At 35.0% G+C, this 61,468-nt stretch overlaps 4 protein-coding genes across 20 annotated transcripts; 3 read left to right on the top strand and 1 right to left on the bottom strand.

Moving 5' to 3' along the window:
• The first annotated feature begins 4,369 nt into the window (after positions 1–4,369).
• LOC106766710 (probable zinc transporter protein DDB_G0291141) lies at positions 4,370–7,297 on the top strand. The gene has a single exon (XM_014651439.2). It carries the CDS (start codon positions 4,502–4,504, stop codon positions 6,986–6,988), a length of 2,487 nt encoding a protein of 828 aa, XP_014506925.1. The 5' UTR covers positions 4,370–4,501; the 3' UTR covers positions 6,989–7,297.
• An 863-nt stretch (positions 7,298–8,160) lies between these two features.
• On the bottom strand, positions 8,161–11,587 carry LOC106766716 (3-oxoacyl-[acyl-carrier-protein] reductase 4). Of its 2 annotated transcripts, XM_014651446.2 has the most exons (10): positions 11,157–11,587; positions 10,799–10,852; positions 10,123–10,203; positions 9,996–10,041; positions 9,819–9,913; positions 9,689–9,721; positions 9,397–9,531; positions 9,222–9,315; positions 9,033–9,115; positions 8,161–8,785 (listed from the first exon to the last, which is right to left on the bottom strand). In XM_014651446.2, the coding sequence occupies exons 1-10, from the start codon at positions 11,415–11,417 to the stop codon at positions 8,753–8,755; spliced, it is 915 nt and encodes a 304-aa protein (XP_014506932.1). In that variant the 5' UTR covers positions 11,418–11,587; the 3' UTR covers positions 8,161–8,752. The 2 variants fall into 2 exon arrangements, with proteins under 2 accessions (XP_014506932.1, XP_014506933.1); XM_014651447.2 differs by lacking the exon at positions 9,689–9,721.
• An 8,985-nt stretch (positions 11,588–20,572) lies between these two features.
• LOC106766707 lies at positions 20,573–27,525 on the top strand. 13 transcript variants are annotated; one of them, XM_022783238.1, is made up of 9 exons: positions 20,573–20,703; positions 20,772–20,934; positions 21,020–21,056; positions 21,500–21,773; positions 21,923–22,031; positions 22,240–22,360; positions 22,475–23,224; positions 24,145–26,062; positions 26,732–27,525. In XM_022783238.1, exons 4-9 carry the CDS (start codon positions 21,578–21,580, stop codon positions 27,163–27,165), a joined length of 3,528 nt encoding a protein of 1,175 aa, XP_022638959.1. In that variant the 5' UTR covers positions 20,573–20,703; positions 20,772–20,934; positions 21,020–21,056; positions 21,500–21,577; the 3' UTR covers positions 27,166–27,525. The 13 variants fall into 13 exon arrangements, with proteins under 13 accessions (XP_022638959.1, XP_022638960.1, XP_014506919.1 ...); XM_022783239.1 differs by lacking the exon at positions 21,020–21,056 and having other exon boundaries at positions 21,510–21,773; XM_014651433.2 differs by lacking the exon at positions 21,020–21,056.
• Positions 27,526–48,256: 20,731 nt separating this feature from the next.
• LOC106765523 (ATP-dependent DNA helicase Q-like 5) lies at positions 48,257–57,599 on the top strand. Of its 4 annotated transcripts, XM_014650181.2 has the most exons (19): positions 48,259–49,360; positions 50,044–50,097; positions 50,291–50,403; positions 50,482–50,694; positions 50,788–50,866; positions 51,121–51,174; positions 51,255–51,329; positions 52,808–52,861; positions 53,488–53,532; positions 53,616–53,710; positions 53,783–53,912; positions 54,451–54,549; positions 54,772–54,827; positions 55,094–55,196; positions 55,619–55,747; positions 55,982–56,154; positions 56,354–56,378; positions 56,471–56,586; positions 56,905–57,599. In XM_014650181.2, exons 1-19 carry the CDS (start codon positions 48,338–48,340, stop codon positions 56,990–56,992), a joined length of 2,724 nt encoding a protein of 907 aa, XP_014505667.1. In that variant the 5' UTR covers positions 48,259–48,337; the 3' UTR covers positions 56,993–57,599. The 4 variants fall into 4 exon arrangements, with proteins under 4 accessions (XP_014505666.1, XP_014505667.1, XP_014505668.1 ...); XM_014650180.2 differs by having other exon boundaries at positions 48,257–49,360; positions 50,482–50,866; XM_014650182.2 differs by lacking the exon at positions 51,255–51,329.
• The last annotated feature ends 3,869 nt before the right edge of the window (positions 57,600–61,468 follow it).

The raw sequence follows: 61,468 nt of genomic DNA, 5'->3' as shown, positions 1-61,468 counted from the left end.
ACGCTTAACCATGGAGTTCTTATGAGTTAGGCTACCGAAAAGCAAATGCATTTCGTTAATATGAGTAGCCAAATTAATTCCTTTAAGCTATCCTTCAACTGTATAGTCCCATACCTATACAATCTCCAGATCTCTCTCATTCCGGTGTATGTCGATTCGTCCATGTGCCCCTTCCACTCGAAGCCTGCCAGGAGCCGCTCCTTGTCCGTGCCCCCTGCACCATGCTTCTTGCACCGGCGATCACTCCCCGCCCTCGTCAGTGCCCGGGTGTCACAATAGCCGTTGGAGCATCTAGGCTTAACGAAATTCCAAACAGATCAGTAATACAGTCGAATATGTAATCCACAATGTCGAATGACAAATGAAAAAACACTTTGAAATTTTTTTCAACTCAAAATCTCACATATCACTGGTTCACAAAATCTGTACAAAGATTTTAGCATAGTCGAATCCATTATGAGTGTATTCGACTGGACTAGAACTTTGTCACAACAAATATAAGTTCATAAAGGTGCTTGTGATCTTTTCTTTCAGAAATGTGCAGTAATCAAAAACATTTTATTTCACATTTCCATACAAGCATGTTCCACAAATATAACACTCAATCAATCATAGGAACATACATTGTAGTTCAACAAAACATGTTCAGTAGATATGACAAACACTTCAGAACAAGAACATGTAATACTGGAACATGTGTACTGTTATTAAGCATTATGTTGTGATCATCAAAAACCAGTTTGATATAGAGTTTGTGTTGTCAACAATCTCAACAAAGTCATTATTGTGCTTCTTTCAAATTGGAACCACTATTGGGAGGAAAATGATGATTCAAGGCCCAAAATTGCTAGAAAAAACCCTCAATGTTGAATTGTCATTGATATTATGTTGTAAGAGAGTTTGGTGTGGGATTGAGCTTTATGCTTGTGTCTAGAAAAAGGGAACAATAACAAGAGAAGGCTTTTTATAATTCTCTTTTTGCCTCTTACAAAGTGAAATATTTAAATTCCAACATAAACCCTAATACTAAAAGTCACAATTCACAATCACATAATGAAGAAATCACACCCAACTTGGAAACTAAATGGAAAACCACCCACCTACGCTAATCCAAAACTAGAAATCCACAAGTGCAAGTGCAATTGTCAACCACTCATTGCAAAGATTTAGTCTCCAAACTTTCAATCTTCAATCAACCCATAAAATCTCAATTTCACTACTCCTTTCAATATTTACAAAACAAGATATTTTCCACCTTAGTAAATTAATACACAACCACACAAAATATTACATATATGCCAAGTTTTGCTTTATCGTTAGTCATTGATAACATTTACTACTTTTAACAAATATGAAGACCACATTGAAACAAAAAAAAAATGAAAGATTACATTGAAAAAATGCTATAATTATTGTAATCAAAAGTGGTATTAACTTAATTAATTATTTCATATATTTATATTTATCTTCTAAAACCTTCTAATATATATGTTTCTAAAATAACAATTTCAATGAGTTTTATAGAATAAACAAATACTAGGTGGTCCAAATACCAATTTAAAGATAAAATGATACAAAAGTAATAATGTCCATAGTTATTTTTCATATATAGTCACGTAGTAAAATGCAATATTATTCGTAAATGTTTAGTAAGGTAATAGTAGCTAATAATCAATTTTGAACACTTATAATATGGTATATGAAAGGGATAGAATATTATATTTATGATATTTTTCGGAATGGGTCGAACAAGTCTTCACGTCAACTGGCTAGACTCCAAGCGGTCTTCATGTCAACTGATTGGTCTCTAATTGGTCGGTCTAGTTGTAGAGGAATACTATGGATGGTTGATTCGCCTTCCAATATTCTTCCTAGGAAGACCAAATGTGATGGAAATGTTATAGCTAGAACAAGCCAAACCTAGAAGCAACTAAGCCATATAGTCATGGAGCTCACAACTTTTGTGTCGATTGCGGAATGTGTAATGGATGATAGTTGAAGTGTCATAGTTTTGATGTATTGAATAACGAATGATGAAGTGTTTAGAAGTTCTCAAGAGTCTTTAACGAATTATCTTTTTTAAGTTATTTCATTAATATTATATTATTTTTTCATAATATATCATTAGAGTTCCAAACGAAACCTATTTATTATAATGATACTAATTACAATCTTTAACTTCATTTAACTTAAAACTTAACTTTGTATTATTGCAATAGTTGATGTATTATTTATTATTTAATAAGTTTGATTAAAGATCGAATATCAATAAGATTATATATAATCTAATACATTTGTGACTTATTTAAATTCAATTAAATATATTATTTACCTTATAATTTAGATGCTGATATATTCTTATATAGAATCAGATTATGTAAGAATCTTAAAAATATTTCTTATTTTGAAAAAATGGGTAATAAAAATTCATGAATCAATTTTTTATTTTTCTAATATTCTCAAGTTCACAAGATTTTCCAATATTAAAAAGAAAAAATTCTGAAGTTTTATCTACAAGTAACGCAAAAAGAAAAGGCAAACACTAATACCCTAGTTGGGTTCAAAGTTTACTTAAATTTAAACACATTTTCAATATTCGCAAATAAAATTTGCATCCACAATTTATAAATATTCAATAGTAAACATAATCCGAATTTATTCTCATATTTCATTTAATCTCATAATCCATTTAATACGATATATAAATGGAACTCAATATTATAAGTGAGTCTTACAAAATATAAGTACTTTTCTAATTTCAATGTTATAATTTTAAAAATATAATAGCGTCCTCCAAAAGAAAGATATGTTGGTAAGTATAGTATAAATATTGATTAAAAATTATTAAAACCTTGAAGGACACTAAGGTTGTGTTCTTTTGGGAGGATTTGTGGGAGATGATTTGGGGAAGATGATTTGAATGGATTTGAATGGATTTGAGGGTAATTTTATTGTTGTTTTTTTGAGTGGATTTGTGGGTAATTGAGAGTGGATTTGAGAGTAAAGTTTGTGAGAATTAGTGTAGGATTTGATTGATGTGACAAATTTAAAAAATTAGTTTAATTGGTAAAAATTATAGATTACCAAAATGTCCCTAGGTATTAAAGTAATATAAAATGTGATTTTTGTAATGTTATATTTGAATGTATAAATGTTAATAAAGAGAGGAAATTAATTAATAATAATTGAAATAATAAGTAAAATTAATTTTTAAAATATTAAAAATTTATAAAGTTGTAAATTAATTTTAATTTTAAATATAGTATTTGTTTGAAAAATAATGTCCAAATAGACAATTTTTACTCTTGCACCCCCAGATTTCCCTACATGCACCCCTCAGTTCTAAACCAGGCCAATACTAAAGCCCAATAGAAACCCTAATTCTCTTGCCAAACCCTAGCCGCCACTCCTCCATGGCAGTCACATCGTGCACCACCAGCAAGCCGTCGCACAGTGCCTCCATCATCTGCGACCATGTTTCTCACCACCATGCCGCCGTTCAACACCCATAGCCGTCAGCCACCCTAAAGCCACCACTGTCAACCTTCAAGCCGCTGCCAGCCACCGTCGCCGGCGTGCTCGCCGACCATCACGAAGCTTCACGCCACCACCCAATCGTCAACACCGAATCCACCATGGCTTCCATGGACGAAGGTTCACATGGTCGACCTAAGCATGGACGGACGGACGAAGGTTCACAGCCAACCGGAAACGACGCCGGCAGCACCTGAAAAAGTCGCGCAGAGCTTGCCTCGATCCGGATACCAGAAATCGCTGCAGATGGCCGATCCGGATACATTTGCCATGGAAAATGTTGAAGAAGGTGGATCCGGATACGACAACCTTGTGTTCGGATACGCCTCGTTTGGACTCCTTCACCGTGAACCGGATACCCTCTTATTGGAACCAGGCTGTTTGACCTCTTCAATCCCTCCTTCCATGATCTGTATCGTCTCCGTCATCATCATCAACACCGTTCTTCATCATCAACAACGTTCTCGCCACTAGAAACTGCTGCAAAAGCATGGTGGAAAAGAAAGAAAATGCATGCCGAGCACAGGAATACTGGTTCATCACATGGCACCAGTACAAACTCGTGAATGCACAGTATGTTTATTAATTTTTTTGTTTTATTGATTTCTGTTGTAATTGAATTGTTCGTACAGGGCACAAGCGTCCCGCAAATCTGTTAATTGTTATCTTCGCAAATCAGCTCAAATCATCTCAAGCAAACACCTCCACTTTTACAATTCCATCGTCTCAAATTCCTGTGAAAAGTGTATTCCATTCCACACGCTAAAAGTTTAAGAAAACACATCGTTTTACTTTTCAATAAAATTTTTAATTATTTTTTGCCTAATAAAATAAAATATATATTATTTAGTATTCCACTGACACTTAACCCTCCGAAATATTTGTTAACCCTATTCACTCGAACTCAGCCAACAGTACCCCGTTTGCCCGTCGGCTCAGCAACCGCAGACCCATAGTCCACCCCCAAATGGCCGATCATGATCACGATCACGATCACGGTCACTCTCACCCCCATCACCACCATCATCGCCCGCAACGTCTCTCAGTTCCACCGCGAACCCCCACATTCGGCGGCACTCCGGGACCCTACCCCGCCCTTCGATACTCACCATTCCCTACTCCGACGGCCACCCCTTCGAAAGGCCGCCGCCTACCGGCTTCTTTTTCCATCCCGAAATCGAAATCAAAATCCAGATCTTCCCTCTTCTTGCTCCTCTTCTTCTCCCTCCGCTCCCTCTACTCCCTCCTTCCCTTCCTCCGCTCCTCCCCCTCCTTCTCTCTCTTCCCCTTCTCCTTCCTTGTCTCTCTCCTCTCCTTCACTCTCACCCTCACCTTCTCCCTCTTCTCCTCCTCCTCCTCCTCCAAAGACAACCCCTTTCTCCACCACAAGCCCAAACACTCCCTTTTCTCCCTCCCTCACTCCCATCAGAGGATCCTTATAATCAAATCTGTCCTCCTCGCCCTCGTCTTCCTCCTCCGCTTCCAAGCCCTCCGCTACTGCAGCACCGCCTCCATGATCCTCGCCGAACTCATGGGCTCCGTCGCCGCCCAGCCCAGAAACCCCCGCCGGCCCAACCTCCGCGGCTTCCTCTTCCTCTCCTTTGGCCTCCTTATGCTCTCCTTCGGCTGGGACAGGGTCGAATGCTTTCCTTTTTCCCCCAGCTGCGTCTCTGGCAGGATTTGGCCTTTGTTTCTTCCTTTCATGTCCGGCTTTCTCACTCGTTACAAGCTTATTGATTCCGGAACCACGCTTAAACAGCTTGGCAACAAACGGGTTCGGTTAATTACTCTCTTTTTCACCACTGTTATTCTCTTTGTTCCCGCCGTTTTTAGCTTCTTTGTGTTTGAGTCAGAAGAAGACAGTGTCGCCTTTGGGAATCTGCTATGGCCCCTGGCCAACACTGTTATCTTCGGTGTTCTACTGAGTGAGAGTTACAGCGATGATGACAACGATGATGATGGTTTGGTGAGTTTGAGAGACTCTCAGAGGGAGTTTCTGGTCACCTTCGTGTGTACCCTGGTCTTGGAACTTTTTTACTTTCCTGAACTTTCCCTCTGGGGTTTGTTGCTCTGTGGATTATTTCTCTATATTGGTGTTAGAGACTTGGATCCTTTTCATTCCAATGAAGATGAATTTTTTAGTGACGTGATTATGAAGCCTATCAGACATGTTTTGAGCGAGAGGAAGTCAAGGAAAATCGCTCTTTTTCTTCTCATCAATGCCGGTTATATGGTTGTGGAATTTTCTGTTGGTTTTATGAGCAATAGTCTTGGGCTGATATCTGATGCTTGTCACATGTTGTTTGATTGTGCTGCTTTGGCCATTGGGTTGTATGCCTCGTATATATCTCGTTTGCCTGCGAATAATCACTATAACTATGGAAGAGGAAGATTTGAGGTGCTATCAGGGTATGCTAATGCTGTGTTTCTAGTTCTTGTGGGAGCTCTCATAGTGGTCGAGTCCTTTGAGAGGATATTGGATCCCCAAGAGATATCAACTAATAGCTTGTTGGTTGTCTCAATAGGAGGGCTTTTAGTCAATGTCATTGGCTTGATATTCTTTCACGAGGAGCATCATCACGCCCATGGCCATGGATGGTCTGGATCATCATGCTCCCATTCACACTCACACTCAGAGTTACATAATCACCATCATACCCACCATGATCATGATCATGATCATCTGCATTGCCATCCTCACGAAACAACACATGTAAGCCATAATAAATTTATATCTATTCCCAGTGATAATCGAGACTATTCATGCTCTAGTGATCATGGCGATCATCATAGTCATAACCATTATAGCCATGGGAGTAAGCATCATGGTGAGTGTCACGATCATGAAGATAATCATAGTATTCAGAGCCATAAGCATCATGAAGCTGCTCACTGTCATGACCATGGTGAACATCATATTGATCACGGCCATGACCATGGTGAACATCATATTGATCACAGCCATGACCATGAAGAAGCTCCACTTGTCGACAAAGAGCACGGCCATCACCATATTGATCACAACATGGAAGGGATATTCTTGCATGTTCTTGCCGATACCTTGGGAAGTGTTGGGGTTGTTATATCTACACTGTTAATTAAGTATAAGGGATGGCTTATTGCTGATCCTGCCTGCTCAATTTTTATTTCTATTTTAATTGTATCCTCCGTGATACCTTTACTTAAAAATTCAGCAGAAGTTTTACTCCAAAGAGTGCCAAGGGTGCAAGAGCGTGAGTTGAAGGATGCTTTATCTAACGTTTTGAAGATAAAAGGTGTTTATGGCATTCAAAAGTTTCATGTCTGGAGCTTCACAAACACAGATGTTGTTGGTACTCTGCATCTTCACTTGTCGACAGATACAGACAAGACATCCGCCAAGTCTCAGGTTTTGCATCTGTTACATAATGCTGGAATCAAGGATGTAACCTTGCAGGTGGAGTGTGTCGGGTAGTTTCTTTCGAAATAGTTGTTGCCAGGGAAGGATGTCCCTGTCAACCTTACATACCGAATGCTTCACAACTTTACAACATCAACACCTGTGTATTAATTCGGGAAGGAGAGTGATTATTTAAATTCGTGAAGGGTGATGATTTTTGTTTTTGATCTGTTTGTCAGGATCTCACAAGTAGCACAGTTGTAGCTTTTGCTTAGGACACGGCAATGTAAAGACACAGGCATAGCTGGTAGATTAATTACTTTTATCAACTCTTAATGTTATACTCTTTTATCCTGTACTGGCTTTTTAACCATTCTTGACTTTTACTATGGATGTAAATTAATACCTCAAACAACTATTAATGTTATACGTCAATACCATCTTCCAATCAAACTAACAACAATCATACCTTGCTGCAATTAAGCCATCATATCTTTCGAAATCTGAAAACCTTGGAAATTAACAAAGCTAAAATTATGAGAGTAAAAGGCGTTAGGGTCTATTCCTCTCAGCCACCAACGGAACCCAATCCTTCTTCTTAGGAATTGCATTTGATTGCGTTCACGTTGCAATCCTCTTTTTTTAAACTGATAAAAATGCTATCCGTTTGTCTCTAATAATCTGGTCTCACAATATTATATTATTTCCATAAAATGTTTAATGTCTTTGATCTTTCGTAGAATGTTTTTGCAACTCTTTTATTGGCTTAACGTTACATAATTGACGTTAGGGTACCAAGCATCTTGAACTTTCTTAATGGTTCTGTAAGGAGTCATGAATGCACAGGTGCTTGATGCTCCTATACTAATTCTAATTTCGAATTTCAAACTGCTAAATGTGATTAGGATACTGTCATCATAAATTATATTTGTTCTGATCATAATTTGTTAAACTTGTGGTTGGATTTATCAAGTATTATAAGAACCAACTTCGCCAATCGTACCAGACTGGAAACAGTGCCTACAGCCGACTTGATAACATATGGGAAATACTGTTGACTTTTTTGTTGGTATCATTGAATCAGAATTAAACTGGAAGAAGGAAGTTCCTTCCTACTTCTTAAGCCGACATCCTCCTGAAAAGAATAATCCAAAATCTAAAACTACATTTGAGATCACTCTAGAGTTGTTTGAATATTGTGGTCCAAGAAGTTGTGATTCCAAATTAAACAGGAAAATTTTGTTCTAGGTCGACTGCACAAGCAAGCCCATTTTCATTTATTCAGTCACTGCAGTTGTGCACTTTTAACTGTAAAGACTAACCTAGTGGTCAGATCTCGTGTAAAAGATTTGTTGCATGATTCATGTACTCCTTAGAGGCTCTAAACTTACATTCTATGAACACTTTGAATCGAACCTCATGCCTGAAGCTTCCAAGGCAACATATAACCATTAGACTGAAATAAGCAACTAGAATACTGTACCTAAAGAAAAGACAACACCAAACACCCTCTCCCATGGGAGAAGAAAAAAAAGAAGAGAATTTCATTATTCAAGCATCTCGTCGTTAAGGAAAGGTAATAACCAAAATCATAAATTGCATGAAATTTAAAATGTTATGTGACCATAAGAGTCGCCAGCAATATGTCAAATTCTTCTGAAGAAGCAACCTGTGAGAAAGCTAAACTGAACTTCTACCACAAGTCACCAGGTAGCTTGAGCATAGACCAGTATAAAACAAACTATCACCATGCTACAGAAGTTAAAATTCTGTGGCCTGCGATGAACTGTGATGTAAAGAAGTTCAAATTGCTATATTCGGAAACAGAGTCCTGAGACTTTACATTGCCATACCTCCATCAATAGTGAACACCTGTTACGTGGAAATTATGGTTTACATAAACACAAGACAGAATAATTGGATGAGAAAATGTAAATAAAATAAGTTACAAAAAGCCTAAGATGATGTTAGCATAGGTTATCAGAATAAACTCCATGTTCATTTCAACGTGACAAGAATTTCTTTAATAACAAATAATATATTGATATTTTAATGATAGAACTCAATAGTTAGTTCTATATTTAGAAAACCAATATTGATAGGGAGATTAATAAATGACCTGTCCAGTGATGTAATTAGCAGAAGGATTAAGAGCCAAAAATTCCACAAGTCCAGCAACTTCTTCTGGTTGACCAAATCTTCCTGAATCCGAGGTAAAAGACTAATAGCTATTAGCAACAAGCACATCTTCAACTATTTAAAAATATAGTTAAAGTGTTTCAGAGTTAAAAGTATTTCAGTTACTCACCTAAGGGGATTAACTCTAATCTTTTTTTCTCTATGTCTGGTCGTAGCAAGGCAGTCATATCAGATGCAATAAATCCAGGGGCTACTGCATTAACCTGTATGAAATGCTGAGTTGTAATTAACCCTGTCAACCAATAATAAACCTTCCTTTTGACTATCAGGCTCAAAGATTTTACAGTGATGTTTCTGCTAGCATATTCCCTGGCAGCACTTTTTGTGAGGCCAATTACCCCTGCCTTTGCAGCACTATAGTTGGCTTGTCCAACATTGCCAACCTGACCAATAACGGATGTAATATTGACTATCCTTCCCTGAAAAAGTAACAGGAACCTATGATATCATATTTTAACATCTAGTATTTACATAGACATTGTTGTTAGCATATAAACATAATAAAACACAAACTGATGAATCGAGAAAAAAGAAGTCCACTTAATGGCCAAAGGGTTCTATTACGGTAGCAGTCACCTTCTTTTTCATCGTCATAATCTTTGATGCTGCCTGTATAAAAGGAAACCATCGGCTCCAGCAATGAAAGAAAAGAAAACTAGCTATACTTGATTTAACAACATGAACTTCAAATTTTGAACATATTCACCTGAGTGCAGAGAAAAACACCAGTAAGATTCAGATCAATAACTTCCTGCCACTGAGATTTCTTCATTCTCATCAACAATCCATCTCGTGTAATTCCTGAATCCATGATATTTTAAGGATGAAATCTGAAATTGAAGTAAATAAATAAATAAGTGGCAGCATAATTTATCCAAGTTACCTGCATTATTCACTAATACATCAACAGTTCCCCATGCATCAACTGCCTGCAATTGCACGTACGAATTAATCACTTAACCAGGTGGAATAATTTCATCAATCTAATGAATAAAAGAAAATTTTCTTACAGTTTTAATCATAGACTCCACATCAGCCTCATTTGAAACATCTCCCGCGAAGGTAAGAGCTTGTCCACCAAATGCCTCAATCTGAAAGTAATAATCAAATAAATTAATGCAGTTTAGTCAAAAAGCATAACTGATCGAGCTAGCTTGAACCCATAAATAGCACCAAACTCATGATCAGGAAGTATACAACAATCTAGCTTGGGCAGTTGAACAGTGTGACTAGCTGCTATAAACTACCTAATACCTATATTCAATTCCTATTGATAAGAAAATATATAATAATTTGCAAATCCAAAACCGTGGACCTATCAATATGACAGACATATAAGTACAACAATATGGCCTCTTCATGCAAGCTCAGCAATATGTTAGAATTATTCCAAATTTCAACTACTGAAAACATAATTAAGCCAAGACTATAACTCAATATAATCTACCTCTTTCACATTGGAATCACGCACCATTTTACACCAATGTGTTTTCCATAGTCTTCTTTATATATGTTCAAGTCATAATATCTGATTTTCTATCATATTTTCCTCACTCGATGTTACTCCAATATGTATTCACACAGTCATTTTGCATCTTATAAATATGCATGCACTTGGCCAATGAGTATAACAATTAAAGCACCAAAAACATAGAAAGAGGAAAGAAGTTTTGAGATTGTACTTACCAAGTTGGAAACCTCCTCAGCTTGCGTGGATGACTTGGTATAGTTGACCAAAACCTGCAATAGAGTAGAAAACATATGCGGCCCTATTAAGTAAAATACAAGAGAGTGAGTAATATGTATCACACATGCATAATGCACTAAATCTTCAAATTTTGATTCGTACTTAAATCTTTACTTTGATTATATACACTATTTTTTTTTTGGCTTTATACTATTCAAAAGAAGACTTTAAACTCAATGCAACATCATAAAACTAACTTGTAAGGTAAAATTTGCAAACATTATACAAATTCATCTTATTTCTAAATTTTCTGAATTATGATAGTTAAATTTTCTGAATTGCCAACAAGGAACTTACCTTGCAAGCGGCTTTACCTAAGGAAAGTGCAATTGCACGGCCAATGCCTCTGGAGGCTCCAGTGACTACAACAACAGCTGCTTCTCTGTTATTCTTCTGTCTTGCTTCAACTTCGAGCTGCCCAGAGGGAAATGAACCATTCCATGCCAACTTCTGAAAAGACACAACCTTGTTACTCCCTACTTTACGGGTAAGTCCCCTTCCACTGGTTCGGAAAAAGAGGGAGTTTGGTCGAGCCAGAGAACCCATAATCATCATCATCAAGTTCCCTATGCTTTCTCAGACACACACACAAGTTCAATGAGATTGTAATCTCAAAACAACAAACACTCATTTCTGTCTTGGCGAGGCTACCATTTGGAAGTCACAAAGAGGCAATTAAAGAGGTGATGTTATTATTGGTTTAATAGTTATTTTGAACCAATTCCAATTCCAAATTCTAAAAAGGGTAAATATAAGATTATAACAACATTACAATAATCACACATTACATCAACAACTCTTTATTGATCAAACTTAATAACTTGATGAAATCTATAGTACACAAGAAATGAATGCCACCTATCATTATAATAATACTATTACCATGAAAGAATTTGATAACAAAATTATGTTGGCTCATTTAAGAAAAATCAAAATAATGAAGTTAAAATGGAAAAACCTATCCCGCTAGAAGGAAAAAAAATTATTAAACTGTTATTATTCTTTAGAATGTTATAATGGCGAAGCGGCATGTTTGGATTAAACCTTCATGGATTAGAAATATTTTGTAAAATAAAATATAGAAATAGTTAAATTTGTTCAAAATATAGAAAGCTAAAAGGTTAAAACCATTTAGACGTCCCTATTTTCATAAGGTGTTTCCATTTTGGTTCCCTTCTTTTAAAACTTTCCAATTTGGTCCTTATAAATGCTAATTTCAAACAAATTAGCCTCTGCCGTTAAAAATCGGTAACTGTATTAAAATTATGTACAAGTGGGGATGAGGTGGTAAGTTTTTAGTATGTGGGTTTATACGTGGAGTTTCATAATATTAAATATTTTAAAATTAAGGTTTGTTGGTAGAATTTTTGGGTTTTACTGTGTACAGATTAGATTTCTTGAGGAAGATGATTCGAACATCGGAAAATTTTTGGCTGCTGACGATTTGCGACGAAGAAGTTACTCTTGAAGGTTTGTTATGTTTTGCGATTCTTGCGAGAGAACATTATTTGCTCGTGATTTGACCTCGCTTCTCTGGTCCGCGGTTAGGGTTCAAAAACGGTGGAGGACGAGATGTTAATGGCGGCCTAAAGGAGATTCACTCGGGTGAAGAAGGGGTTGGCCGCAGTGGCCACAGTATACGCATTCTTCTCTGCTCTATGCTCTTTGTGCCAACCCTTTGAATTTTGTTTCCAACCACAACAAGAAGAGATTTTTCTTTCTTTCTTGTAATTTATGGGAAGGAATGCGATGGATGGGAACGACACATGTTGGGACAAAGTCATTGCAGAAATGATTGAAATAGGTTTCGAGCATTCGAGCATAGTCGAAACCATTAAAGTAGCGGGTCCATCTGTTCCCAGCGCTGTGGAACACATTCTCAATTCTACTACTGAAGAACCATCCACTACCCACACCTTCAATCCGCATGCCCGCAATGGGAATGCTCTCAAAAAACGACCTTTGCGCAAGTTTTTAGTTCCAATGACGATGCCGAAGAACACAAGAAGGAAATCCCTCAATTGAGGATTAAACCCAATCCTATTGTGCTTTCAAAGCCTTTTGAAGCGCAAGATTTGGATGTTGAATCTGATTGGGAGCAGAAGACTAGTAATCTAATGAAAAGACATTTTGGTTTTTCATCCTTGAAGAGTTTTCAGAAGGAAGCCATCTCTGCCTGGGTTGCTCACAAAGACTGTCTTGTCCTTGCTACAACAGGATCCGGTATTATTTGTGCTTTACTCTGTAGTGTAGAGTGGCTTTGTGCATTTATTCATAATTATGTTTTTTGGAACAGGGAAACCTCTGTGCTTTCAGATTCCTGCATTGTTGTCTGGGAAAGTGGTGGTTGTGATTTCACCATGTTTTGTCGCTGCAAAATAAGATTTTGAGTGTTTATCTTAAGTGTAAAGAAACTAAAGATGCACAGAAACTGTTTGAAGAATTGTCCATGAGAAATGTGGTTTCGTGGAACATTCTAATTCGGGGTATTCTTGGATGTGGTAATATGGTTGGTGCCACTTACCTCGGAACCGCCAACACCTTTCCCTCCCGCAAACTCCTTCCTCTTGTTGAATCTAATGTAAGTCCAAACCCCAGCAAGAACAAGCAAAGCCACAAAACAGAAAACGGAAACGACGATAATGATGGTTCAGATTTAAATTTCCATTGTATCATATTGTTTAATCATATGCCTTCAGCTTTGAGTTATATTTTGACTTGTGTTTGTTGGAGATGATATGGGTGGATGTCCTTATGAATGGAGTAGAGTTCAATTTGTGGTTAATCTGACTATATTTTCTTAACTTTTGGAATAGATTCAGAAGGTTTGTTCAATGAAAACCAAAACGCTAGGATGAAGATGTCTCTTTAAAAACTATTTTTATTTTTTTTTATGAAATGCCACTTATAAAAGTGTCACATTTAAAGAACAAGCCATGTCAACTTCTCACCTCATCAAAAAATTAACTCCGTTAACGATTTTTAACGGCAGAAACTAATTTGTTTGAAATCAGCACTTATAAGAAACCAATTGGGAAGTTTTGAAAGAAGGGGACCAAAATGGAAATACCTTACGAAAATAGAGATACCTAAATGGTTTTAACCAAGCTAAAATTACATAAAAAATAACCCGTAAAATTCATAATAAGAATACTTATATAGAAACTTAAAATTAAATTAGAATTCCTAAATTTATTTGAAATTTGAATTAATTAACTAAAAGAAATCATAAAAAATAAAACTTATAAAACAATAAAATATTTTCTAAAATATATTTAAAATTCGAAGCATGACAAAATATCATAATTTAACACTGCTTCTTATAATGTTACTATGTTGTCTTTAGTTCATAGCACTTGTTGCACTAAATAGTTGTTAAGCTATTAATTTGATTTATTTCACATTATTATTCCATACATATTTTAACTATTTTTATCTTATTTTTCTAATTTCACCTGCTCATAAATGAAATTTTCATAAAACATATATATGACTCAAATTTAGCAAATTCATCCCAAATTTAGCAAATTCACCCCTGACATCGAATCCAAGTGAAAATCTATGTGAATCTAAGTCTTACGTTATATAAAATGAGAAAATTGAGTAACAAGACCCATAAATACATTAATTTAAAAGTTTAGGTTTAAAGTGATGTTAATTTTTATGTGAATTAGACTCATATATCAATATTATTGTATCTTCTTGGTGATTTTCATGAAAATTCCATTACACATTACTTATCCACTCTTTCCCCATGTATTGGCATTCATCAATTATCAATTGTAGTAATAAAGTCATGATCCTCATCTAAGTCCATGAAAAAAATTAAAGTTATTTCTAAGCATTTCAATTGTTGTAATTTCAGTTTCACCTTCATAGTAAAGCAATAACTATTTTTAAAAGAAATTTCAAATCTACAAACACCACTAAGATTTTTATCCAATTCAAGAATGTAAAATAATTTTGTAAAGATTATCATGGGCTAATGTAAAGAATTTTCCTTTTCTTTTAGCATGCATAATTTTACATCATTTTTCAAAATAACATTTTATTGAAATGATAAGCTAATAAAGAAATAAATTAAAAGACATAAGCCAGAATGAATGATTGAAGAGTTAATTAATGTGTTATTAGCTATCTTAATATTATGATAAATATTTATTGTGATTATTACTTTCAAATAACTTTACTTAATGTTCAAAATACTTTTTCTTCAAACTGAAATATTTTTTATTTTGACCAAGTTTATTGTAAACAAATAATGCTAAACTTTTTTATCTATACATAATGTTTTTAACACAATTTTATATGCAATTTATTTCTCGAAAGCAACATAGATTAGGAGTGGCAATGTAAGCTAGTTCAGGCAATTTAGGCTTGGTTCGCACTTGGCCTGCAATATGTATGCTGAAAATATTGATCTATCTCATATTGGAATTAGTCTGTGAGTCGGTCCGCATGCTTGACTTGATCTTTTTTTTTCTTAACTAATGACAAATTCCATACATGGTTTAACAGTTTTAACAAAATAAAGTAGTTGAAAATCTATACTATTACATTCTTATCAAACTTAATAGTCATGTATGAAGCGGTTGGGACCACTATGTGAGCGTGTTGCAGCGAGACAAGAATATATGATGAATGAGGCACTTTGTGTGCTTCACAAGAAAGAAAGAAGAACACAAAAGAGGAACAAAAAATGTATAAAAAAGAATGAGTGAGTGAGGCACGTTTTAGGAGAAAAATTAGGGTTTTGAATTCTTTGTGGGCTAGTGGGCCAACACACCCTACCCATTGTAGGGCCACACGGACTGTGGGTTATACAGACCAATAAGCTCAGAACCCCAACCATCCTAGCCCGCCCTGCCTTGCCACCCCTAACATAGATAAGAGTTTTTCAAAATTAATATACATGATTGATAAGTCATTATTTTCCTTTATTTTCTTAGCTTTTTGTAGGAATCTTAATTGTTGATTCATGCTTAATTGTCTATTGTTAGTGCATTTTCATTGATTGGGCTTTATTGAACCAATAATTTGGATTTTAATTAATTTGATATCACTTGGTCTAATTTTTGTTTATTAATTATTTTCAAGATGAATGTGAACCATTTTTGGGCTAGGACATTTATTATTGGGTTGAAGAAAGGAGTGTCATGTCATTTATGTTATGTCAATCACATCTTTTGTTTAGTTTTCATTTTTGCTTTACTTTTTGTTTTTTTATGGTTATACTTTTTTAGGCCATGTCATAAACCAAAGAGAAACTAGGGTTTAATGAGTTTAGTGATGTGACCACATCCCTCCTCTCTTTAGTTCTTTTTTTTTTTTTTGCTTTTTTGAACAACAAATTTAGGGTTTTCATGTTTTGTACCTGGACAACAACCCAACTTAGGGTTTTCCATTTTTTCTACACTCAATTCATGTTTTGGACTTGGTATTCTCTTTTGTTTCATGTTTGTCCCTTCTTTCTCTACACTTTATTTTGCATTTTTATTTTCCACTGTATTGTAAGTCAATTTTCTATGGCCATCTAAACTCTCTATATTTATTTGTTAGGGAGAATGTGATGAAACTTTGAGGTTTTTCTCAGTTCATGTTTTGTTTTGTTGTTGTTGCTCTTCATCTTTCAATCTCTTTGTTCTTTGAATGAATATGACTTTGGTGTATGCTTAATCTTAGTTTTGTGTTTCTGCGTTCATGCTTAATGAGTGTGGGTTGTTCACAATATGCTTAAATATGTATGTGTGAAGTTGAATAATGTTTGCATTGCTTAATCGCATGATGAAATTTTTGTTAATCTTCACTTAATTGCTTAATCATGGATGGATTAAGAGTAAAACAAGGTTCTAATTTTGTAACCTATGATAAGTGGAATCACATCTGAAACTAGGGAGTCAATAAAGTTTTATCATTGTTTTATTCTTCATTGTTGGCTTTTTTTTTTTTGAATTTTGCAAAACAAAACCCCCATGACTTATGTGTTGGATTGGAACCTTTGATCGGAAATGATAGTCACTAGGAGACGATATAGGATCACTTCCCCTAGTACTACAATTAATTGTTTTATTTAGTTGGGTATGACATTGACCAATGATAAAAGCTATTGACAAAAATTCTTTGCTTCCTAAACCTTTTAAAAAATTAATAGCATAGCAAAATAAAATGTAAAAGCTACGAAAGCACCTAGAGCATGTTCACAATTGTATAAACTCCCAAGTTGAATTTCTAAGTCCTTGTATGTTTATGCTCTAATTAATTGGTAAACTTTTTTCAACTTTGTTTTTTTTTTTTATCAATATTTTTTTATTGTGTTTGCAATAAGAGTGGATAAAACATATATCCTCTTAATAGAGGTTTGATATCCTATTAATGGTGATATTTTCAACACCATGACAAACTCATTTATCAATTAATTTAAGAAAGATTTTCAAATGAATTTTCTTAACATAATATTTTTTCCCATCAAACAAAGGAGATTGTTAATAGATGTTTTAAAATTGTAATCACAAAATGAAACTTTCATATGTTATGTGTTACATTACATAAGTAATTTTCGGATAAATATGTTAAAAAAGTTAAGTTTTGTGAAGATATGTGTTGTGTGTGCGTGCGTGTGTGTGTGATTGTGTTCTACTTTAGTTGTGGAGGCTTCTTGAAAGAGCGTTGTGTTCTACCGTAGTGGGGGAGGCTGCTTAGAAGAGCGTTGTGTTCCATTGTAGTGGGGGAGGCTGCTTAGAAGAACGTTGGCCAGGAAGGTACTTAAAAGAGTGATAATTGTGTGCAATATTTATTCTATGTATTTGATTTACTATCTTTAGTTTTTAAATGCTAAAAGTCTTGATTGTGTTAAAAATTGAGTTTTTTGAACAACTTTCATTTTCCTAGTTAGAAATAAGATGTGTGAAAACGATAAGAAGAAAATTCTCGCTAGGAAAAACAAAGTTTTAAGTCTCTTTATTGTGATTCATCACTCTTTCTTGAGAGTTTATCATATGTTTTATCTTTAACAAGGAGAATAATTTTTGCAAAATGTTATATTTTCAAATGTTTTAAGATTTTAAAAAATTAATGAGTTTATTTTTAAGATTGAGATTTTGTATTGTAGTGATGGTTTCCTCTTATGATAATGATATTTTATACTACAACAATCATACAAGAAAGTACACAATAATAAATATCAAAACTAGTAAATATTTGGGACAAACTTAAAGTTTTATTCTATTATTATTTTAGTTTTTTCATTTTTATCAAGTGAATAAAAGTACTATGATGTAAGACATAAATATTTGCTTTCAATTTAATATTTAAATAAAATGTGATGTTTTTGTTCTAATAATTATCCGAGATAGGTTTATTCATATAGTTATGTTCCTTTAAAAATTGGAGTGTTACATATTCTGTTGGTTAGTACTTAGGATTTTATTTGTACTTATAATTAACTTATAATTCTTTGTCTTGCCATTATATACTATTCACAACAATTCTCCTTTTACACTTTTTACATTTATTTCTTTATTTTTTAACTCAACTCACATTACATACAATATGGATAACACTCAACGATAAAAACGGAATATTTTACTATATCATTTAAATATGGTTCAACTGCTTTCTTAGATGAAAACACTTTAAAATTAATTAAGCAAAAATTAAGGAATTAACACTATATTTTGCATATCAATAAACCGATGAAAAATAGGTTGACACTCAACACTCACATTCCAGAATGATCCATATAGCAAAAAATCTCATTTTCCATCTCACAGGGTGAAGTTGAATCACTTACAAGAAGGGAAACCTAACCTAGAGAGAGAAACACAATCTCAAAAATAAATTGAGTCTTACTAACAAATATTCGAAATATTCTATACCGGAGAGAAGTAAAAAGGTACATTTTTAATAAAAACAATTAGTTAAACGGAAAAACATGATAGAAATATATTAATAGTAATAATAATAATCTATAATTTATATTTGAATTTTTAATAAATACTTGAAGAGCATGTTTATCTTCCTGGAATAATTTTTGGATGCAATATCTCTTGGTCTTAATGGATCGTCATGCTATAACAGTTGAGCTAACCTGTGGGGTTATTTATTAAAAGGACTGCTATGAAAAATGGTACCAAGTCTAAATCATCAATGCACTCATCACTCGCGAGAGAGGTTTATTTAAATGAGAAAACAATATTTTATAAAAAGATAAATGAGTACATAATAATATTTTAAAAGGTGAAAAGTAATAGACATAAAAACGAAAATCCAAATTTCTATTTTGTTAATTAAAAATAGTGTTTAACAAGTGATAAATTTGTGATTTTTGTGTTTGACAGAAAAAGTAGGAAATGGCGATGACCGTTGGAAGAGTTAAACTCTGCTTGGGAAAATGTGTTTAGGAGCAAAATGAAACCAAACCAAAGCAAAGAGAAGATAAAGGCATAATAAAGCAATGGAAATGATTAGCATAGTAGCCTTTTAAGTTTCCTTCATCACCTACCAATTAAAGTGACATGATTCGATAATCTTCACATTAGTGTACACACCTATCTATTGCCTAATCATAACTCAGTTGTTAAGTTGACTTTATCCCACCTAGTCCCCACACAACTTTCTTTTATCCCTTTTTACTTTCTTCTCAAGTTTTTGTCATTACACTTTTGGATTTTTAGTTTTATTTATTAAAAATTTAAAATCAAATTATAATATATATATATATATATATATATATACAAAAGTGAAATACACATTTTATGTTATAAGCAGATTTCGTAGAAATTAAATTAAATTTAAAGTTATTTTTTAATATCATATCAGAATTAGGTTAAAATTTATTTTAATAAAATTTATGTCTGTTTTATTTGTTATTAATTAGTATTTAAAATTTACTTTTTAACATTATTTTTATTTTGGTTTTTTCATTTTTCACCAATTTGAATAAAATATTATTATCTTCCTTGATGGACAGAAACCTTAGGCCAAAAAAAACTAATTAGGACATATCAACTATTTCAAAATGCAAAACCTCACCAAAATGAAGCCCCTGACCGTGATGCTTCAGTCCTCCTGAGATGGACTTTCTTATACACATATTTGGGTCTCCTATACACTGTCCCAACATTGTTCTAAACAATGCTAACTTCGTTCATTACTTGGAGCTTCAAATTTAGAACATGTTTGGCCAAAATATTACTACTATCAGTATAACAGCTCTTGTTTTTTCTTTTCCTTTTGGGGCTTTCAACGAGTCAAAACTTTTTAGTTGCTATACGGATCAATATAAGGTAACGTACATTTAATATTACTGAATGTGATGAGAAATTTAATAGCTTAGTCCCAAAAATTGACCCCAGCCATTAAATATTGTTATCACTTATTATTATGGCTCGTTTATGCTATGAAGGGTCCAAAAGTTCAAACTTGTCTTCAATGTGGCATGTAACACCCTAGGCATTTACCTACACATGTAACCTTCGACCAGCTCAATTATAATATTAATGTCTCATTCAATCCAATTGATGTTAGCAATTAAAAAGGTAGAAAACAGTTCATGAGCCATAATATCAAGTGGAACTAAAAATCATAGGCATCAAGATCGACTAATTAATGTATTTTAGTTCTTCTACGCAAATTGAGAAAAATAGAAGACATAAAGAATTCTTAACAATATTGGAGTGGCATTTAAGAGAAAAAAAAAAAGGTATGTAAAAAAAAAACGAGGAATCTACGAGGCACTTGTAACGGCAGAAAAAAAGAACTGAAAAGGAAGCTGAAAAAAAAAAAAAGATAGGAAAGAATGCTTGCTGTTTAGGACAAAACAGCAAATCAAAGGACAACAACAAAGGTTATGGTTGAGTCTTAGTATTATTATTCTCAAATTGCAGTTCAATATTCTTTTTTTTTTTCTTTCAGAACTGAAAAGAAAAAGAATTGTGTGAGGAGAGAGAAAAATGGAATTTTTTTTAGAGTTTGTTGGAACCGTTGGATCACACTGGTTCTGATCTGTACTTTTGGGTGCTCAGAAGAAGCCATGAATGCTGTAGATCCGGGTGTCTGAGACAACATTCGTCGCATTGTAATTGGCATTTAAGCTCTATTTTTTTGTTTTTGTTTTTATTATTTTTTGTTTTTTAATCTTCGAATTCGCACTGTGTTTGAAGATATTTGACTTGGGAATTTGGTGAGCCATGTTTCGCAGTAAGCTCTGAACTTGACTTAATGGGTGCTCCAGCTTGAATTTTGCGGTTTAAATTGGCTACCCTTTTGGTCGGTGGTGGAACGGCGTAATTAGGATCTATTTCTGGCCAATGTTCTAGGGTTTCAGGTTGAGGGATATCTTCAGTATTAGCTTTGGATGCTTATTGCATATGAATGTTGAGGGGTTAGGCATTGCGTTTGGAATGGTACAGTTGTTTTAATACGCCAAATATAGTTTTGCTTGTTTTGGGATATGTGGTTGGTTGACTTAGTCACATTGGGTATGGTGCTAGTTTGTTGAGTGTTTAGAAGGAGTAACGAAGCCTGAGGAGATATACTTGGTGAACGAAAGTGGGTTTTTTTTTGCTGATATTGTTGTATGGAGATTGAATATGTGGTGAGTTTGAGCTATGTGTTAACAATAATCATTGTTTGTTGGTTAGGGTCTTGAAGGTTTTTGACTAGGGATTGTATGGAGAACTTGAGGTGACACTTCTTGGACATTGCATTGGGTAGGGGAGATGCCACCTTCTCCAGCATTTAGATGCTCTCCTGGTAGAGAGCCAAGATCAGACAGTCACAAGCGCGGGCGCAGTCTTGAAAGTGGATTGCACTTAAGAGAGAAAGATGATGATCTTGCTTTGTTCAGTGAAATGCAGTCCAGAGAAAAAGAGAGTTTTTTGCTTCAGCCATCAGATGACCTGGAAGACTCATTTTGTAATCTTCTTTACTCACTTCTTGATTGAGGAGAGGATGTATATATTTATCAGTTGCTTTATTTGGGTGATACTCATGCATTTCTCATCAGTTGCTTTATTTGGGTGATACTCATGCATTTCTCCCCCATTTTTTATATTAATTTGCAGCCCAGAAATTGAGATATTTTTCTGATATCAAGCTTGGGATATCCATTCCCGGTCGAGGAGAAACCAGTGAATTGCTTAATGTAGATGGTGACAAGAATGACTATGATTGGTTTGTAGTCTTTTCTGTTTTTTGAATCTTACTATGTTAAATGATGTGGTATGATCAAATTTTATATTTCAATTCCAAATTTTTGCAATTGTGTTTCTTTCACACTAATAGTTTGATGAATAATTCAAAACCCCTTTTTTCCGAAGGTTTAGAATTAGATGTGCATATTACTTTACTGATGCTGCATTTCTGTTTTATTCGTTTAAAGGTTGTTGACACCACCGGACACTCCACTGTTTCCTTCACTAGATGATGAACCAGCAGAAATAAATGTTGTGAGCAGAGGAAGGCCTAGGAGTAAACCCATTTCCATATCAAGATCATCTACGGTGTGCTTTCAAATCTGTTTTGTGCACGATTACCTCTTGAATTAAAATCCTAACATTTTCTTCTCTGTATGAAAAGTGTTTACTCACTATCCACCTTTTGTTGGACTCTTTCAGATGGAGAGAAGTTACAAAAGCAGTAGGGGTAGTGCAAGCCCTAATCGCTTAAGCTCATCTCCTCGATCTGGGAATAACACATTGCAATCCAGAGGAAGGTCTTCATTGACGCCAAATTCTAGCCCAACTCAAGTTATTAGACAGGCTACTCCAACAAGAAGACCATCTCCACCTCCAACAAAGCCTGCAACAACTGTTTCTAGGTCCTCTACTCCTACTCCTCGGCGAATCAGCACTGGCTCCGGTAGTCCTGCTGTCTCATCTGGGATTAGGGGAACTTCCCCTGTTAAAACAAGCCGTGGAAACTCCGCTTCACCAAAGATAAGAGCATGGCAAACTAATATTCCTGGTTTCTCTTCCGAAGCTCCTCCTAATCTCCGGACATCTTTGGCTGATCGGCCGGCATCATATGTGAGGGGTTCCTCCCCAGCATCCAGAAATAGTAGGGACTCTACTTCTAAATTAGGTAGGCAATCAATGTCTCCCACACCTTCCAGGAGCAGCAGTTATATTAATAGTCATGATCGAGATCAATTTAGTTCACGCAGCAAAGGTTCTGTCATATCTTCTGGTGATGATGATCTGGATTCTCTTCAGTCCATCCCTGTGGGTAGTCTAGACCGATTTGGTTCAAGAAGGGGTGGTTCATTTTCAAACAGCAAATCTCCCTCATTTTCCAAGAAGCCAGCCAGGATGGTGTCCCCAAGTTCTGCTCCTAAAAGATCTTTTGATTCTGCTCTCCGGCAAATGGTATTTTTTTTGCTTAATCTCGACTTACTTTCTCAATCATTTTATAGTTCGTTGAGTAATTTCAACTAAATAGGCTGTTTTTAATATGATATTCCTAAATTGTCTATATTAAAATGCTCGTTCGACAAAAAGATATGTTCAGTCAACTCTGCATATGCATGCACACAATTTTCCTCTTTCATTCACTTTCCTTTTTACATATGCTAATAAGTTAGAACATTCTTAAAAGGAACTTGGGTATTATGAGGTACTCTAGTCTCACATAAAGTAGTCCCCATTGCTTCAATACTTGTAAAAATCATAACAATTTAAATGGAATTTGGAGCGAGCCAACCATCTTCGATCTTTCGAGGCTACTAATGACCAAAACTTTGATACAATTTCAAGTATGTGTGTATTTTCCCTTATACTCAGGGACTGTTGGCTAGAATCCCCTGTTGCTACGCAATTCCCCAGGTCTTCCAGGGTTGTTAGTGTGGAATCAATTGGGATTTGGTTAGGTAGGATTGGATTGAGGTGAGCCCTGTCACCTGGATAGTACAATCGTATTTGATTTATTTATCTCTATAATCTTGGGTACAATGCTTTATTTGGTTCTTCTGGTGCATGTTTTCTTTCCTCTCTGTTTGTTATTAAGCTACACATTATAAGACTATTATTCAAGCAAATGACTTCAGCAAAGTCACCAACAACCTTGTTTTTTGTGCTGCATATAAAAAGTGCCATACGTGGATTATCATAACCAAGTTACACAGTTGCTGTTCTTAGTCACGAATTAGTTTTTGTTGTAAAGAGTTGTTCATTCATTCATGCTCCCCTCACCTTTTGACCTTATCTTTTCCCTTGTGTCTTTAAGAGTTGGTTGGGGAACTTGGGACCAAACTGCTTACTTTGTTTGTTAACCAACCTTGCTGTGCCAGGATAAAAAAAGTCCTCAGAACATGTTCAGGCCTCTCTTGTCAAGTGTGCCAAGTACAACCTTTTATGTTGGAAAAGCAAATTCTGCCCAACGATCCCTGGTATCTAGGAACTCCTCTGTCACAACAAGCAGCAATGCAAGCTCTGATCATGGTACAAGTTTTGCCCCAGATACTGAAGGGAGTGACCACAATCAAGAAGATGTGGCCAGTGAAAGTGAAAAGATAGTATATGCTGACATTCATGAAGAAGTATTTTCTTTTGATAAAATTGATGTATTAAATGCAAATATTGAGCATGAGATCAATGATGAATCAGTTGATGTCCTGCACAATAAAACTATAGGTCCTACTATTGGTTTAGGTCCCACTGAATCTGAAACTTTTGTTTATCATGGTATTGACAAAGAATTCAGTGAAAGTTTTGAAACTTCCCAGGCCATAGTTGCCATTTCTGAAACTGGTGCTTTTGAGAATACAGAAATCTGTTCTAATTGTGGTTGTCCTCTGGAGGCCACTGATCAAACTGAGAAGAATCTTAGACTATGTCAAGAATGCAGCAGGAAAACCACATTGTTGAGACATATCATCCCGGAGGCTACTTTGGCAGTTTCCAATGACAATTCAGTGAATTCCACAAGCATTCCTACAGAAGAAAAACCATCACATGAAACAGACCAACTAGCTGTTGAGTCTAGACTGTCTCAAGAGAATAATGTGGGTAACGTGAGGTTTCCCCTTGGAGAACCAGATGCAGAGGAAAATCAAACTTTTCCCAGTGAATATATTTGGGACCACTGGCAACAAAATCCTCTCTCATGTTCATTGGAGAGAAATGAGCAGATGTCTACTAATCAGCTAGCGGTGGACCAGTCAGGGGTTGATTACAAGAAGTCTGATAATCATTCCGGGGATCAGCAGTTGTCTCTTTCCAAAGACCGCTCAATTTTGAAAGTTGACCTCTTGGAAGGCACTGGCATCTCTGTACTACTGAAAAGGTCAAGCAGTAGCAAAGGACCTGTAATTCAGGGCAGGACTTTTACCGCCACAACACTATCTTATGATGACCTGTCCTTTGCAAGAAACAGCATTAACAGTATTAGAAGTTCAACGGGGCGTAGCAGCTATTCTACCTCATCATCTGTTGATTTCAGCTCAACAAGACATTCTGATTTTCGTGTCCAAAGGCAGTCAAGTGGCAGAAAATTGGATGTAGACTATGGATATGACGTTAGGATCAGGCCTCCAAGCCCTGGTTCATCTTTTTCTGGAACGTCAACCCATTCATACCATGGATTAGGTTTTACTAGGCAAGAAACTTCATCTGGCAATACTGAATGCAGCAACCTAGAGGAGATACCCCAATATGTGCGAGAAATGCAAGCTTCCGAAAATACAGTGACAGATGTGATTGATTCTTCTTCTATGAGTTCCATTGTTGTCAAGGAAGATAATCTTGAATACCACGATCGTAGTAGAACAGCTGATGCTTGTATCCCAGTATTAATAAGCCCGGCTACTGGTGTTCCGTCTGATCACAATTCAGTGGCATCATTTCCAAATCATGAAAACTGTATTTTAAGTAATAGAATTGAAGACCATCTGAATAATGTTGGCGGTGTGACCGACACATCAGTTCAGGATGCAGAGTCATCTTTTGATGAGAAAAAAGATATGGAGAACTCTAATGTTGATGGACTGGATGCTCTGGTAACTACCAGTACTTCTACAATTGAAGAATCAGAAATAGATGGGGAAAAGTGTTGTCAGAATGATACTGGGGTGGTGGATGATGATCCATCACTTGTATCAAAGTGCCCTGTTGATGATTTTCAGGAAAATTCTGTTTCAATTTCTTACGGTGATTGTCTTGCAGCTTCCGTTTCTGAGCTCAATGCCTCCGAGTACTCCCTTGGCATAGGTATGACGCTATTTGAGATTGGCAAACTTAAATTATTCTCGGGTCTCAAATGCAGTCGTGTATGTATATAGCTCATAGTTTGTCATATGTAAACTTTAGATAAATAAATTTCATGGTCTTGTTTTCTAACAGATAGAGTTAGTATATACTTTGGAAGGTTGTTTCTTGACATTTTTTTACTAATGATAATAATCTGAATTGATGTGCCTGATATGTTAGGAGTGGTTGTCTGCAGCAATTTAATAGCGCAGTTTCCAATTTGCCTGAAGATTTGTGTTTTGGATTAACTTTTGTGTTTTGGATTCAAAAGTGAAAATTTTTTATTACAAAGTGTAACAAATGCACTCCCCAAAATTTCCTATGCAACCCCGAGGTAATTTTTTTAATAAAAAAAAAATTCTATTTTATGCTTTCATAACCGCTGCTCTTGAGGAACTTGATAGCAGGAATGTTTCACGCAACTTATAGCGTGGGTGTATTCTGTAATATTTTTCTACGAGCTTTCTGAAATCTGAACAAATACTTCATTACTAGTTGGGGAGTACCAGAAAGTTTCTCAACGTACATGGTTTTTGGCGCTTGTAATCTAATTTATCTGCTGAACCTTTATTTTGGAGAAAATATTAGTACTCGGAAAATTTCTGACAGATTTCTAATGCTATTTCCCAGAAGGATCCACAGTTACGGTGGAGTGTCAAGACGGTGTTCACACCAGAAGCTTGACACTTGAAGAGGCAACAGATACTATACTTTTCTGCAGTTCTATCATCCATGATCTTGCATATAAAGCTGCAACGATTTCAATGGAAAAGGAACACTCAGAACCATTGGAAGGTTCTGAGCCGACAGTGACTATATTGGGGAAACCCAATTCCAATATAAAGGACACGCGCAGCCAGATTGCCCGCAAGCGTGCTATGAAACCTCAGAAGGCCAGGCCTAAGAAGGTAGAAACTGATGTAAAATCAGAATCCCCTTCCAAGACTGAGAATGATGAGAATACTGATGAGTCTTTGATACGAAATGTTGGGCTTCCTAACAAGGTAGACAGCATGAAGCCCCCTAATAAGCTTGAATCAAAGTGTAATTGCATCATAATGTGAGAGTTCATAGTTCAGATTGCCTTCTGATTTGTGCCAGCATTTCTTCTCTTTCTGTTGGCCTATATATATACACCAGAGCAGAGCTTAGCCAAATGCTACCCCGTTTGTGTTTAGGTTTATGGCTGTTTCGGATAGTAGCGAATTGCTATGTGGTGGTTCCAATATATTGTAAGATATGCCACTTTGTGTTTGACATAATTGTAAAGTTATTTTTTTCCCCTTCCTTTTTTCTTGGTAGGCCATTATTTTGAGGTGATTTGAGGATTGTGTTCCTCCAGATGCTCCATTCTTGTTATTTGATTTCCATCTCAAGTGATCCATGAAAGGACGTGTGAATTAGAACTCATTCATATTCCTTAAGATTGTGAAAAGCATACTGATTTCTTTTCTAGAAGTTTTTCCATGTCGGACAGAGCTGCAGTTAAATAGATTTAGATTTTATCTTCTAAACTATTATGCATTGAATTGCACAACATAACGGTTGAATTTTATATAATTAAAATTTGTAATAAATAAATATTTTAATCTGTGTAAATTATATTATTAGATAAATGTTTTTATATATGTAAGTTATATAGATTTTATTTACCGTGACTGCTTTAAACTGTCATATAAGATTATTTTTAATCATATTAACAACTTATTTGCATCAAATATGTATTGAAATTTAATTTAGATATAAACATAAAGAATAATAGATTGGAAGAGGTAAATGAATTATAGGAAAAGCAATGAAAAGGGGAGGATTTGAATAGTATTTTTATTTTTTTTACAAATTAATATTTAATAATTATTGCAATAGCGGTTAGATATTTGTGTTTTCAATAAAACATTTTAGGAAAATCTTTCAAATAAGGGAAATTATAACCCAAGTATTTATATACTAATTCATTCAATGTGAGTTATATCGAGTCTTTTTCAAGAACTCTTAAGAGGTTCTATTAATCTTATCTAAGATTATAAATGAGTACAAATTACTCATAGTACTATTATCAACCACTTATAGTTTTTGAGTATTATAATCAGTCCCGATTCCTTAAGTATTCCAATCACTCTTGGTTCCCCTAGTTAATCCTGACTAGTCTGAGTTTAATCACTCTTGGTATCCAAGTATTCTGACAACTCATAGTATACAAGTATTATGAACCACTTCTAGTTCCCCTAGTCAATCATGACTAGTATGTTTAACTCAATACAAGTGTTTTAATTCTCTTCACAATATACAAACACAATCAGTGTTTGATTACAAGTACAAATTTAAGTAACTCTCAAAACATAGGATCAATGCAATACAATACAATATGTGAACTTGTATAGTTTTTTTCTCTTAGATTGAAGAGCGTCAATTGATATAAGCTTTGAGATAGACTAGAGCTAGTATTCAATTATCTTTCTTGTATATGTTCTCTCTCTCCTTTTTCTCTCTTTTATTTCCACCTTCTTCAACTTCAATGTCTTCTCATCTGTGAAACTTCTTAATATAACCTTCTTCTGAGATGATCCTTGGACGTAAAGTTGACTTTAGATAGTCCTTTTCAGGTAACTGATCCGACTCGGGTTTACATTGCAAGGTGGCATTGCTTTATCAGGGCTTTCATTCATGAGTAGCTTTTACGGTCTTCCAAATCTAAAGACTTTGAAGAAATATTCTATGAATGTCTTCTTATCTCTCAATGTCTTTCTATCTTTTGTGCAACATTTCTAAATAAAGCTTATTGTTAATATTACCTGCACAAAAAATAAGAGCGAAGCATGCAAGCAAGGAAAGACTTTTTCGTACAGTCATTAATTGTTTTAAACATTGATGATCATATAACACGTTGCATTTTTAAAACACTTTAGCATATGTTAGCACCGTTTGATAATAACCTTGTTTGAAGGAAAAGCATTTGATATGTTGTACCTAGATGATATGATATTTTAAGCTCTTATTTCATAAGGTCGTCTAAGCTAAGGTATAGCGCTTAATAATGCTTAACAAAGCTTGACGTTCAAATGCTTTATTATTTTGTTCAAGAAGTATGGTGATTAGACACTCTGTTAGGAGTTTTATAGCGTTTGACGCTTTTTATGTCTTATGTCTTGGACACATTTGAGATATCAGATAATTATATATCTTTTTATGGTGTTTAACACATTATGCTGATATCTTAGATAATTTGTTTTGTCAGACGCTTAGTGGCTTACCACGTCTGTATATTGAATCTTAAGCATCAAAGTTCAACTTAGCGTTTACATGGATTATGTTTCTATTGTATCAAACACTACTTTCGTTTAGACAGAATTTACTTCAAGCATTGTATCCCCAAATAAATGTTTATCTTGTTCGATACATTGGATATATTTAATTTAATAGACACTTATTTCATTTAGAATTATCCTTTAGCATATGTCTACATTAGACATTATATCTTATAATCAATATTTCGTTGAGTGTTGTTTGTTAAACTTCAAAACATGAGTTGTTGAATTGTCTAGTCTCTCTAAACGATCTTCTCTTAACAGCAAATGATTAAAAATATCAAATATATAATAAAGTTAAAATGAGTTAAAATAAAAAAGAAAGATGTGTAGGATGTATCTTTAGTGTGTGTTGACTACACAGGTTGTGCATTTATAAAAAGAAAAAGATAAGTGTAAGTCTTAAGGATGGCAAAAATGTTTGCGCCAGCGGGTACCTGCGGATAAAATCCACGACAGGTAGTTGGTACCTACAAATATTTACTACTCGCGGGTTGTGGTATTTTAATATCGGCTTATAAATGGGTCGGGTGTGGGTATTATACTACCCAACCCGCGAGTACCCGTTACCCACAAAAAATAAAAGAAATAATTTAATTCATATTTAATTAATTTAATTTAATTTAATTTAAAATAAAAATTAATTTATATTTTATTAAATTAAATTTAATTAAAATTAAATTTTAATTTATATTTTATTTTATTTATATTAAATTTTGTATAATTTTTTGTAATTTTATTTATATATTTAAATTTTATTTAAATTTTATTTTAAAAATATATAAAATATTTTTTTTTTAATATTTGCGGGTATTTGGAGGTTTTAAAATATTCTTGGATATTTTGAAAACAGGTACCTGCACATGTAGGGGCTGCGGGTAGACGCTATCTATACCCGGCTTGACCCATTGTCATCCTTAATAAGTCCATAATATTTAAAGTTAATACATAATATTGAAATAACAATATATAATAATAACTTAATCATTTTTAACATTCTCCATCAAGTTGATACATATAAATCATATCTACGAAGTTTGTTACAAATATAATTAATTTAAGGTCCTCGTAAAGACTTTGTCAAAATATATGCTAATAAATCACTTAAATTAATAAACTTAGTCTTGATATCTCTATATATGTTTTTTTCTTGAATAAAATGATAATCAACCTCAATATATTTGATCCTTTCGTGAAAGACAAGATTAAAGCTAATTTTGAAAAAAACATGATTGCACATAGAAGTGTCATTTGAGTGACGTCTCTGATAACGGTTGAAAATACCGTTATTTTATACTTAACTTTGATACTAAAAACACCCTTTGTGATTTAGAAATTAACTTGATATCAGGCTTTTGCTTTAGTTATGAGAATAAGAGAGTTAAAGGTGGAATTATTGGTTTTATGCTTGGTTTTCCTTGTTTTAACAGGAATTAGGATGATTTGGAAGAAGAGTTGAAGTAGCAATGAGCTGGAACTCAAAAAAGCTGGAAAAGTATCAGAAAGAGGAATCGCAAGTTGTTAAGACTCTGGTAAGTGCACCGAATCGTATCAAGTAATAATAAGTGGTAAGACCAAGTATCGTTTCCCTAGAGACTCATAGGCCTAGACTTTCATGTGATTTCTTGATTATTTAAGACTTGAGAAAACGAAAATTAAGGTTTTTATATGCAAGACAAAAAATAAACATGCAAAGGAATGAAAGAATGATTTTTGAAAGTGTTGAACTATTTTGATGATAGGTGGGAAGGTTAAGTTTTGTCTTGTTTGCTTGAGGACAAACAAAGTTCTAAGCTTGGGGTTGTAATAACTGTCTAAAAACCGTTATTTTTACACTTAAATTTGATATCAAATCACACCCTTTATGCCTTAGAATGAGCTTAGAATCATGAAAAACACTTAGTTTGTTCATAAGAGAGTCAAAAGTGGTTTTTAGAGATATTATGCTTGTTTTACATTGTTTTGATAGGATTTGATGAGAACTGAAGGATGAAAGTGAAGAAGGGTGGACTTAGACTCAAGAAAGGATGAGAAAAGAAGCAAAAAGAAGAGTGAGGTCGACCGCTCAGCGCCAATTCCAGCGCTGAGCGCCAGCTTCGAGGAAGGCATCGTTTTTCGCTTGAGCGACGACGCTGAGCGTCCTGCGACTTTGAGGGCCAGCGCTGAGCGTCAGTTTCCACCGCTGAGCGTCCTGCGATTAGAGAGTCCACCACTGAGCGGTCAACTGGGCGCTGAGCGCCTAAATGATGGGCCTGGGCCGAAATTCTGTTACTTTTCTGTGTTATAAATAGCCCTAGTGCAACCTTCAGAGTAATCTTTTGGCAGAGGAAGACGTCCAAAGAACTTCTACACTCCTTGGAGGCGGTTTCTTGGATGCTTAGGCTCCAATTTATCAAATCTAGGGTTTACTCTTTCATCTTTTCCATTAATTCCGTCTAGTTTCACCATGTCTATGGTGAACTAAACCCTTTATTGTTGGGGAACAATGTAGTCCTTTTGAAATTCTCTTGTATCAAACTTCTTATTATATTCACATGCTCTTATTATCAATTGTTTGGGTTTTCTTTTCTGTGCTTTAATGCTTGCATCGTTTAACTGATTCAGTGGTATGATATTTGATTTTGTTGATACGGGAACGTATCGGGAAATCTAGAACTGATTAGGATTCTCTTGATAATGAAATTCTGCCTAGAGATAGGGGTAGGACGATCAATTGCTTTTAAGCTTCTGTACTATAATGCGTTGGTAATTATTAGGGAGACTAGAGATGGTAAACTAGTAATTGGTAATAGGTTGTTTTCACCGAGAGATCGGGTTTAGAGTAAAATAGAGAGTTGCATGACATTGATAATAAGGCAAATTTAATAAGAATAATAGATATAAGAGGGTAGATAAAGATGAAATTGTAAACCCCCTCCATTCATTCATATTTCTTATTTTCCAATTGATTCAAATTTGCATTTGCATGTTTAAATTCGGTTTTTGCATTAACACTACAACTTACTCTTCTTTTAAATCTTATGCAATCAATTTACATGAAAGATAAGGCCTAAGAGTCCTTTGGGAGAACGATACTCGGTCTTACCATTTATATTACTTGATAACGATTTTGTACACTTGCCAAGGGCTTAACACTCCTTGGCCTCAGCTTCTTGGCCTCCTCGGCCTCAGCTTCCTGGCCTCCTCTGCCTCGGCTTTTTGCATCAACGACCTCAACCTCTCAGCCTCCAAAGGCCCAATCTCGTCCTTCAACGGTCTCAGCTTCTCGGCCTTCAACGACCTCAACCTCTCGACCTCTAAAGGCCCAATCTCGGCCTTCAACAACCTTAGCATCTCGGCCTCCAACGGCCTCAACCTCTTGGCCTCCAAAGGCCCTATCTCGGCCTTCAACGGCCTCAGCTTCTCGGCCTTCAACGACTTCAACCTCTTATCCTCCAAAGGCTCAATCTCGGCCTTCAACGACCTCAACTCATCGGCCTCTTCGGCCTCAAATTCTTGGCCTCCTCGGCCTCAACTTCTCGGCCTTCAATGGTTTCAGCTTCTCAGCCGCCAAAAGGCCTTATCTCGGCCTCCAATGACCTCAACCGTTCGGCCTTTCCTTGGCCTCAACTACTTGACCATTCAACCTTTTCTATTCATCATGTGGCCTCGAAGATATTCGACCCTCGAGCCTCGATTGCTCGGCTTCCTTGGCATCACAAACACTTGGCCAAATCTCGACTCAATTGTTCAACCTAGATTGACCGTCCTCAAAGGAATCCCTCCTGAAAATACCCAAGGATGGTGACCGCAGGTCTCCACGACACGGTTAAGCTGACTTAGAAGCCTATCCATCTTGGTTGACAAAAACCAAAACCAATCGGAGGACCCATCTTTATCAGACATTGTTCAAAACCCTTCGCATCATTGACATCATGCTCGGGCTTGGGGGGCTGATGTACTGTACGGTACCCTGGGTACTGTATGGTCTCCTACGCAGAGCCAGAACATCAGGCCATTCCAGCCTGGTCAACCGTCTAAGCCAACCATCAAGCCAACCAACCATCAACCGTATGGTACCTGGGTATCCTGGCCAACCAACCAAACCAACTAACTATCAGGCTAACCAACCATCGGTCGTACGGTACCTTGGGTACCCTGGCCAACCAACCAAACCAACTAACTATCAGGCCAACCAACCATCGGTCGTACGGTACCTAGGGTACCCTGGCCGACCAACCAAAGCAATCAACCATCAGGCCAACCAGTTTGGCCGAGCACATGGTTTGGTTATTAACGATAATAGCTCATTGAAACCCCTAATGGAGATTAAGCCATGATTGGGCTGTCATCAGGCCCACGAAAGGTAAAAGCCCATTACAATTGGTATAAATAAAGGTCTCATGTACGATTTCTGCAGAGATTGCATGATACATGCTCTACTTGCCATAATAATTGTTCAGTCACTTTACTGACTTAAGCGTTGGAGTGCCTTTGGCAGGTACCCGCTCGCCCGACTTTGAGAACGCGGAGGGAGAAAGAACAACTTGGAGTACGAGGAAGAAGCAGGTAACCATTTGGCCTCAACGCCCATTCCTCACTAGCCCGTCTGGTCTCTACCAGTCAAGTCTTCACAAGTCATGCCATCTCCATCAGTTCGGAGTCTTCACACGTTGTTCGGTCTTCGGCACAACCTTACACCCAAAACAACGATGTATAGCCTGAAGACCATTCAAAATTGTCGAAGAAAGACCACACGTAATATCCCTTCACATATGCTCTATTCCTATAATAATGAAATGAATATAAATTAAAAAAGATGAATCAGGATCCCATAGTTTAAATTGCAAAAATATTATATATACATTTTAATTATAAAAGTATTTTAAACCAAATAAACATAATATAATCTAAATGCAAAATGCAATCTTGTATGGTCATCCATAAATATCAATTATTAATACTTTCAGTACATACTTATCTACAACATACCGAGTAAACTCATATGATATTATTCACTACTTACTCAACCTGTTCTTATGTCCTAATTTATTACTTTAATGATATGATGCTTTATTACCTTAAAATTTAGGATTTAAGAGAATGACCAAATCAAAAGTTTTCAGATCAAATATGTAGTTTTATTTATGAATAATAAAATTTATGGTACACATTAGACATAAGACAAACAAGAGATCCATGATTGCTATAATGTTTCAAAAATTAAATTATATTTGAAACTTAAACAAGAGACAAAAACATTATAATTGATATCAAATGCATGGATCTCATAAATGCATTTTACTAGTTGACAAGACTCTTCATCAACATTTCCTACAAAGTATGTTTCATTGAGATCACCTAAATAACAAAACTATTCAATAATCAATGTATGAACTTCATGCAAAATTGTGAAACATATATATGTTAACCAACTTAACATGGACACCTTTATAGTACACAATGACATCAATATTTACAATGTCACCATCCTCAAGCTTCCTGCACAGTGACTATATTATAAAGAGAATCTCTAAAGTTTAATCTTATTATCCCTCAGTGAGTTAGTGGCACTTACATTAATATAGTGTCAAGTACCAAGGAAGCACCAATCAGGAAAGTTAGTTTACAATAATTACAGCCACGAGAAAAACTGAATACTGGCAACAAAGAAAAACCATAATATAGATAGATTAGAAAGGGAACAGAACACCTACCTTGCATCAAGAATTCCATGGTATATTACTTCATTAACTGACCTATTAGATAGTGCAAATTTAACTCTTAAATTATACCTAGACAATATGAGAAAAATATAACATTACAGAAGAAAAGTACCTACGTGCAACAAGATTTAGGAAAGAAAAAGTAATTAAGAGGTGATGGATATCCTCTTGCAAAGGTAAAAAGTAAAAAAGAAAATGTCATCAACAATCACTATCTATAATGAACAAAACACAAACACGTCAAGAAACTCAAGGCACCATTAGGAAACAAAATAATAACAAGGTTCAGAAGCCTACTCTCAGTGTAATGCTCATCACTTTTTCAGGACTGCATTTGCATTTCTGGTAAGCATAGATATTGGGCACCTAATTTCTATGAAAGTAAATATTTTTTTCCTATAAATTATGATTGTACCGAATAGTATAACAAAAAGGGGGAAAAGAGCAAAAAACAATTTTGCAAAATTTTTACGCAGCATTAAAGAGATATCTCTCTGCATTCTACAGTCAATGATTATTAAATAACAGGAAATACAAACTCAACACTAACCAGCTAAAGTAATGCCAACATTATCTATATGAAAAAATAAAATGAACATACATTAGGGAAATGTGACAAATTATAAAAATTAGAAGACTCTGACACATTTAATCCAGGTATTGCAATATTCCTATTTGTATACATTTTTTAAAAGGAAAATGCAAAAAAATTACAAATTGATCTATGATTATTTGATTGGTCATGTAGTGTTTGGCATGGATATGTCAAATGTGGGTATGCCATGGAGAAGAATGCAACAATTGTTGCTAAAGTACATTTATTTTGAAGTAAATTAGCTTCATTCATCGATTAATAAACTTACTAAAACTAAATAACTAAAGCTGGTAAAATAACCCCAAAAAAATTCTCTGTAATGAATATTTAAAAAAATAAAGTCACTCAAAAAAAGTTTTCTGTAATGAAACAATGAACAAAGTTCTCACATCCTATAATAGTTTATTTAACCCAACTACATGGAAAAACAATCATAGAACACCAAAAATATCTAAATAAAAAAAAATGTAAGAAAAAAATCATACGCACCGAGCAAAAGCTTTGGAGTGGCGAAAAGCACGACACGATGATGGAAAGACTAAGTTTTCGGTGGCCTGGACACATTCCAATCGGTGCTACAACACTAGAATGGCCTCCAGTGAACGGTAAACGGCGCAAGTTTGAAAGTGGTGGTGGAAAATTCATCAAAGTGAAAAATCTCTTCTCCAAGCTCCTTCTCTCTCTAGGGTTTTTGGAATCCCAAATGTTAAATCTGATTTTGAATGCCAAAATGAAACCGCCACTTTGAACCCGTATCATTTACACGTCATTTTGTTTTTTTTATTATTTGACACATGGACCACAAACAAGACGACACATGGTGGTGTCAAAAGTTAGTCACTTTTTAGGTGTCAAAATATCATTACCCATATGGAAAAGGGTAATGATACTTTGGCACCATCAAATGACAAATTTTTGACACCAGGAACGTGTCACATTGTCATTGGATCAGGTGGAAATTTTTTTAAAAAAGAGAAAATGACGTGGAAATAGAAGGCAGTGGATGGTTTTCATTTTCGTTTCTCGCGGGTCTCATTTGATGGTTTAAAAAAAAGAGTCAGTTTTGCTCTCGCCGTGAAGCATTTTCTCTCTCGTCTAGAAGTATCTTCCTCTTCCTCCTCCGTCATAATCACCCACCAGCCACCGTTGTCGTCGTTGAAGGAGTTCGGAGTTCGTCGGAGGCATGCCGTTCACCGTCACCGCAAGCTAGAAAACATCGTTGGAGGTCGGTTTTCGAAGCTTTTTCCCGTTTATTTCGCTATTGGTTAGCCTTTGTTCGATGAGTTTAATTTTTTAAAATTTTTTTTGGCATTTAGGTTTTGTCTTGGTAAAGTTGAATGATTTTTGAAGTTTTTGTTGAACATTTCGTCGTGCATGTGCTTTATTGGTGGAAAGTTTGAATTTTTTGTTAAATACTTTATTGGGAATTTAGGATTTGTTTTGTTATTAGGTTGCGGTGTTGAATCCTGTTTAGTGCTTATGTTTTATAGTGAAGGGGAAAAGGGATCTAAGAGGGGATTAAGAGAGCTTGAAGGGTAGAGAGGATTGAAGAAATTCTGTGAGATCTGGAGAAGTAGGAACTACCTTAGATGGGAGTTGGAGATAAACCTTTGAAGTCAAGGTTTCTTGGTTGATTCGAGATAGGGGAGTTAATCTCTGTGTAGATAATAAATACCTTGTAATGTTTGTTGAAAGTTGTAGTCCCATATACATATTATTGATCTGTGTTTGTGAATAAATGAATGAACATCTCAGACTGCTATAACAAGATTATTTTCGGTGTATGATATTTTCTTGAACCATGTTGTGCTAAAGCTAACCTACCATATTTTGCTACCTTATTTAGCCAAATTCTTTTATGTACGCAAATTAATTTTTGCTTCTTTGTTGCACCATAATTCTTTTAGCCAACTATTTAAAATTCATGGACACATCATGTCCTTGGGTGACCATACTTTGAAGTTGTTGTATCTGAAATGTAACTCTGAAATTTATTGTCATCATTTACATCTTACCTGGTGTTCTATTGAAAATACGGTTGTTTTCTAAAGAAATTGGGTACAGATGATTGTTGAATGATGTAGCCCTTATAACTATATGTTGATTCGTGATTTGTAAATGAGTGAATGAGCTTGGCTTCCATCTAAGTACTAATACACGTTTTCTGTGAGATGTGAAATACACATGAGCTTAACTGCTAATATCAATTGAACTTCACGGTTTTGTTGAAGTAAGGGTATGTGTATTGCAAAATTTTGAGATATATGTTCAAAGGAGGAATAAATAATTGAAAAGAAATGACATAGATCCCAGAATTGGTCATGTCGTGTTGCTTCTCAAATTTTAAAATTTAGTATCTCACTTTAGACACTTTTCACGGTACAAAGTCTGATTCTTGTAGAAGAGTGCAAAATGTTATTCTTCTTGGATCTTGTTTACTTTTGTATGTTGCCATACTTTAGGCACTCTTTTGTTAATTTATTAAAGTTATTGATTTTAATTACTCTAGCATGTGTGGCCATACCTTCCAAGTATTAGTTTTATTTTGAATACAATTCATTTCATTATTTTTTTTTACCATTGAATGGATGTCTGGAAGTAACAATTCATGACTATTCTAAGATGAGAATGGTTCACATAAATGCGGCTGAGTAGGTCTAACATGTTTCATATCTTATGACATATAAGATTTCTATCACTCTAAGTTTTTAGATGGACACGTGAAGAACCAAATAGTGTATATAGCTGCTTGTGTAAACTTGAACCGTGAAAGTTTAACTAGTGGTATATTTTATTTAAGCCATGATGATTTTAGAATTATATATATATATATATATATATATATATATATATATATATATATATATATATTTAGTGCTGTATTTTGGGTTATAACAATTATTTTTTTAATTATTTCTTATATGATAGCTTTCTATTATGGTCTGATACATGTGGTATAATTCTCCCTTTCTAGCATATTTTTATCAGGATGCGGTCTATTCATTTATTCTTCTCCATTTATACATTTAAACTAGAAATAATGTCACTATGGATAATTTCGTTACCCTTATTTCCTCTCCCATTTCTGATTATATTTTTTTAGTTTGTTGATGATTAAATCTTTGTTTTGCAATTCATTGATAACGGTTCAAAAACCGTTATTTTCATACTTAATTTTGATACAAAACACACCCTTTATGACTTAGAAATTAGCTTGAAATCATGCAAATTGCTTTATTTAGGTTAAAAGAGAGTCAAAAGTGGTTTTAGAGGTATTATGCTTGGTTTTCCTTGTTTTGACAGGGTTAGACGAGAATTGAATGATGACGATTGAAGAAGAAAGGAGTTGGACTCAAGGAAGGATGAAAAAAAGGTGCAGAGGAAGAATCTCAGCCACCGCTCAACGCCATTTTCAGCGTTGAGCGCCAACTTTGTGAAAAGAGTCATTGTCAGACTCTTAAGCGCCAACGCTGAGGGGGAAAGTTAAAGTCGTGCACACCGTTGAGCGCTAGATCCAACGCTGAGCGCTGGCCTTCTCAGAGACAGCACTGCCAAATGCCTAGGCGTGAACGCTGAGCGTCCTACTTGAGTGCTGCAAATACCGTTGAGCACTATAGTTGGCCTTGGGCTAGTTTTCTATAATTTTTCATAGTTTATAAATAGATTTGTGTGACCCATAGGGTTATCTTTTGGCAGAGAAAAGACGCAAAAACACCCATTCTCACTCCTTGGCGGCAGATTTTGGATGTGAAAGCTCCAATCTTTCAATTTTAGGGTTATCTCTTTCATTCTTTTCATTCAATTCATATAGTTTCACCATGTCAATGGTGCATTAAACCATTTTTTGTTGGGGAAGGATGCAATCCTTTTGAAACTCTCTTATATTGAAGTTATTATTTTATTCATATACTTGTGTTATCAATAGTTTGGGTTTTCTTCTCTATACTTCAAGCTTGCATTGTTTAACTCATTCAATGTCACGATTTTTGATTTTGTCGATATGGACACATACGGGGGAATCTAGACGTGAGGGGAATTCTCTTGATTATGAAATATTACCTAGACATAGGAATAGGACAGTCAATTGCTATAAGCTTTTGTACATTGATATGTGTCAACACCCAATTTCGTCCGGGTGACAAAATATATTATTTTTATTTTTTCTTCTTTCTTTTTATCATTTTGTTTCTGTTATATTACCTATTTTTTATTTTTTATTTTTATTTTTTATTTTATTTTATTTTACTTATTTATCTCTATTTGTTTTCTTTTTTATATTAGTTTTTTATTTTAATTCTATTTTTACTTTTATTTTACCTTTTTTGATTATTTAGAGTTATTTGTTTTATTTTGTGTTAGTTAAGATTTTTATGAGAAAAGAAAAGAAGAAAAAGAAAAAAAAAAAGAGAAAAGACGAAAAAAAGAAAAAGGAAAACGAAAAAAAAACAGAAAGAAAAAAAAAACAAAATCACAAAGTCAACTGTTTCTTTCTTGTCTTTTTGTTTTTCCTGTAACACAGATCAACACTGGCATCAGAACGTTACAGAGGAAAGCTCGAAATGGCTTATACAATGCCCATGAGAAAACAATTGTGTGACTCTTGTTAAAAATCTCTATGCAAGGTTGTGCCATACACCAAAGGAGTAAAGATATCAATGGCTTTTACCATCTGATCAAATTTAAACACTAACGAAGAAAAAAAACAAAGAGAAAATCCCAAGTCAGAAGATATGGAACAGAGAACACAGGAGGACAACAAGAGCGAATATGATGAGAGCAAGAGTGTGATTCTCATCCAAGACTCACAATCCAAAATACAGAGAAAAGACCATCAACAAAAACATTCTTGACTCCCTCACTTCTAACAAGAACCCTCATTTGCATACAAAAAAAGAAAGGCAACCTCTTTGGACCTTCATCTTCAATCATCATTCAGTCTCAGTCTTGGTGATGGCGTCCACCATTTCATGAGCAGAGGAAGAAAACGAGAAGCCACCACCTGAAAAAGAGAGGAGAAGATCACGTGCCACCATCACCGATCATCACTAAAGGGTCTCACGGCCAGAGGAGAACCATTTACCTTTCCCATTTTCCTTGAAAGCGGCGGAGGTAAGTTGTCTTTCCCGGCCCTTGGTTGTATGTGAATGTCTGCTGCTTGGATGAAAAATGCGTGTATATGGTTGTTCGTTTTCTTTGCGATATCTTTTGTCAATCAAAACTGCACCCAAAATACAATTTCAATGCCTGCAAGATCTATCATGGAACATAGGCAAGTAACCCCAACAACGAGACGTCAAATACCTTTTCCTCATCCCAGAAAACATGTACTAAGAAGGAGTCATAGGCAGAATCACATATAGAAAAACAATAGCTATTTTCTTTCTCCTTGCAAGCCGAAGGTCTCCCTGTGAACTTGGTAGTAACATCTGCTGTAGCCGCCTTCCATCCCAAGATCATCTTCCACCTGTATCATACAAACACACAGACCAAATCACAAGTCTCATTTTATTCGAAGTTTGTCCTCTCGAGCAGACCACCACCATTCACCTTTTCGGAGTGATCATCAATCGTTTTCCCCAATCCCCAGTTTCTCTTTGAACCTTCACACCTTTAATCACAAACCCAAACCTGCGAACCAGTATTTGGCAAATCACACTCCAGATTCCCAATATTGAGGTTAATAAGAGCAGATAAACAAACTTTGCTACTGCCATTGGAAAAAGTTATAGTTGAGTGTCTTACCTTGCTTAGTCGAGAGTCTAAGAGTAATAGAAAGGAAGAGAGGGGTGAAGAAGGAGACCGTGATTGAGAGGAGGGTGACTCTTCAGGCGGCTGGCGGTGGTCGGACTCGTCGACGGTGTTCGATGGAGGGAGAGAGCTTCTCGCATTGAACCAAAGAGGAGGATTTTGACGCTGCAACCGGTGGCGTCCCTGCTCGTGGCTCACGGCGGTCGGCGTTGTTTTCAAACCGCGAGGGGTTCTCCTCTCGCACACAAAAGGGGATCAAGAGAGAAGATCTGGCGCCGCGGCCAGCGGCGGCACTGATGGCGCTTGGGGTCGCCGACGACATCATGGACCAGGCGGAGGACCTCCTTGCGGTGGTCGTCCGGGAGGTTGACGGTGGCGTGTGTGAATGGAGGATGCAAATCTCCATAGCTTTGCTATCTCTCAAAGGGAACCCAGGGTTTGCGTTAGATGAAGAAATGAGATGGGGAATCAGGACCCCTATTTTCTGAGTTAGGCAGCAAGGTCATGGGCCAACGCTGGGCCTTTTCTACAAAAAAAAAAAACAATCCTTTCTGCACCCTCTGCTTTCACTCTTGCACCTCACTTTCTTTGGGCTTCAGCCCACTCTGTCTAAAAATCCTTTTTCTTCCTTGCTGCACCCCATTTTCTCCTAAGTTGCGCTCCTCTCCCATTAGGCTTGGGCTCAATCTGATTTGAAACAAATTAGGTTTCTGCCACCCCTCTTTTTATTTTTACCACCCTTTTCCATTTGGGCTTTGGCCCAATTTGGTTATTTTGTTTATTTTATTTTACTTGTCATTTTGTTCCCTTTAGTTTATTTTATCATTATTTTTACTTTATTTTTATTTTATTTTCACTTTTACTTTATTTAGTTATTTCCTAGCCATTTCTATTTCTCTACTTATTTGTTTATTTATTTATCTCGTTTTATTTACTTTTAAATAAATATTAAAATACAAAAATATTTTAAAAGGTTTAAGCACACGTGCGACCATTCGCGTCAGCCTTGTGTTAAAACCTTTTCCTNCTTCTTTCAAAAAATACAAAAAATATTTTAAAAGGTTTAAGCACACGTTCGACCATTCGCGTCAGCCTTGTGTCGAAAACCTTTTTCTTTTCCTTTAAAAAAAATCAACAAAAAATATAAAACATCATATTTTTCAAACAAATTTCTCAAACAAATTTCCAATCAGTGTTTAAAGAACTACGTAACCCTGATTTCCCAGTCCAACTGAGAATACGTAGGAGCAAGGTCAATCCTTGTCGGGCACAAAAAACACAAAAAAATATTTTGTTTTCTTTAGAGTATTATTTTTTAGGGAAAATTAAACATTTTGCAAACCACATCAAATTCGCGTATTTAGTTAAAGGTACTGCCTTAGGGCAGGCGTTGTAGGGTGCTGATACCTTCCCTACACGTAACCGACTCCCGAACCCAATCTTTGGTTTTCGTGGACCGTGCTTTATCATTTTATGGTTTTTCCGTAGTTTTCCAGAATAAACTATGGTGGCGACTCCAAAACAATTTTTTAAAATAGTTTTCTCTTTGGATCGTCGTCCCGTCGCGATTTCGGTTGCGACAATATGCATGACTAATTATTAGGGAGACTAGACATAGCAAACTAGTAACTGGGAGTAGGCTTTCTTCGCCGAGAGATCGAGTTTAAAGTAAATTAGAAAGTTGCATGACATTGATAACAAAGTTGAATTTGATAAGAATAATAGATATAGGAGAGTGGATTAGGATGAAACCATAAACTACAGCAACACCATTCATTGATATCTTTATCTGTCAATTGATCAAGCTTTTGCATTTGCATGTTTATTTTAGTTTTTTCATTATAAACCCTAAATTTAATCTTTATCAAGTCTTAAGAAATAAATTCACATAAACGATTAGGCCTAAGAGTCCCTTGGGAAACGATATTCGGACTTACCATCTCTTTATTACTTGATACGATCTGGTACACTTGCCAGGGTGTTAACATTCACTATAACATGAACTCAATGAGGAACCTCTTGATCTATAGTGTTTTTGTGTTCTTAGGTTTGTCCATTCTTGAGTATTTCAGAGAATACATTGTTAGGGCTTTTCATGGCCTTGGTCATACCAATGTCAGATAGGTGAGTTCATTGTTTTATCTCCCTCATTATATTAGTTAAGTACAAAACTAACAGGTCATTGTTTTCATGGTTTTGCAGTTCAATGGTTTCCTTAATACTATATTCTTTTCTTCTCTAATGGTTGCATTGATTATTGCTGTGTTTTTGGACAACACTCTTGATTATAAGGATAATGTCAAAGATAAGAGAATGCCATGGTGGACTAAGTTCAGAACATTTAAAGGAGACAATTGAAATGAAGAGTTCTACACCCTCCCTTTCACCCTCAACCGTTTCTTCCCTCCATCCAAAGACTAAAGAGGGAAAAACATGTATTTTTTGAAAGCGTAAGTGGTACTTGCGATTTCGAATTATTTATTTTTAGTATAATTGAATTGGGTTAGTTAAGTTCTTTGTAAAACTCCATGGCCAAGGAACAATTCTTTGTAAAACTCATTGTACAGAAACAACATTGGGAGCAAAGGCCAAATAAGTGGGGAGTTCAGACAAAGTTTCTGCACACAAGGGTTATCTGTTAAAATGACATTGATTTTTAAGTGAACCAGTTTTTTTTAAGACTTACTGGACATACAAGTGATTTTTAGGCATTGATTATCACATTTTTATCCAACTCCATGGTCAAGGAATCATTCTTTGTAAAACTCACTGTGCAGAAATAACACTGGGAGAAAAAGCCAAATAAGTGGGGAGTTCAGTCAAAGTTTCTGAACACAGTGGTCAACTGTGAAAATGACATTGATTTTTAAGTGATCCAAATTTTTTAAGACTTATTAGACATACAAGTGATCTTTGAGCATTAATTATGAATTTATATCCAACTCCACGGCCAAGGAACAATTCTTTGTAAAACTCATTGTGCAGAAACAACACTCGAAGCAAAGGCCAAATAAGTGGGGAGTTCAGGCAGAGTTTCTGCACACCGGGGTTATATGTGAAAGTGGCATTGATTTTTAAGTGAACCATATTTTTAAGACTTATTGGACATACAAGTGATGTCCAAGCATTGATTATGACATTTATATCGAACTTTATGACCAAGAAACAATTCTTTGTAAAACTCATTGTGGTGCAGAAACAATACTGGGAGCAAAGGCCAAATAAGTGGGGAGTTTAAGCAAAGATTTTGCACAGACAGGTCAACTTTCAAAATGGCATTGATTTTTTAATGAACATTTTTTTTTAACACTTATTGGACATACAAATGATCTTCGACCATTGATTATGACATTTATATCCAACTCCAAAGAACCATTCTTTGTAAAACTTTGAAATTGCCATTGATTTTGAAGTGTACAATTTAATACATAAAAATATTACTTATTTCTTAAGCGTGACTATAGGTTAATGTAAATGTTTCATATTATTAAAATGATTTTAATTTCTTATACAAAAAAATTACAAGTACTAATTACTTTTCTCAGTATTTATGTAAATTAACTTTATAATTTGTCTATTCTCATGACATTGATCTAATTTTTTTTTGAAAATATATATAATTTTTAATAAACTATTTCAAAACATATAAAATAGAGTTGTTCATAACAAAATAGGTAAAATTATGGCAGTGAGTTAAAACAAAACTACAGTTTCAAATAAAGATGTATTCTTGTATCCTTTTCTTCCTTCATCACTCGTTCACCAGATGTATTAGGTGTTGAACTTTTCCCTAATATACACCATGAAATTTTTACAAGAAATTCCAACAACAATAGCAGTTTAGAAACAAATATAAACACAAACAAATATAGCTTAAATTTATCAAATGATTTCCCTCCCATTTTCAGCTTTTTATGAGCAAAACTTTGATCCATTGTCATCCTAATGAAACTTTTTACAAAATTCTTTGCTCAGTTTTGATATTATTAAAGTATTAGCAAATCAATCAGATCGATAAACCAATTGAATTATAGAAGAAAAATTATAGCTCAAAAGAACAAAGAGAAAACATAAATTAAAAGATCATAAAAGAATCTTTTGCTTGACATGTAGTGCCATGACACCAGTTGTGAACTGAGTCATTGGATGAGCAGAAACAAGTAACGCATCAATTACCTTATAAGCATAATCTGCAATAAAAACTAATAATAAGTCCAAGAATAAACACAGACTCAAGTACACAAGAAACAAGCCAACAAATTTTATGTTAAAATCTTCTAGACACATCTTGAGTGACATTTGAACAAGAGCAAAAGCAAAGGGTGAATGTTCACAACCCATACAAAATGCAACAAAGCATGTCCATGTATTTTATGCAACAAGCAGTTACAGATGTACAATTCGTCAAAAGAGAACCAAACATACAAAACAAAGACAATTGAGATGCAAGCCATAAGGTTCCTTTGCCACCACAGTTCTAAACAACACACAAGCTACCGAGAGAGAATTTAAGTTATAATCATATATATAATCCCAAACATATTATCATGCCCTAATAATGTTGTATCAATTCACTTAATTGAGACAAACCATTATACCGAAATGATGAGAGTAACACGTAGCTTTAAGATAACCAAGTTATGATAGAAAAAGAAACTGAACCTGGGATAGTTGCACAACTTCGCAATTCTTGGGATAATGAGTCAACTTGTTCTTTGTTTGGTATTTGTGACAAAGTGTAGGAGTCAAAGATTATACAACATAATCTTATCTGAGAGCAAATATTAAAACACCTTGGTACAAGGATTGTGCTACATTATGTCACAAAAAAAAAAAGTTCAACCTTGAAGCTTTTTCTGGCATTCAGGAATGGACATTTCCCTAAAGCAAATTCCCTATAAGACATAACCAGGTTGCTCTCAGGGAACCCTTTGGTAAACAGTAAACATTAACAAAAAAGTGCTCCAATAAAGATTTTACAGATTGATCAAATTAGTCCAAAGCAAGAGCTAAGCACTTTAATAATCCTCTGAAGTGTAAAGACTGAGTTAATTTAGATATTTACCTCATCTGGATCAATAGCTGACCCAAGCCACACTAAAGCTGCCATCATTCCTCTCATTCCGTTGACTACCTTTCAATTGTGACAAACGAGTGCTCCAAAAATAAGTTAATCACAAGCTTATTGAGAGGAGAAAGAATGACTTTCAATGCCACTAGTAACTTTAAAAGATATATATATATATATATATATATTCAACAAAATAATCCTAAATGCCCAATAAAAGTATTAAACAAAAAATTCGAACTTTCCACCAATAAAGCATATGCAGGACGAAATGTTCAACAAAAACTTAAAAAAACATTCAACTTTACCAAGACAAAACCTAAATGTCCAAAAAATAAAAAAAAAAATTAAACCTACCGAACAAAAGCTAACCAATAGCGAAATAAATGGAAAAAGCTTCGAAAACCGACCTCCAACGACGTTTTCTAGCTTGCGATGACGGTGAACAACAGAATAGTTGCTGTGAACGGCATGCCTCCGACAAACTCCGAACTCCTTCAACGACGACAATGGTGGCTGGTGGGTGAGTGCGACGGAGGAGGAAGAGGAGGATACTTCTGGACAAGAGAGAAAATGCTTTCCGGTGAGAGCGAAATTGACTTTCTCTCTATTTTTTTTTTTGAAAACCATCAAATGAGACCCGCGAGAAACGAAAATGAAAACCATATACGACCTTTTATTTCCATGTCATATTCTCCATTTTAAAAAACTTTTCACCTGATCCTATGACAATGTAACACGTGTGTGGTGTCAAAATTTTGTCATCTGAAGATGTCAAAGTATCATTACCCGGATAGGATAATGATACTTTGACATCCAGAATGTGATAAATTTTTGACACCGCCACGTGTCACATTCTGGGTGGTCCACATGTTTTAAAAAATAAAATGACAGAACATGGATTGAATGTGTAGTGACAGACCTGGTATCAATGTAGAAATAAGTGGGTAGTTTAGGCTAACTTTTAGCACGAGGAGGACATTTTTGAATTTGCGTTATTTTTACATTGATACCTTCTCGTGCTAAAAGTTAGCCTAAACTACCCACTTATTTGTACATTGATACCAGGTCTGTCACTACACATTCAATCCATGTTCTGTCATTTTATTTTTTAAAATATGTGGACCACCCAAAATGTGACACGTGGCGGTGTAAAAAATTTGTCACATTCTAAGTGTGAAAGTATCATTATCCTTTCGGATAGTACCATCTCAAAAGAATTTTTAATCGTGTTTCGAAATGTATATTCTGAAAAGTATTTCCAAATCCAAAAGATACTTTTCAAAAGATATAAAAAAATAAATTTTAAAATAAATATTTTGGAAGATATTTCTAGATTCAAAATGTTTTCTGAAATAACCATTCCGAATTATAAAAGTAATTTTCAAAATGATTCTGAAATTAAGAAATGTCTTTCCAAAAACCTGTTCAGTTTTGTTTTGTTTTGTTTTGTTTTTTTTTTTTTTTTTATTTCAAAGTATTATGAAGTTTCTTTTGTACTCCGAATTGGACGTTCAGAAATTATTTCAAAAAATATCGAATCCAGAAAATATTAAAAATAAGAAAGTTTAGAAACTTTTATCAACGTTTTTAATGAGGGATAGTTTAGGACAATTTTTATGGTGTGCAGAAAGAGAAACAAGAAGGTGCTGGAAGAATTACTCAAAACTTGAAGCCAAACACTAAAAAAAAATACAAATACAAAACGGGCGGGAACATTGGCGGGAACTAGTTTTTTATACACTAATCATCATAACCCATTTTCTGTTCTTTAAGCCATTCTTTACTCTTCTTCTCCGGCTCAACAAATTTCGAATGGAGTCGGATTCTGATTCCGACGGGTCTCACATCTCTGCAACTCCTCCGAGAAATTTAAGTTTGTCACCACCGCGGCCGTCACCAACGCGGCCGCTACCACCACCTCTCGTGGTGTCAAACAAATCCCGAATCAGAATTAAACCCTCAAAATCAAAACCAGCTCCTTCTGGATCCTCCAAAGCCCCGTCGAAACCCGAGCCGGTCCTGGAAACCCCTCTCTCCCTTCCCACCGATCTCCCCTTCCAAATTCGGCGACCTTCCGATGCGCCGTCAGTTTCCTCCTCCATCGAAACCCTCCCTGCTGGTTTCTTCTCCTCCTCCCACTCTGCTTCGTTCGCGAAGATTCGAAGACCGCTCATTAACCAAGAACCTTCTGTAATCGAACCCGTTCTTACTACCACCGCGTCTGATTCACGCGCTGATAGCACTGATGCGAGGACACGCAGAAAGACGCGGCTTCCCAACCTGATAGGTGCCAGCGCGCCTATGCCTACCGTGAAGCCTCGACCATGCAGCGGCGGCGATGGGAACTTCGTGAGGCTAAACTTGAGTGGCAAGCGAAGGAAGTTCTTGAACAAGAAGGGAAAATCCAGCGGGAAAAGATACAAGAGAGGGAAATTCATATCGCGGCACGAAAGGGAGGGGAAAGAGAAGGATATTGGAGAGTTGAAGCAGAGAGGGGATTGTAAGATTCGTGAGATTGATTGCGCTGTAGTGGAAGAGGCTGTAGCTGCGACGCTTGATGAGCCTTCGGAGGAAAATTTAGTGAAGATTTTGAAATTAGTTTATGGTTATGATTGTTTCCGAGACGGGCAGGTTGAGGCAATTCAGATGGTTCTTGCTGGGAAGTCAGGAGCGGTTGTTTTGCCGACCGGTGCCGGGAAGTCGCTGTGTTATCAGTTGCCTGCTCTGATCTTGCCTGGGATTACATTGGTAGTTAGTCCATTGTTGGCTTTGATGATTGATCAGCTCAGGCAATTGCCTTATGTGATTAAGGGTGGTCTTCTAACTAGTACTCAGGTGTGTTATACGTTCTACCTTGTGCATTGATGGTTGATTGGTTCTGTTTGTTTAAGCTTCTCAATTACCTTTATATGAGAAAAAATGAGAATGTAATAAGTTAGGTCATTAGGAACAAGTTGTTAGAGGGTAAGTGCGTTTTATTAAGATTTTGGATGAGTGTGGTATTAAATTTTCTGGGGTTGTCAGCATTTAGTTCATCGGTGGAGATCTCTAGTTTTTCTCCTTCTCTCAAATGTTACGACAATAATCTCTTTGTACTTACTGAAAAAGAAATATGCGGGTAAATGACCTCAGCTTCTCGCTTAAGTTAAAATTGACTCGTGTCCTTAACTTTCGTAGAGGTCTTTTTTAGTTAACTTGTCCAAAAATTATGCCGCATAAGTTGATTTTAACTTGAGGTTTAATGAATTGTAGTTTCTTATTTTCTTCTTCTTTAAGTGTTATCCTTATGCATATTCTTCTCTTAAATCATAAAATCAACTTATGGGCTTTAACTTCTAAATAATCTCTCTCACCGAACTTCTTTAAAAGCTAAGTATAATTTCTATACAAGTTAATTTTTATTTACGGGGAAAACTTAATTCTATTTTGTCTTCTCCTAAAAGTGCATACTGATATGTTCGATGTTATCATTTAATCTCCTCGTGTTTAATTAATCTCTTTTTGTTTACTAATATTAGACACCTGAAGAAGCCTCTGAATCACTGATGCAGCTTCGACAAGGGGAGATAAAGGTAGGATTGTCAACAACTAGACGTATGAATCCAACTTTGGCTTAGATTGTGTAGCACTGACACGGATTGTTCACATAAAATGGTTTGAATGTTTGCAGTCCATTTTTGTATGGTGTGTTTGCATGTTCAGGTTTATTTATGGATGATGGTACTCTTGCATACAACTGATGTTTTTAAATTTTGATTCATATAGTTGCTTTTTGTTTCACCGGAGCGGTTTCTGAATGAAGGGTTTCTGTCTATCATTTCTTCTTTGCCAGCCATCTCACTTGTTGTTATTGACGAAGCACACTGTATATCTGAATGGTGAGGGAATTCCAATATCATTTGGTGGTATTAATCTGTTTTATGTTTGATCTTGAGATTTTGAAAACATTTTTACAGGTCTCACAATTTCCGACCGTCTTTTATGCGACTTAGAGCATCTTTGCTTCGTAAGACACTTAATGTTCGTGCTGTGCTTGCAATGACAGCAACTGCTACTACCACAACTTTAGATGCCATCATGTCTGCTCTAGATATCCCTCACTCAAATCTTATTCAGAAGGCGCATTTTAGGGACAATTTTCATTTATCAGTGTCTATGGTCAGAAACAGGCAAGTTATACGCTTCTACATAGTACTTGAGCTTGTATACTTTCATTGTCTGAACTTTGTTAAACTTATGTTTGAATTCTTTGAACATATTAGAATGAAAGATCTGCTGATTATGATAAAGTCTCCTCCTTTTGCGGAAGTTCAGAGCATCATCATATACTGCAAATTTCAGGTGTGTATATGGACTGGGTTTTGCCCATTTTTAAGTACGGGATGTCCTATGATTTCTTAAACTCAACTGTCACTGTATTGCAATATATTCTCGCTTTGTTCAGAGAAATTTATATGTATATTACTGTTGGCAGAAAGACAGGAATTGAGATCCATGACTCAGATTTAACATATCGTTTTCTATAGTAGATGATATAATATATATAGTAACGTTTCTATGTTGGTGGGAATTCATGACGCATCTTATTGTTCCAGTATGAAACCGATCAAATTAGCAGATATTTGAATGATCACAGTATCTTGGCAAAGGTTAGTTTTGGATTTTTCTTTTGACATTGCATGTCTTTCTGTATAATCCTTAGCATTAAGATGATTGATTTATCATGTAGAGTTATCATAGTGGTATCACTGCAAAGGAACGTAGCTATGTACAGGACTTGTTTAATTCCAACAAGATCAGAGTGGTGAGACAAATTTTATGATTTAATCAAGATATTGTGAATTTATGACAAGTGCATATATATATATATATATATATATATAATAAAAATCTGTTTATTAATCTTGTCATATTAACTTTGACTTTGTTTTTTTCCAGTCTTGTCATCATATAATATTTTCTCTTGGAAACTTCCTATCTTTTTCTTCTATAGTAAAATATGTGTACTGCAAATGTGAATTCTAAATTTTATTTGTTACATTTTAATCTAACAATCATTCATTGCTAATTATATTTATTTATTCATACAAAAGTAGTAAATTAAAGTCTAAATGCTTAAAGACAATTTAAGGATTAGATAATATTTCTCTTAAATTAAAATAAATATTGATAAAAGAAAAGTACTTAAATTTCTCTTTTCATTTTGTTTAAATATATAAATTAGATACTTTGGTTGGTTTTAATCTTTTCGGCAATACCTTATCTGGTTAAATAATAAAACAAGCAAAAGTATATGCATGCAAGATACATGTTTAAAAATCAACATACAAAATCTAATTGCTATAGTTTTTTATTACAATATAAATATTTATAAATTTTATTGTCTCTAATTTTATTCTTGCAAACTATAATGATTAAATATCCATAGAGTTTGAGTTGCTTTACCAGTTGAAAATTAATTTTTTGACAAGAAAACTAAAAAAATACTTAAATCTAAATCTAAAAGTAAACTATATATTCATAAATATTTATATTTATATAACTGTAAAAATGTAGATTTATATAAATATCAATTAGTAGAAAATAAGACTTATTTTATTATTCTCAATCATGAAAAATATATTCTCTAATTGTAATAATCTAGTTCTCCTAAAAAGGAGATAGGAAAACTAGGAAAAATAAAACAAAAAATTATGTATAAGATTCTAAAAATATTATCTCATTAAAATACAATTTTTAAGCAATTATTTGTAATATATCACATTAAAGTATAATCATGTGCATTGGATGGTGAAATAAATTCATACTTGCTTAGTTCAAAATGAAAACCATGAGTGAGTATAAAAACTATACAAGTGAGTGTTAGATAGATCAATTTTATCTAATGGTAGAAAATATATTTTTTCCAACAGTTAAATGTTTTATTAATTCTGTATTAAAGATTAATACTCTTAAAATTTAATTTACCTTAAAAAACACTATTTATTTGCTAATAAATAATTCCTCATTGAAATTATGTTTATATCTTATGTTTCATTAGTTTTTTTTTTGTGATATATTTTGCTAAATTTTAAAATTTTATACTTTAACGCGCTGTTATGTTTTTAAATAATTTTTAATTTATTTTTTGCATGCAACAAACGGGTAATATAATTGTTATACTTGAACATTTTTTATAATTTAGTAATTTTTCATTTAATGCAACACACGGCTGATATACCGGTTTTCTTTGTGTTTCCTCGTTTTAGTTTCTGTCACTGATAATTTGTATTTTTTGTGAAGGTTGTGGCCACGGTGGCCTTTGGCATGGGACTGGATAAAAGTGATGTTGGAGCTGTAAGGCTTATCACCTTGTTATTGTTTTCTGTATTCATTTGCATGAACTGGTGTACTATAGAAGTCCTCTATGATGGTATTCTCATATAGTGATTCACTGATTCTCATTGTGCTCTTATTGCATGATAACCTGCACCTTTGAAATCTGGCTGTATCATACAACTGGTTCTTCCTCAAGATTTTTATTTATGGTTAAAATCCAAATATGGGTGACAAAGTGAGCCAACCGGTTCATACGAATTGACTTACCATGGGTTGAGCTAAAAACGAATGAATTTAACCTGGCTCACATTCAATGTGGTTTATTCAAACCCATTTAACTTATGGGTTAAGTGAGTGGGGTCTGTTTGATCCATATTTAAAAAAATTGAATTTTTCTAACTCAACCGGGGTTGACTCATGAGTTGAAACTCATTTTGGCATCTCTACTCTTCCTTGGTATCTATTTTTACTAATGTTCTTACTAATGCGTTTAGTGCTTCAGTTAATAGTTCTATTTTAAAGGTGATGTCTTCGAGCATCACTTTTAGTCTTGTATTTTACACACTACATATTGCATTCGACATAAATGATCTTGGATATAACAGTAATTCATACTAGAACTCCGTTGTCATGTCTGTGTTTAGGTAATTCATTACAGTTTGCCTGAAAGTCTGGAAGAGTATGTACAGGTACATAATTTCTTCTAAACTTTATTAGTAGCAGGGCAAGATATTCTAGCACATGCTTTTCTAAAAGGAAATTGATATTTTAGGAGATAGGACGTGCCGGAAGGGATGGGAGGTTGTCCTACTGTCACCTATTTTATGATGATGAGACGTTTTTCAAACTTCGTAGTCTTATGTACAGGTAACACAATTTTTTTTCATTTTTATTTTTCTCACCGTCAAATTGTTCTGTGATGCATTTTTTTATCCTCAGTGAAGGAGTAGACGAATATGCTGTGAACAAATTTCTGCGTGAAGTCTTTCCTTCTGATAAAAGTTCCTGTGGGAAAATATGCTCATTAATCAAAGAATCTGCTTCACGCAGGCTTGATATGAAGGAAGAGGTCCTCTACTCTATACTACAATTCATTTAAATTTATTGTTTGATTACTCAAATTATTTTCAATTAAAATTTCGGATATCTTGTTGAGAAGTCAATCATGTTGATATTTTAATGATAACAAAGGGGGGTGAGATATTCAAATTTTGGTAACTCCAATACATAGGAGATCTTTAGAGTATGCACGCTATGTCAAAACGCCATTTTTAGCATATTATGTGTAGGTCATCTCGTTATTCGTACAAAAAAATATTATTTTTTATCTCTTTGCTGTTTACCTGAAGCCAATAAAATCAAGATTGACTTCAAACCAGATAATAAGGGGGGTTTGTGTCCTAATTAGAAATTTCTTTTTGGACAGTCATATCTAGTTGTAACTATCATTCATCTATCCGTTTATACAATATTTAACATGCTAGTCACGATTTACATGCTAATAATGAAACCTTTTGTTCCTGTAAGGAAAATCTAGACAATATATGCCGACTATTTTCGTCTAGGTCTACAGTTTAAAACATTTATCCTATATTTTTCTATACCAGGTAATGCTTACTCTTCTGACACGCTTGGAGTTGGGCAATGTGCAGTACCTGCAGTTACTTCCACAGATCAATGCAACTTGCACTTTGGCTTTCCATAAGGTGTTGCCAGACACATCCATGCACGTGTAATTTGTCACACAATATGAAGTAGTTTATGAATTCTTGTCTCCCTAAATCTATATATTTAAACTTGATGGTTTATATAGGACATTCTAATCTTATGTTTGCTAAATTTTACCTTAAGTATAGAAAACGAAATATGGTTTCACCGTTTCAATAATTATTTTGTTGCTTTTTTTTTTAACTTTTGGCATATTGCAGACTAGTCCGCCATTACTTGCCCAAAAAGTATCTGCTATAGCTGCAATTCTGAAAAGGTAATAATATCAAAGCATATTAAACTTGGCGTCCTTTCACTTTTCCAGACTTTTTTCCTTTTTGCCCCTGGATGGTACTGTTTTGCAAGTTATCTTAACGCTGTTAACCGCGATAAATATGGTTTATGATTCCAAACCTTAATTTTTGAAGGGAAGGTATATCTGGTGATGACACCTGGCTCCTGATTTTTATCTTAGGAGAAGCAGTTTAATTTACTTACACGCGTACTTTGATTTAATGGAATCATTGTTGTGTGATTTTTCAGATCTGAAAGTAAGCGTGGGCAATATATTTTTGACATCCCTACTGTGGCAAATGACATGGGGGTTACAGCAGTTAAATTAACAAATCAGTTGTACGACCTGAAGGTTTGGATTAGTCAATATAATCTTTTTCTTGGGTTCTAGTGCGTGCGCTAAACAAATATGTTTAAATAGTTACTACATTGTAGATTTATAATATTTTATCCACAAACACGTATGGCATCTAAAAAACTGCTAGTTTTCCTCGTTTTGAAAATCTTTCACATAATACATCATAAGTTTATTAATTAATCTACTGAAGCTATATATTTTGTTATGATCTGGAGATATCGTTGTATGTGCTAGGCATAGCCATGTACTGCACTTTTTTCATCGAGAGTTTAGTCTTGCCCCATCATTGTTTTAAAAATAAAATGTTTATAATTTAATTCATATAGGCACCTAATCCATTTGGCGTAGTAGCTCTACCCTAGTGTTGAAAGCAATGTAAATACAATCTGACCTCATTATTTGTGAAATATTCTCAGTTGATGGGAGAAATAACTTATGAAATGAAGGACATGGCCTACTGTTATAGGATCATTGAAGTTCCTACAGACTTGTTATCACTATCAGAAGATATTACCCAATGGTTATCAGAAGTTGAAAATTGTAAGGTGAATAAATTCTGACAAACTTGTACATTTATTCATTTTTGTATTTTTTTAAAGTATGTTCATCTGTGATGTTGTATCCTCTGCTCAAATGGTTTTCCGTTTTGATTTTCAAGTATTGGTATGCTACGTCATTATAATTGATTGGATAATTCGTTTGTTGCATTTTCTTCATTTTTGTGTGGTCAATTAAGTTATCATTGATAGATTTAATTTCCCATGGTTCTTTCTGAGTAGGTACAAAAAATGGATGCAATGTTTAGTGCTGTATATTATGCATTAAATCTATGTGATAAGATGCAAGGTTGCAGTGGGACCAATCACACACCATGCTTGCAAAGGAAAATATTGGAGTATTTTTCTGGAGTTGAAAATGCTGATTTCTGCAAGAAAATTGATGGCCAAAGCAGGTTCTTTCTAATTTCCGAGCTAGGTTCTGTACTAGAGAACAAAATTAACTTATGAAATGGCTTTAAACATCGAGAACTTAAATTCTATTGGATATTGAAACGTCAGAATTAAAGTTCTCTAGCAAGTAGCAACATACTATGTTGATTATGCTATATGCTACATTATCTTGGACTAAAATAGTGGTATTTACCTGTGCAGTCCTTTCCTGCGAGCGGATATAAAGGTAAGTTGTCACATGAACATTCTCATCTAAATAAATCATGTATTTATTGAAGAATTCTTCTTAAGATTACTTGTTTCTTTGATTATCGACAGGTCTTTCTACAGAGCAATTCACAGGCCCGATTTACACCAAGAGCTGTTGCGAGAATAATGCATGGAATTGCAAGCCCGGCGTATCCTTCAACAACATGGAGTAAAACTCACTTCTGGTGAATAGAAATTCTACTTTTTTATTTATTTGATGACCTTAATACTGTTTGTGCATATTGATGAGTCAGAACACTGGACGCTTGCGTCAGTATCAATAGACAAACTCATGATATGTGGTTCCAAAACTTGTAGTCTTTGTTTCGAAAACAAAGTGAGAAGGAAAATCTAGAGAGCTGTAACCGTTCCTTCCACATTTTCCAAACAAAAGCTAAATATTATAATTTGATTTTTTTTTTTTTTTTTGTTTTTATGGTTTGCTGATTTTATATCATTGAGTGGAGCATTGGTAAAACTGAACTTTTAATTATGGATTTCAGGGGAAGGTATACTCGAATAGACTTTAAGGTAGTGATGGAAGCAGCAAAGGAAGAACTTAAACATTTGGTCGGAAAATGTACGCTCTGACTATTTTTGACGGATTGATTTTACCATCTGACAAATTTGGATAGGGGGAGCAGAATCCGTGCAAGCAAGACCTGCATTGATCCAAGGACCAGGAATAGAGCTCAATTTTGTTCCCTGTCAAATTGTTAGAATTAAATTAACGAGTTGTGTGGCATGTTGCTATTGTCGTAAATGGGGCGCCAGGACACATCTGTCATCTCAAGTTGAGACAAGCGAAAGGAAAAATGAAGCTCTGCCCCGTTTGTGCCTAATGATTTGCATTTGCCAATTGTTCATTGGGAATTGGGATAGCATACGACCTGTGGTTGGAGAAATCAAGAATTTACAATCCTTTGCTGTCTGATATTTGTTGTTATCACCTTGTCCTACAGAGCGATCCCTCGGATCTTAAAAGGGAAAGAGTATATTAACTAGCTCCACTTAGAGGTTTCCCCCTATCTTAAATAGATCTCAGTGCCAATAATATTATTATTTGCTTACCTTTAAATATTGATTCAGGTTAGAACAAAACAATGAAAATTTGTTTACCTTTGTTATGCATATCAAATGAATTGTTTATTTTACTCTGTTGAAGTATATATGAAGGAATTTACGTTATTTTCCAGTCTTTAATTAGTTACCATGTGCAGAAAGAAGGCACTGTCTATTCTGACTATTCTCTGCTGAATAGATAATGGTTCAAATTGTTATAAAAAAACAGAAATAATATATAAGGAGGCAGCGAAAATTAGTTTTAATATAAGCTAAGCCTTTGTGATTATAAAATTTTATATAAATGAGACCCTCATGTATTGGTTATTGTAAGGGCCTCATGTATTGGTATTGTAAGGGCTTAAAAACTTTTAAAGTTGTTGAAGTATAATGTCTTTATTTTATTATTAATATATTTGTTAGGGTTTTGTTAGGGGTTTTTCGTTTTTTACCTTTCAGAACTACTGTCCTCTATCTATATATACAGTAGTAAGTTGTATTAAAATTAAGTTAATCAAAATATAAGAGTTTTCATTTTCTCTCAACTTTAAGTTGGTATCAAGAGCCAGACTCTTTGTCTTCTTCCTCTATCGTTGGCGGCATTGTCTCCCTATCATTTTCGCCGTTCGTTCTGCTGTCCATCGTCGTCGTCGCTGTCATTCGCCGTTGCTTTCTTCGGCGAAGTCAAGGGTTAGGTGCGCCTTGAGAAGCGCAATCCAACCTTGGTGGTCCCGTCCTCTGAAACCTCTGCACCAGTCGTCATGTGCCGCTTCTTTCCGGCCAGTCTTAGTCGCGTGTTGTGCATGCGCCGCCTTACCGTGGTCGGAGCTTCACCGCGTCGTCGGAGAATGTCTCGTCGGAGCTTCTGGAGTGTGTTTTGGTTTCTATTTCTCTGTTTTGTTGGCTTGGGCTCATACCTAGGGTTTTCTCCTTACGTTTTTTTAAGTCCTATTTCTTCTCTAAGTTTTAAAATGGCTTCTTCTACTGGAAATAATCCCTCTTTATCTGCTACCCCTATCATTACATCTACAAAACTGAATTGGAAAAATTGTATATCATGGTCCTCTGCTGTGGAGTTGTGGTTTCTTGGTCAAGGACACCATGATCACCTTGAACAAGATATTTCTATGGTCCCAAAAGAAGAAAAATCTCAGTGGCAGAAATTAGACTTTCAATTATGTGTTGTTCTGTGGCAATCAGTTAAGCAAGAGGTTCTAGATATCTTTAGACCCTATAAGACATGCTCCTCTTTTTGGAAAAGGGCCCAAGATATTTTTGTTAATGATGTACAACGTCTTTTTGATGCAACCCAAAGAGCAACTTCTCTCAAACAAGTCAACCATAATATGGTTTCTTATGTTGCAAAAGCTCGGGTTGCGGTAGAAGAGTTAAAGAACTTCTTTGTAGTTGACTCATTAGAAAATCTCAACAAAAAGCTTGACAAGTTTTACATGGTCCTAATTTTGAAAAGTTTACACTCTGATTTTGATATGTACGTGATCAAGTTTTAGCTGGTGATCAAATCCCGTCGATGGATGGTTAGTTACTCGACTCCTTCGGGTACCTACATTGGTAAAGGAAGAGAATTTAAGTGATGTTATTGAAACATCAGCTATGGTGACACCGCGAGGACGAGGAGGAGCTAGGAGCAATCGAGGAGGACATGGTGGTCGAAGTGGACGTCCTCAATGCTCATATTGTAAGAGAATGGGTCATACCCAAGATAAATGTTATTCCTTGCATGGCTTTCCGGACAAAGCTGCTCATGTGTCTAAATCTAATAATTCAAAATCTAAAATTTCTGATGAAGAGTACCAAGAGTTTTTGAGGTACAAGTCTGAAAAATCTTCTAATCTTGGTCAATCCTCCTCAATGCCAAATGTGTCAACTGCCTGCATCTCTCAATCTGTGGAAGGTCATAGTCCATGGATTCTTGACTCAGGTGCCTCAGATCATATCTCTGGTAACATCCCTTCATTTTCTTCCATGTCCTCTCCGAAAACTCCTCATTTCATTACTGTTGCCAATGGATCCAAAGTTGCATCTCAGGGGATTGGCACGGTTTCCCTATCTCCTTCACTAAAATTGAATTCTGTTTTGTATATTCCTCATTGTCCTTACAATTTAATTTCTTTGAGTTGATTGACTCGTTCCTTAAATTGTTCTATAACATTTTCTGCTAATTCCTTTGTTATACAGGAACATGGTACGGGTCGTCTGATTGGAGAAGGACATGAGTCACGAGGACTATATTTCTTGAAACCTAACTCCTCAGTTTCCTCTTTTGCAACTTCATCCCCAAAACTTTTGCATGATGGTTGGGCTACCCAAGCTTATCCAAGTTGAAGATGATGGTTCCAAGTCTCAAACACATTCAAGTCTTAGATTGTGAGTCTTGTCAATTAGGAAAACATGTTAGATCTTCCTATCCTAAAAAGTCTAAGACGCGTTGTAATTTTGCTTTTTCAACTATTCACTCTGATATTTGGGGACCAAGTCGTGTTACTTATTTTGGTTTTAATTATTTTGTAACTTTCATTGATAAATTTTCTCGATGTACTTGGGTTTATTTAATGAAAGAAAGATATGAACTTTTGGCAATATTTGTATCTTTTTTTAATGAAATTAAGAACCAATTTGGGAAGACAATTAAAATCCTCAGAAGTGATAATGCTAAGGAATACTTTTCTGCAGCATTTTCTTCATTCTTATCTTCCCAAGGAATTTTACACCAGTCAACATGTCCCCACACTCCACAACAAAATGGCATTGCAGAGAGAAAGAATAGACATCGCATTGAAACTGCACGCTCCCTAATGTTGAATACTAATGTTCCTATTCATCATTGGGGTGATGCAGTTCTTACTGCCTGTTTTCTAATCAATAGGATGCCTTCGTCCTCTCTTGAGAATAAAGTCCCTCACTCTATCATTTTTCCAAATGACCCTCTTTACCATGTCTCTCCTCGTATGTTTGGGTGTACTTGTTTTGTTCATAATGTTTCTCGAGGTCTTGATAAACTCTTTGCAAAAGCTATTAAGTGTGTCCTTTTAGGATACCCTCGCCTTTAGAAAGGGTATAAATGTTATTCTCCCTCAACCAAGAGGTATTATATGTCTGCTGATGTCACAATCTTTGAAGATAGACCTTTTTTCTTGTCCTCCATGGAGGATCGTTCATTTGTTCAACAAATGCTTCCTCTACCATCATGTGATCCCTTGGTTACTCATGCTTCTTTACCTCAAACTCAAACTCAAACTGCAAATGACATTATTCCTCCTCCTCTTCTCACATATCAGCGTCGGACACTGATGGGTGTCGCGGCCCATACAAATTTTATTGCATATGAGAAATGCAGTATAGCTAGGAAATGACCCCTAGGTCGTCTCCCAAGGACCAATTTTGTGGATCGAGAATCAAGTCTAAAACGAAAAGGGGGGGGGGTTTGGTAAGGTTTTGCAAAAATTAAAGAACTCAATAAAGACACAAATACAAACAAAGATGTAAACACAGATCTAAAGAAAACGGTTTCAACACATAATGAAAACGGTTGGTCCTTAACTTAATTACAATGTTTCCCATCACAGATTATCTAAATAAAGTTGCTACTCAGACCTCTAATACAACAGAGTTAACCGACTAAGCGAAGGTTAACCCGGTTTTCATAAAAGNGAANTAAGNNGANGCANTNTTAATNTCAAATCTAATTTACACCATGCAGTTACATCGACTAAGCGAAGATGTAACACCAACTGGGCAACTAAGCGTATACCCAATTGCAAGTGCAAAAATAGAATTCACGTTAACCAAGCCAGAGTGCACAAACAATCACAATTCAAGAANCTCAAGGAAACAGTGCAATATCGTCAATGACCAACCAAACTAATTTAAGCTACCATGGAAATTAAATTAACACTATTAAAGACCTTAGACAACATTCAAACATCAAACACTGCTACAAACAAATTAACAAACACNGTTAAAAATAATTAAATTCAACACTAA

The sequence above is a fragment of the Vigna radiata genome, chromosome 7, assembly GCF_000741045.1.
Source record: "Vigna radiata var. radiata cultivar VC1973A chromosome 7, Vradiata_ver6, whole genome shotgun sequence".
Classification (NCBI taxonomy): Eukaryota; Viridiplantae; Streptophyta; class Magnoliopsida; order Fabales; family Fabaceae; genus Vigna; species Vigna radiata.
Note: the sequence above shows the minus strand (reverse complement) of the source record. Positions and strands in the feature narration are given on the sequence as shown.

Coding starts and splice junctions, on each gene's coding strand:
- LOC106766716 (XM_014651446.2), bottom strand. CDS start 11,417: ATGATGATGATTATGGGTTCTCTGGCTCGACCAAACTCCCTCTTTTTC. Junction 10,204..10,798: donor CTGAGGAGGTTTCCAACTTG/GTAAGTACAATC, acceptor TATTACTTTCAG/ATTGAGGCATTTGGTGGACA. Junction 9,722..9,818: donor GTGTTTTTCTCTGCACTCAG/GTGAATATGTTC, acceptor CCTTTTATACAG/GCAGCATCAAAGATTATGAC.
- LOC106766710 (XM_014651439.2), top strand. CDS start 4,502: ATGGCCGATCATGATCACGATCACGATCACGGTCACTCTCACCCCCAT.
- LOC106765523 (XM_014650180.2), top strand. CDS start 48,338: ATGGAGTCGGATTCTGATTCCGACGGGTCTCACATCTCTGCAACTCCT. Junction 50,098..50,290: donor TTCGACAAGGGGAGATAAAG/GTAGGATTGTCA, acceptor TGATTCATATAG/TTGCTTTTTGTTTCACCGGA. Junction 53,533..53,615: donor GTCTGGAAGAGTATGTACAG/GTACATAATTTC, acceptor TTGATATTTTAG/GAGATAGGACGTGCCGGAAG.
- LOC106766707 (XM_014651436.2), top strand. CDS start 21,578: ATGCCACCTTCTCCAGCATTTAGATGCTCTCCTGGTAGAGAGCCAAGA. Junction 22,361..22,474: donor CCATATCAAGATCATCTACG/GTGTGCTTTCAA, acceptor GGACTCTTTCAG/ATGGAGAGAAGTTACAAAAG. Junction 26,063..26,731: donor CGAGTACTCCCTTGGCATAG/GTATGACGCTAT, acceptor GCTATTTCCCAG/AAGGATCCACAGTTACGGTG.